We start from the raw sequence: 72,089 nt of genomic DNA on the forward strand, positions 1-72,089 counted from the left end.
GAGTCCCTCGAATGGACTGATCCCTGACTTAATCGCACCCATCAGGCCTTTGCAGCTTTATGCTGATGGGGGTTACCAGCTGAGAATTAGGAGCCTTGAGGGTACCCCTAATTATGGTCCCCGACAACTCTGTTCCTATGGACCAAGACCAGCACCCAACATAAGACTTCCCTAGTTATTTAGCCAAGGGCGTCTCATACCACCCTCATGGTCGCACTGTTTTCGTGGGTGGTCACTCCATGTTCCAATTAAATCATATGATCTTGTTTAATCATCAGATTAGCAACAATAATTTAAATTTCATCTTAGAAACAATAATATCTTAAAAAGAGTGACAGTGGCATGATAAGCATGGTATTAAACCCAGGTTAAACAAGGAATAAGGTTGGTATTTCTAGATAATCCTATTTAGACAAACCCATCAAATTATGCACATATCAGAAGTAAACTTCATTAAATATATTGTATGGGATCAGACACAAAATGCAGAGAGAAATCAACTTGCCTTGCTTAAAAAAACTTGAGATTCTTCCACGAAATATATCTTGATTCCCAACTACTGGATCAATCTATAAACATCACACAAACAAACAAGAAGAAACGAACACCACTCAATAACATACAACATTCACTATAGACAAAGCTAAAAGAAAACATAACAAAAGAGCATTTGCTTTTCAAAAACATCACAAGCAATGGTTATAACAAAAGATACTTCTTTTGAAAAGGTTTGGATCTATTTTATAAAACAAGCCATAAGTGTGAAAATAACTTAACTATAAATTTATGAATGTTTGATGAACTATTTAAATATTTTTTTAGAAAAGTTATATAAAATAGGTAAGGCTATGCGCTAAAGGATTATAAAACGCATTATAACATTATTATACCTCATTGAAAAGCTAAATTATGGCCTAAACAATATTTAAATACACCGATAAGAACAAATGATCATCTTTTATTTTTTTATTAGGAATCAAAATTATAAACTTCATATTTGTACAAGATGAAATTATCATTCTAAATATGGTACACACGACTATGTTTATTTCAACAATTTTAGAATAGACTAATGCTTATTAACATGGATGAACATTATACATGCATATACACATGTATAAGACATTCATTTTATAATGAAAAGCAATTAACTAATTCAATCATCTTTCATTTTATATGTGGGCTATATCTTATTAAAAAAACTATATATAAACTTCATTATTTTATTTACCAAAAACATGAATAATAACTGTATGACTTTTAATATATTAGAAAAACTCTATGGCAAAATTTAATATTGCAAAACACATAATATATTTTATTTAAGGAAACTTGAGTATAAATCTAAATAAACTTTTATGGAAAAAGATATTTAATTATCTTTTAAAGTTATTGAGACATATGCTCTACGTTTTATTTAAATTTCTATTTAAGAAATCTATACTTAAACATCTATAATGAACATTGTTAATTATAAAAAACAGGATATCTATTGAAAATGTCGTTTTAATATTTATTGTATAACAACCGTAATTTAGATTAAATTATGAAAATATGTGAACTGTTGGAAACACTAATTAAAATGCTTATCACATAATTATGAAACTAACAAAACCATTTCTATTTTATTTGTGTTCCTAATATATATTTTATAATAAAAAATGGTAACAAAGATCTTAACACAATAAAAGATAGACACTAGTAGAAAAGAGCTCATAGCCTGCGGCACCCATAAATTATCACTGGCGGTTTCAGTTATCGCGCGCCAGTAAAAAAACGAGGTGGGCCCGGCTTTGGAACCGCCAGTGGAAACCCATTTTCACTGGCGGTTATCTTAACACAACCGCCAGTGGAAATAGGATGTTTCCACTGGCGGTTGGTGTAACATAACCGCCAGTGGAAACCAATTTCCACTGGCGGTTGGTGTAACAGAACCGCCAGTGGAAATACCCTATTTCCACTGGCGGTTGTGTTAAGATAACCGCCAGTGGAAATTGGTTTCCACTGGCGGTTTTTCAAGCCAACCGTCAGTGAACTGTCTGTTATAAATATCCCTCTTCTTTCCCCCGACAGTGAACTGTATGCTCGCAGCCAGCTTCCATTGGAGGCGATTTTGGAGGTCCAGATTTCACAAAAATATAAGGGGGAGGTTTTGGTCTTCATTTCTTGGAAGAAGGTGGATAAGAAAGGTTGGTTTATGTTTCTTTGTCAATTTTTGTTCATTCTTGCTCAATTTTAGCCACATTTTGGATCTAGGGTTTTACATGTGAGAGAGAAGAGTATAGCTAGGTAATTTTCTCTATTTCCTCAAATGAGGTTGCTTAAGATGGTTAGTTTTTGTCTATTCCCTCCCCTTTTTCATGTTTAGTTCTCAAATAAGTTTATCCATAACACATATTTAGTTGCTTTATTAATGGTGAATGTGTTGTATGGAAGGTTGGTTTAATTATGTTTCAATTGTCAGTTATTGTTTATTTTTGCTCAATTTTAACTACATTTTGAAACTAGGCTTTCACCATGTGTTAGAGATAGGTTTGGGTATTAAATTTTTTTGTTTATTAGTTGCTAGGAAAGTTTGGCTTATGTTTCTTTTGCCAAATTTTGTTCATTTTTCCTCCATTTTAGCCACATTTGGATATAGGGTTTCACCATGTGTTAGAGATAAAGTAGTCTAACTACTTTTATTGGAAGAGATAAAGTAGTCTAACTACAAACCGAAGCCAATGCGCTCGGAGCAGGTCCAGCACTTACCGTCTGTGCGGATGCAGCACTTTGCACATCCAGAATGCCCGTTCTTGCACTGATTTTACACAGAGCAGAGCATCATGCTGGAGCCTACCGATCAATATGTATTGTATATATACATGCATGGTAATCTGACTTGCCATGAAAACTTCGGACTGGAAGGGTAGGCAGCAGATGTCGCACTCCAACGCGTCCTTCTCCATGGATAGTGTCACAGTCGCCTCTTCCTCATCCTCCAACCCCGCCTCTTCCTCATCCTCCACCACCACCTTGGCTTTCTTTGGAGTGCCGCCGTAGAGAAGCCTGCCTCTTCCTCATCCTCCATAGAGAAGTCGTGGTCTTTTTCCCGGTCATGGTCTTTTTCCCGGTCATGGTTTATCACCAGATCTGATACTTGTGAAAGAACTTCACACCAATGGTGATGAGAGACGCGAAGCCAGGAGACGACGTAGTATATATTTAAACACTGCAAGAACGGGCATTCTAGTGACAGAGGAGGGAGAGAGAGGGAAGAGAGAGGAGGGAGAGAGGAGAGAGAGAGGAGAGAGAGATATAGAGGAGAGAGAGGAGAGAGAGAGAGGAGAGAGAGAGGAGAGAGAGAGAGAATAGAGAGAGAGATGAGAGAGAGAGGGTTTCACATTTTAGCCACATTTTTGGATATAGGGTTTCACCATGTGTTTTATGTTACTTTTTTTACAGGTGATGATGGAGAGGATATCCTGGATGTATAACTTATCAAGGCTAGATCCATCATACATATATGAGGTCCATAAGTTTATTGTTGTCGCTAAGAAACATGCTTGGAGAACAAAGACAAAGCACATATATTGTCCATGCATGGACTGCAAAAATGTTGTTGTATTTGATGACACAGAACAAATCATATCTCATCTGGTATGCCGAGGATTGGTGAAGGATTACATAATTTGGACAAAGCATGGAGAGGGTAGCTCTTCGCCTTATACAGCTGGAAACCCTGTGAACATCGACGACAGCTTTCAGTTCGTTCACGAGACACAACAACCTCTTCCACAGAGCGAACATGTAGTGCCAAATGTTACTGATCATGGTTACGCCGGAGGAAATGAACGTGAAAGAACCCATGTTCTGCCAAATGTTATGGACGAGGAAGATGCAGAGTTGTTAGAGGCAATGTTGCGTCGTCATACAGATCCATCGATGTTCTTCATGAAAGGTATGGAGTCCCTGAAGAAGGCAGCAGAAGAGCCTTTGTACGACGAGTCTAAGGGTTGTACCAAAGAGTTCACGACGCTCTGGTCTGTGTTAAAGTTGTTGATGTTAAAAGCTAGATATGGTATGTCTGATGCTGGCTTCGATGCGTTCTTGAGTATTGTCGCAGACATGCTTCCAAAGGAGAACAAAGTGCCTGCTAACACGTACTATGCAAAGAAACTAATCAGTCCACTCACTATGGGCGTGGAGAAGATCCACGCGTGTAGAAATCACTGTATCCTTTATCGAGGTGATGATTATAAAGACTTGGAGAGCTGCCCAAAGTGTGGTGCAAGTAGGTATAAGACGAATAAAGACTATCGAGAGGAAGAGTGTGTTGCATCTGTGTCTAAAGGGAAGAAGCGAAAGAAAGCCAAAAAGAAGACTTCAAAATCCACGAGCAAAGAAAAGGAAGAAGTAGACTATTATGCGCTCAAAAAGATTCCTGCTTTGGTGATGTGGTACCTCTCTGTCGTCGATCGATTGAGGTGTTTGTTCGCTAACCCTGAGGATGCCAAACTTATGAGCTGGCATGCTTCTGATGAGCACAAAAACGATGGGAAGCTTCGACATCCAGCCGATGGGAAGCAATGGCAAGATTTCAATGAGAACCACCGAGACTTTGCCGATGAACCAAGAAATGTTAGGTTCGCACTGAGTACTGATGGAATGAATCCATTTGCTGAAAGGAGCAGCAAGCATAGCACATGGCCAGTGATCCTCACCATATACAACCTTCCTTCATGGTTGATGCAGAAACGGAAGTACATTTTGCTAACCATGCTTATCTCTGGACCTACACAACCTGGAGTTGATATGGATGTATTTTTAGAGCCCTTAATGGAGGATATGAAAATATTGTGGGTAACGGGTGTTCAAATGTTGGATGAGTATCGTAAAGATTCATTCACGCTGAGAGCAATTATTTTTGTTACGATCAACGATTACCCTGCACTCTTCACATTATCAGGCCAGTTTAAGGGAAAGGTTGGCTGCACAGTATGCATTGATGAAACTGCTTACGTGTCCCTTACTGCATCTAAGAAGATAGTGTACATGAGGCACAGACGCTTTTTATTGGAAGGACATAGGTACCGCATGCGAAAGATGGATAAGTACTTTGACAATAATGGTGAACTACATTCTACTGCTCCATCGGGTAACAATAAAGGTCATAGAGTTTTTGAAATAGTCAAGAATATCAAGTTTGTTTTTGGGAAGAAGACAAAAGGCGGAAAAACAAGGAAAGATGTCAAACCAGCTCCGGGGGCTATATTCAAGAAAAAGTCTATTTTCTTCGAGTACTTGCCTTACTGGAAAGAGTTAGATGTGCGGCATGCGATCGATGGTATGCACGTTCAGAAGAACGTGTTTGAAAGCATAATTGGCACCTTGCTAGACATAAAGGGCAAAACAAAAGAAGGGCTCAATTCACGCATGGACTTGGTAAATTTAGGCATAAAAAAGGAACTACATCCTGTTCTTCAAGAAAATGGGAAGTATCATCTCCCAGCAGCAAGCTACAATCTCAATGTAGATGAGAAACATGCGATGTGTGTTTGGCTTAAGAATTTGAAAGTCCCATCCGGATTCTACTCTAGCATATGAAGTATTGTGTCAATGAAAGACCTGATAGTCACCAACTACAACTCACATGATTGTCATGTCATGCTGACTACATTCCTACCTATTGCCATCAGGGCTATAAATCCTTTGTTTTTAAAGATGGCAATCACACGGTTGTGCTACTTTTTCAACAGAATTTCACAAAAGGTAATTGACCGTGATGAGTTAGCATCTCTTCAGGAATTCGCAGTGGAGACAATAGCACAGTTTGAGATGTGTTTCCCTCCATCGTTCTTTGATATTATGGTGCACCTTGTGGTGCACTTGGTGCCACAAATAGAGGCATTGGGTCCTATGTACTTACATGAAATGTGGACGTACGAGCGTTTCATGTCAATACTGAATGGCTATGTATCAACCCGTGCTCGTCCCGAGGCATCCATGATAGAGGGGTACTGTACTGAAGAGGCCATTGAGTCCGGAGGTCCATTCTGCAATAATATCCTAAAAGATCAGGTTGCAATAGGTCTGCCTCCGTCACGACACGAGGGTAGATTGTATGGAAGCGGGAGGATGGGACGGAAATCTTTCATTCCACCAGATTACAATACAGTACTTGAGGCACATCACAGCATCCTACATCAGCTAGCGATAATAGAGTCATTTATCCAACAACACATCAATGAGCTTCACGAGCAAAATCCTGGGCATACGGCTGATTAGGTAATGAAGCAACATAAGCAGCGGTTCAACACATGGCTAATGGTGAAGGACATTCCACGTGGAGAAACAATAGAAGAAAAAACCATCAAGGGGTTGGCATCTGGACCTTCACGCCAGGTCACAACATGGCAAACCTATGACATTAGTGGATTCACATTTTGTACAAAGTCCAAGGACAAAAAGAGCATGTCACAAAATAGTGGTGTTCGATGCGAGGCCATAGATGATGAAACTGGTGAGATTATTACATATTTTGGCTTTATTGAGGACATATGGGCACTAGACTATGGTACATTTCAGATCTCAGTTTTCCGATGTCAATGGGTTGAAGACAAACATGTCACGGTAGACAACTATGGGGTCAGAGTTCTTGATCTAAGTAAGGTAGGTTACAAAGATGACCCATGGATCCTTGCTAATCGTGCTGCACAAGTCTTCTATGCTGAACAGATCATTTCTAACAATGAGAAGAAAAGCACCGACAAACCGAAGCATGTAGTTTTTCCTGGAAAACAACAAGCTATAGGAGTTGATGGTGTATCTGATTTAGAGGATTTTAACCAGTTCAACGACATGTCTCTTTTCATAGACCATCCAACAAAGATAAGGAACGTTGAGCGAAGCATCCCACGCAATTCGATGCCCTAGGTACGCCACGATGGAGAAGGCAGAACAATAGCTCCCTAGATTATATAGTTGTCATGTAATTGATTATTGTTAGGACATGTCATGTAATTGATTATTGTTAGCGACAAACCGAAGTATGTAATTTTACACGACTTTCTAGAGAGGAGAGGGAGAGGGAGAGGGAGAGAGAGATATTGTTGCCAATGCGCTCGGAGCAGGTCCAGCACTTACCGTCCGTGCGGATGCAGCACTTTGCACATCTAGAATGCCCGTTCTTGCACTGATTTTACACAGAGCAGAGCATCATGCTGGAGCCTACCGATCAATATGTACTGTATATATACATGCATGGTAATCTTACTTGCCATGAAAACTTCGGACTGGATGTGGCACTCCAGCGCGTCCTTCTCCACAGATAGTGTCACAGTCGACTCTTCCTCATCCTCCAACCCTGCCTCTTCCTCATCCTCCACCACCACCTTGGCTTTCTTTGGAGTGCCACCGTCAGAGGAAGTTGTGGTCTTTTTCCCGGCCAATGGTGATGAGAGACGCGAAGCCAGGAGACGACGTAGTATTTAAACACTGCAAGAACGGGCATTCTAGTGACAGAGGAGGGAGAGAGAGGGAAGAGAGAGGAGGGAGAGAGGAGAGAGAGAGGAGAGAGAGAGATAGAGGAGAGAGAGAGAGGAGAGAGAGAGGAGAGAGAGGATAGAGAAAGAGATGAGAGAGAGGAGCTAAGGAGAGGAGAGAGAGGAGAGAGAGAGGATAGAGGAAGAGAGAAGAGAGAGAGAGGGAGAGGGGAGAGAGAGGAGCTAGGGAGAGGAGAGAGAGGAGAGAGAGAGGAGAGATAGAGAGAGAGAGGAGAGAGAGAGAAGTAATATATAAATATATATATTATGTATACTAAATATATATATTTATATATTTAATATGTATAAAAATATATAATTAATGTATGAATATACAATAAAAAATAATATACTAAAAACATTACTACTGGTGGTTCACAACGAAAGCCGCCAATATAAATGATTTCTACTGGCGGTTGTCGATGAAAACCGCCTGTAGAAATGGCCTCCACAGTTTGTGGACGGCATTTCTACTGGCGGTTCTCTATGACAACCGCCAGTAGAAATAAATGATTTCTACTGGCGGTTGTCATTGTCAACCGCCAGTAGAAATATCTCCTATATAAAGGAGCGCGCGCGGGGCCGAAAAAATTCGCTAAGTCTCTGGCGCCTGTCTTTCCATCTTCCCGCCGTCAGGCTGCCAAAATTTTCGCCCGCCGATTTTCTCCGCCGTGCGCCGCCGTTGTCCACGCCGTCGTCCCCGCGCCGTAGGTAAGTTCTTCTCTCTCTCTCTCTCCCTTTTCTTCGACTATGATCGCTCGCTCGGGCTAGCTCGCGGGCATGCGCGCCGCCGCCGCCGCCGTGCAAACGCCGCCGTCGTGCACGCGCCGCGGCCGTGCAAGCACCGCCGTGCACGCGCCGCGACTAAACCCTAACCAGAAGAGTGAGAGGGAAGAGAGGGAGACCCTGCGCGCGTTCTGCAGAGAGTGAGAGAGAGGGAGAGAAGATAGAGGAGGGAGAGGGAAGAGAGAGGAGAGGACCTCTCCCTCCTCTCTCTTCTCTCTCTCTCCCTCCCTCCACTCTCTTTCCTCTCTCTTCCCTTTCCCTCTCTCTCCGGAGAGAGAGGGAAAGAGAAGAGAGAGGAAAGAGAGTGGAGGGAGGGAGAGAGAGAGAAGAGAGAGGAGGGAGAGGGAAAGGGAAGAGAGAGGAAAGAGAGTGGAGGGAGGGAGAGAGAGAGAAGAGAGAGGAGGGAGAGGGAGTGTATATATAGGAAAGAGAGTGGAGGGGGGGAGAGAGAGGAGAGAGGGGGAAAGGGAAGAGAGAGGAAAGAGAGGGAGAGGGAGGGAGGGAAGAGAGAGGAAAGGGAGGGAGATTAGAGAGAGAGAGGATAGAGCAACGGAAAGCATGTTTTTTCCATCGTATTCCATTGTAAACAACATATTCTATTGTATTATATTGTAAACAACATATTGTAAAATGTAGACTAGATTCACTAGTAAACAACGTATTCCTTCATGGTTTCGATTAAGAGCAACTCATCAGAACCCCAATTGACCAGAGCGAGTTCTCATCACCTCTCTCCCTCTCTATACGTCCTATACGACTCCTCTCTCCCTCTCTCTCTCTCTCTATACGTTCTATACGACTCTCCATCTCCCTCTCTCCCTCTCTATACGTCCTTTACGACTCCTCCTCTCTCCCTCTCTCTCTCTCTATACGTTCTATACGACTCATCCTCTCTCCCTCTCTCTCTCTATACGTTCTATACGACTCCTCCTCTCTCCCTCTCTCTCTCTATACGTTCTATACGACTCTCAATCTCCCTCTCTCCCTCTCTATACGTCCTATACGACTCCTCCTCTCTCCCTCTCTCTCTCTATACGTTCTATACGACTCCTCCTCTCTCCCTCTCTCTCTCTATACGTTCTATACGACTCTATACGTCCTATACGACTCCTCCTCTCTCCCTCTCTCTCTCTATATGTTCTATACGACTCTCCATCTCCCTCTCTCCCTCTCTATACGTCCTATACGACTCCTCCTCTCTCCCTCTCTCTCTCTATACGTTCTATACAACTCTCCATCTCCCTCTCTCTCTCTCTATACGTTCTATACGACTCTCCATCTCCCTCTCTCCCTCTCTATACGTCCTATACGACCCCTCCTCGATAAGGGTTAGGGTATTTGTTAATACGAATTTAATTATTGCTTATGTTAATATGTAGCTCAATGAGTTCTCCAACCAAGGACCAAGGATTAGGGCCCGACCACATGGACAAGAGTGTTGCTCAAGAAGAATCCAGCAGTGAAGGATATGAAACGCCTAACGACCCTTTTCCTACCACTAGGATAGATAGGGCCGCTGCGCGTGAGTTGCAACGTGACCCTACTTATGATCCACAAGAACATGAGGTAAATTACACATCCTTAATTTCGTGTGTGTACCTAATTAATTAGCTGATTTCACAATGTCTATTACACATGCATGATTCTCTTGTGCATTTATTACATGAATAGGAGGTCTTGTCTGAATTTCGTGCGATGCTCGAAAAAGCTGCGGCACAATACCAAGACGCACCGGAACCGATCCAAGGCGCACCAGAACCGACCCAAGGCGCACCGGAATCGACCGAGACAATCACCGAGAGGTCAAGGAAAAGGAAGCAGAGCGATCGGAACAGAGGTGACAGGGGGCTAAACAAGTTTCCTGACAAGACATATAAAATCACAGACGTGAGCCCGAATGGTTAGCCCCTAGCTCCAGAAGAGGCACTGCCTAAGTTTCGGAATGCACTTGGGTTCTTAGTTAGAGATAATCTTGACATCACAATCCGACAGTGGAGAGATGTATCAGATGATATCAAGAATCAAATGTGGAATAAGCTAGTAACGAGGTTTGTTTTGCCTGGGGGTTCAGAAGAACTCGTGAAAAAATACACGATGAAGCAGTTTGCAATAAATTTCCGAAACTGGAGGTCTGAGATGAATACAAAGTTTGCAAAGAAAGGCCTAGACCCGACGAAAAAATATAAAATCTCATCAGGTCAGTGGGCAGTATTTCTAGAGCAGAGGAGCAGCCCTGATTTCATATCGCTAAGTGAGGCAAATTCAGAACTGTCTAAGAAGAACAAATACCGCCACCACCTTGGCACAGGTAGTTACAAGCGTCAGGTTCCTAAATGGAGACAAGAAGACACCGAGAAGAAGGCTGCAGGGTTGCCGACGCTGTCCGAGCAACTCGGTGAAAGGACAGCTAATTGGATCCGTGCTAGAAAACCAAGGGAAACTGAGTCTGGTGTATCTTTTGATGATCCCACTGTCGAAGAAGCGGCAAAAAACATATATGCAATTGCAGCTAAGCAGAGCGAAGGAACATTTAAGCCGCAAAGGGAGAAAGACATTCTAACGGCTGGTCTCGGTAACCCTGAGCATCCTGGTCGTGTACGAGGAATATCATCTAAGGAAGGATGGAAGGAAGGATTCGGACCACAATGGGAAGGTCTGTACAAGAAACATGATCGATACAAGGAAGAGATGGCAAATTATTTTAAGGAGGAGGCCAAGAAAGAGTTCAAAGGCCTGATGTCTGAAATGCTATCAAATCCTCCTCCAGAATTGATGCAGCAATTGGCGATGGCGAGTGCGATGTCTGTTCAACAGATGGCCACTACACAGATGCAAATAATTCCAGCAGCTCAAACGCCGGCTGCCACCGAGGGTACGACCATCCCAAGCTCTGTCGCATCAACGGGAAATAAGGTCCGCTATCCAGTTGATGACATCACAAGGCCTGTGGCATGCACACTAGTTATAAGATATGGTATTAACAATCAGCGTACAAGGAAAGTAGCCACAGGCCTTGCGATCCCAGGACGCAAGTTCCATGGAAACGACATTCCAGAAGAATATTGCAGGGTAGAAGTGACGACAGTCGTCCAAGGATACGAGGACGACATGCTAGACATCCCTGGGCCCGAAGGTATCGAGACACTTGGACAAGCTATCAAGAATTTTATCCTTTGGCCTCGAAGGGATGTCGAATTGGTTGATTGGTCGAATTCGTCGCAGGCCCAACCGTCTCCGCCTTCTCAAATTGTTGTTCCTATTGTACATCCATCGTCACCTCCTCAAACTTCACATGCTGCTCCTCATCCTCTTTCTGACCCTCCTTCTCTTCATCCTCATGGTGGCCCACCGTCTCCGCCACATACATCGCCCTTCAGGGATCCACCTTCTCCACAGCCATCTCCACGACCATCAAAGAAACCTAAAGTTTCTATACCAAAAGTAGTGTCCCCGTATGATAAGAAAAAGAAGAGTAAATTCACTGCTGGCACTGTTCGTTTTTTGAAAGGGATTGGACGGAGCCTCACGTCAGACAATGTTGATTTGGCCGATCTTGAGGAGTCCTCAAAAAAGGCTGAGGCAATGGCCGCAAAGATAAAGAAGCCAACTACGGCAGATTATAAAAACGTGCCTAAAAAATATGTGTCGGGCAGACCACTACTCACTTTTGAGAAACTAAGGAAGGTCCCGGCTAATATTAAAAGGTTACATGATTGGTACATGCGGGCATCTTCAGTTGGCATCGACACCATCAGTGTTAATATACCAGCCCATGCTTTTATTGGTTCAAATCAAAAGGTTGTTGTTACATTCGAGGACATGTGGTTAATGATGAACCTTCAGAGACTCGACGTGCAACTTGTAACCATATTTGCATTGTAAGTGTCACTCATACTCCACATATATGTGTTATTATTAGTGAGTTGTATAAATTTTCAATATCTGACATGCAAGTGTGCATTGCAGAATGCAACATGATCAGCAGGAGATCCTTTATGGTACCAATCCCAATGCTAGTGCCAGTAAAAGGGTTGGGTATCTCAACCCAATAAAGATATGCGAGGATAACCACACTTTTAGAATCGGAAAAGGCAACGAAGCATTACAGGGGCTAACAGACGAAGAAATTGAGGTGCGTATCCAGGATCTGAAGAAGGATTTTGAAGCAAGATACGCCACCTACATAGGACACGCAATGCTTCAATTTGAAGACAGGGAATCCATAGTAGCCCCGTACAACTTTAAGTAAGTGTGATTTTGCATAAATAAAATTAATAATTTCAATACACATGTATCACAAGTTTGATTCGTACAGGGACCACTGGATATGCTTCTTCATTTATCCTAAGGTTGGAAAGGTGCTGGTGCTCGACTCCTTGCACACCGAGCCTTCGGCCTATTCAAAATTCCTCGGCATCTTAGAGCTGTAAGCCTTTTCTATGCATGCATACTTATATCGATGAGAATTATAGAATAACATGGTGATTCTATTTGAGATCACAGGGCATTTAGGTTTTGTAAGCTACGAGGTGCAAAGTACGACACGTCCAAAAAAGACGTGCCACTAGACATCTATTATAACTGGCCGGTAAGTATGTGAATTTATGAATACATATCATACATGTACGTACATAGGACAATGTTGCAACTAAATAACCAATCTCCCGGTATGTAGTGCCACAAGCAACCACCCGGATCGGTCCTATGTGGGTTCTACGTGTGCGAGTTCATGAGAATGAACGGACGATACATCACGAACCCTGATAAGGTATTATTAGTAATAGTCACGTATGTATTTATGTGATTTAAGATGCAAATGTGTTATTATTGAGTATAAATAGATAATGTTTATAAACTTCCTTTACAGCAATTTCAAAAAGGAAGCCCGGAGAACTTGACTGAAGGTGCATTGTATGGCATAGTTGAGGACCTGTGCACATTCATATTGAAAGAGGTCATTCCCGCAGAAGGGAAATATCACGATGCTTCCGGAACATTAGCTTTGCCAGAGTTTAGAATACTAACAGAAATTAGTAGACTATCTCTTAGCCGAGATAGTTATTAGAGCTTAAGTGAAAACTTTGATGTATATAATGTGTGATGCATACATGGTTGTAAACAAGACTTTGATGTATATAAATGTATGATAGAATTTAATTTCATGTTGCTTTTAATATCAATACTATATGTTTATCAATATCAATATATATATGTTGTGTGTGTGTAAATATATATAAATTTCAGTACTGATTGAAAATTTAAAAAAGGCGGGAAAACTTTCCACTGGCGGCTAAATAAAACAAACCGCAAGTGGAAATGCTATTTCCACTCGCGGTTTTCTTTATAAAACCGCCAGTGAAAATAGCATTTCCACTTGCGGTTGCTTAAGAAAACCGTCAGTGAAAATAGCATTTCCACTGGCGGTTCTAGAATAACCGCTAGTGGAAATGACGATTTCCACTGGCCCCTAGCACTGGCGGCACTGAAAAGCGCCAGTGAAAACGTCTCTAGAACCGTCACTATAGAGGCTGTGTGTACTAGTGAGACTATCAGAGGTAGCTAGTAAATTTATATTTTTGTGTACAAATATTATTATAAATAACTATTTTTTTGTTAAAAAACATAAAGGCTATAATTCTTTTTAATTTCTTAATTTGATGACTACATAGGAATCAAATATAACGATCATAATTTAAATTAAATTAATGAAATATGTAAATTATGGCAAATACTAGTATAAAGTATTTTGCATAAACTTATGTATCTTACAATATAATAACTAAATTATTTACACTCTAAATAATTATTTTATAAATTGAAAACGACACAGAGATAGCTACGCTATTAAATATAGATCGTAGAGGATATTATTATTTTCTAGCTTGGTTCAGCAGGAGTACGAGTAGAGCAGACTCGGCGAAGGAGGCTATGGCGGGTTCAACGGCGTTGGGAAGGGAAACTAGCGCAGCGCAGGACTCGGTGTCGCGGGACACGACGAGGTGGATGTCGGCAGCGCAGGGGAGTGAGCTCCGGCGCGGTGAATCGACGCGGAATGAAGGTGGTTTTGGAGAGGAGAGCGCTGGGGCGTCGGGCCGGCGAGCAGTAGTGGCACGCGTCAAGCGCGGACACGGCGCGACGCGTGGGTAGGACGTCTGTGTGTGGGAGCAGCAGGAAGAGTGCGCGGACAAGAGCGAGAGCGAGGGGAAACAGAAGCTCTACGGGGTGCAGTGGATTTTATTGTGCCGAGAGAAGGTGGATCGGCGCCGAGGAGAGGAACGGAGAGGTTGGCCACCATTGACACGACATCGGTAACAGTGGGAAGGGGATGCGTCGCGGCAGTGGAGGACGGGCAACGGTTCACAGAGGTGGTGGCGCACTCAGCTGATGGGCGGACGGAGGGATGCGAAGGGTCGGCCGGCGTCCGGCAGCGGCGGCACGCGAGCGTCCAGGCCCATGCGGCTGCGAAGACGAGACGTGAGCGCTGCTAGGAAATTGAAAAACGTAGATGATGACATATGGGACCCACTATCCTACGGAGGGACGGGTGGATGGTCCACTGAGATGGGCCAGCCAAAGCGTTCGTGACTTTTTTGTTTTTTTAATTCAAATTTCGTTTTTTCTTTTTCTTTACTTTTTTATTTTCTTACATAAGTTATTCAAAAATATATAAAACCATATGTTTTTAAATATTCCAAAAAATATAATAATAAAATATTCAATAAATAAAATTTAGGCAAAATTTCTATTATAAAATAAATTAGGCTTCGCAAAAGAGAATAAATTAAATAATAAAAATTCTTTCAAATTAATAACAACAACAAAAAATCATGCTCCGATAATGAATGCATTAATCACCTAGTTAACTTTAGATTTACTCAAAAAATTAGTTACCTTTTATATTAATATTCTCTTTATTCTAAAAATAATGTTTTCTCTCTAATAGATGCATTAACTAAAGTTTAGTTGCTTTTAGCTGATGGATTTGAGTTGTTACAAAATCTACCAAATGCATGTTCCAAAAATAATATTTTAACAACTTATTATTATTTTCTAAAATAAGTTTTTCACGCCAACTTAAATAAAAAATGGATACATCAAACAAAATTTATATCTCAGCGTGAATGCATCAAACACTTGGCAAAATTTTATCTAACCAAGAAATTGTTCAATTTATTTATATCACCATTTCATTATTTGAAAACATAAATACTTTTCTTTCAATTAGAAATTAATAGATTAAACTGGATTACTTTTAATTGATGGATTTAGGGTGTTACACATAGTCTCCGCAAGGCACTCCACGGACTCAGAGCCTCTTGCTAGCTTTTACAACAATACAACACCAAACACAAGAGCATAGATCGCAACAACACACCCTCCTCTAATGCACTCACATAAGGCACTATCAAGAATCACTCTAGAATGGCAATACCTTGCACAATTCTCATTAATGGGCACTTAGGCTTTTTATCGCTAAGAGGTGTTGCTATAGTTTGTAAGAGTTGATTCACAACTCTTGTTATTTGAACGGGCTAGTTGGGGTGTATTTGTAGCCCCCAACTACCCAAATAGCAGTTGGATGAAATCCCCAAATTCTGCACTTTCCTTGTGTGCACCAGACCTCCTGCAGTATAGGTCCAATAATGTGCCAACAAACCTCTGTCAGTCTACAAAATCGGCGAAAATCCTGCCTTGTCAGGTGGCATCAGACTAGTCCGGTGCACCACCAAATTGCGCCACGATGTCACCATGTTAGCTAGCCATTGGAACAGGAACTAGTTGTTGAGTCTGACAAGTCCGATGCACACCAGAATGATCTATTGTGCCATGTGCTTTAGCTTCTTCAAAGACAACTGTTCTATGTAAGTGGTCTGGTGCACTAAGACACACAAGCCCTGAATAAGTCCTCTCTGCGTAAGTGGTCTAGTACACCACCAGACTGGTTTGGTGCACTAAGCCATAGTGTCGGGGACCATAATTAGGGGTACCCCCAAGACTCCTAATCTCAGCTGGTAACCCCCATCAGCACAAAGCTGCAAAGGCCTGATGGGTGCGATTAAGTCAAGGCTCGGTTCACTCAAGGACACGATCTCGCCTCGCCCGAGCCCAGCCTCGGGCAAGGGCAGCCGACCCCGGAGGATCTACGTCTCGCCCGAGGGCCCCCTCAAGCAGCGGACACACCTTCGGCTCGCCCGAGGCCTGGTCTTCGCCAAGAAGCAACCTTGGCCAAATCGCCACGACGACCGACCGTATCGCAGGAGCATTTAATGCAAAGATGGCCTGACACCTTATCCTGACGCGCGCCCTTCAGTCGACAGAGCCGAAGTGACCGCAGTCACTTCGCCGCTTCACTGACCGGCCTGACAAGAGGACAGCGCCGCCTGCGCCGCTCCGACTGCTGTGCCACTCGACAGAGTGAGGCTGACAGCAGCCAAGTCCGGCCTCGGGCGCCATAGGAAGCTCCGCCTCGCCCGATCCCAGGGCTCGGACTCGGCCTTGGCCCCGGAAGACGACAAACTCCGCCTCGCCCGACCCCAGGGCTCGGACTCGGCCTCGGCCCCGGAAGATGACGAACTCCGCCTCGCCCGACCCCAGGGCTCGGACTCGGCCTCGGCCCCGGAAGACGACGAACACCGCCTCGCCCGACCCCAGGGCTCGGACTTGGCCTCGGCCCCGGAAGACGACGAACACCGCCTCGCCCAACCCCAGGGCTCGGACTCGGCCTCGGCCCCGGAAGACGACGAACTCCGCCTCGCCCGACCCCAGGGCTCGGACTCGGCCTCGGCCCCGGAAGACGACGAACTCAGCCTCGCCAGACCCCAGGGCTCGGACTCGGCCTCGGCCCCGGAAGACGACGAACACCGCCTCGCCCGAACCCAGGGCTCGGACTCGACCTCGATCTCGGAAGACAGACTCGACCTCGACCTCGACCTCGGAGGAGCCTCCGCCTCGCCCTACCTAGGGCTCGGACCGACCACGTCACAGGAGGGGCCATCATTACCCTACCCCTAGCTAGCTTTGGCTACAGGGAACAAGACCGGCGTCCCATCTGGCTCGCCCCGGTAACACAAATAATGATGGCGCCCCGCATGCTCCATGACGACGGCGGCTCTCAGCCCCCTTACGGAAGCAAGGAGACGTCAGCAAGGACTCGATAGCCCCAACAGCTGTCCTTCCGCAAGGCTCCAGCGCTCCTCCAACGGCCACAACATCACACGAATAGGGTGCCAAAACCTCTCCGGCTGCCACGACGGCATGTACTTAGGGCACTAGCTCCTCTCTGCTAGACATGTTAGCACGCTGCTACATCTCCCATTGTACACCTGGACCCTCTCCTTACGCCTATAAAAGGAAGATCCAGGGCCCTCTTACAGAAGGTTGGCCGCGCGGGGAGGACGGGACGGCGCGCGCGTAAGCCTCTCGCTACCTCCCGCGCGGATGCTTGTAACCCCCTACTGCAAGCGCACCCGACCTGGGCGCGGGACAAACACGAAGGCCGCGGGTTTCCCATTTTACGCCTGTCTCCCTCCGGCTTTCCCCCCTTCGCGCTCCGTCTCGTGCCGACCCATTTGGGCTGGGGCACGCGGCGACAATTTACTCATCGGTCCAGGGACCCCCCGGGGTCGAAACACCGATAGTTGGCGCGCCAGGTAGGGGCCTGCTGCGTGTTGACGTACAGCTTCCCGTCAAGCTCCAGATGGGTAGTCTCCAGCAACCTTTCCAGCCCGGGACGGTGCTCCGTTTCGGGAGTCTTGAGTTCATGTCCCTCGACGGCAGCTACGACATGATACTCCTTCCCCCGCCGCGCGACAGCGACAATGGCGGCCGACAACCCGCCCGCCGGCGGCGGAATCGACGACGTCTTCCCCACGTGGCGGAAGAACAACATTCGGGTTTGTCCCGTCGCCTCCCCCGCCGACGGAGGAGGAGGCGAGGCAATCAAGGTCAAGCAGGAGGCGGCACCTCGTCGGTTGTCGAGCGAGACGACGGCGTCGGCGTTCCAACGGGGGACACGCCGGGCATCGACCTCGCGTCTGAGACGAAGACGAGCGTCGTTTCCCCGCAACACGCCAACTCCAAGCAAACGGACGACGCCAGCACGCTCGCAAAGGACTTGCTGGGCGTCACCTTCGTACCTGAGACGACGGTGCAGTCTGCCCCTGACGTGACTTCGTCACCGCCCGTCGACCAAGAGGTACCGACTGATTCCCATATCGTGCCTTTTGGATTCAGCCTCGACCCACCAAGCGACTTCGCTCCGGTGGACGCTTTCATAGAGGCGAGTCCAAACCCTCCGGGGTACGGTATGCGGTCACCCGGGGACCGGTTGACAGCCGTCTCGACCTACGGGCCCTCGGGTTCCGAGGAAGATGACGAGCCCGACTTTTGTTGGGATTTCTCCGGACTTGGTAACTCCAGCGCCATGCGAGACTTCATGACCGCATGCGACTACTGCCTTTCCGATTGTTCCGACGGTAGCCACAGCTTCGGCGACGAGGACTGCGACCCAAGTCGTGAATGTTTCCACGTCGATCTAGGGGGTCCCGGCGAAGGCAACCATCTTGGTATACCGGAGAACGGTGATCCCCCTAGGCCTGCGCCTCTCGTTGACATCCTTCAGGAGCTAGCTGTGGTCCCAGTCCCTGCGGGGGGCCAGGACTCACAGCTCGAGCAAATCCGCGAGATGCAGGCCAGGCTCGACGAGGGAGCAGGAACACTTGAGCCGTTCCGCCGGGACATCGGGCAGGAATGGGCAGGCCAACCTCTGGCCGGAGAAGCACGTCATCTACCCCAGGGCATCCAGCACCGCATCGCCGACGATGTCAGGGCAAGGCCGCCACCGGCTTCCAGTGGGGTCGGCCAGAGCCTGGCTGCAGTGGCAATACTTCTCCGCGCGATGCCGGAGCCATCAACCACCGAGGGGCGGCGTATCCAGGGAGAGCTCAAGAATCTCCTGGAGGATACCGCGGTCCGACGGGCCGAAAGCTCTGCCTCCCGAAGGCAGGGGTACCCCTCGGAACATCGCGCCGCGACTTCCCGATTCATGCGGGAAGCCTCGGTCCACACTGGGCGCACGCGCAACACAGCGCCTGCTGCCCCGGGTCGCCTCGGCAACGAGCACCATCACCGCAACCGTCGAGCCCACCTCGACGAGAAGGTGCGCCGAGGCTACCACCCCCAGCGTGGGGGACGCTACGACAGCGGGGAAGATCGGAGTCCCTCGCCCGAACCACCCGGTCCACAGGCTTTCAGCCGGGCTATACGACGAGCGCCGTTCCCGACCCGGTTCCGAACCCCAACTACTATCGCAAAGTACTCGGGGGAGACGAGGCCAGAACTGTGGCTCGCGGACTACCGGCTGGCCTGCCACCTGGGTGGAACGGACGATGACAACCTCATCATCCGCAACCTCCCCCTGTTCCTCTCCGACACCGCTCGAGCCTGGCTGGAGCACCTGCCTCCGGGGCAGATCTCCAACTGGGATGACCTGGTCCAAGCCTTCGCCGGCAACTTCCAGGGCACGTACGTGCGCCCTGGGAACTCCTGGGATCTCCGAAGCTGCCGCCAGCAGCCGGGAGAGTCCCTTCGGGACTACATCCGGCGATTCTCGAAGCAGCGCACCGAGCTGCCCAACGTCACCGACTCGGATGTCATCGGCGCGTTCCTCGCCGGCACCACCTATCGCGACCTGGTGAGCAAGCTGGGTCGCAAGACCCCCACCAGGGCGAGCGAGCTGATGGACATTGCCACCAAGTTCGCCTCTGGCCAGGAGGCGGTTGAAGCCATCTTCCGGAAGGACAAGCAGCCCTAGGGCCGCCAGCCGGAAGATGTACCCGAGGCGTCCACTCAGCGCGACACCAAGAAGAAAGGCAAGAAGAAGTCGCAAGCAAAACGCGACGCCGCCGACGCGGACCTTGTCGCCGCCGCTGAGTACAAGAACCCTCGGAAACCTCCCGGAGGCGCCAATCTCTTCGACAAGATACTTAAGGAGCCGTGCCCCTATCATCATGGGCCCGTCAAGTACACCCTTGAGGAATGCGCCATGCTTCGGCACCACTTTCACAAGGCCGGGCCACCTGCGGAGGGTGGCAGGGCCCGCGACGACGATAAGAAGGAAGATCACAAGGCAGGGGAGTTCCCCGTGGTCCACGACTGCTTCATGATCTATGGTGGGCAAGTGGCGAACGCCTCGGCTCGGCACCGCAAGCAAGAGCGTCGGGAGGTCTGCTCGGTAAAGGTGGCGGCGCCAGTCTACCTAGACAGGTCCGACAAGCCCATCACCTTCGACCAGGGCGACCACCCCGACCGCGTGCCGAGCCCGGGGAAATACCCGCTCGTTGTCGACCCCGTCATCGGCAACGTCAGGCTCACCAAGGTCCTCATGGACGGAGGCAGCAGCCTCAACATCATCTACGCCGAGACCCTCGGGCTCCTGCGGATCGATCTGTCCTCGGTCCGGGCGGGCGCGGCGCCTTTCCACGGGATCATCCCCGGGAAACGCGTCCAGTCCCTCGGACAACTCGATCTACCCATCTGCTTCGGGACTCCCTCCAACTTCTGAAGGGAAACCCTCACGTTCGAGGTGGTCGGGTTCCGAGGAACCTACCACGCAGTGTTGAGGAGGCCATGCTACGCCAAGTTTATGGCCGTCCCCAACTACACCTACCTCAAGCTCAAGATGTCGGGCCCCAACGGGGTCATCACCGTCGGCCCCACGTACCGACACGCGTACGAATGCGACGTGGAGTGTGTGGAGTACGCCGAGGCCCTCGCTGAATCCGAGGCCCTCATCGCCGACCTGGAGAGCCTCTCCAAGGAGGCGCCAGACGTGAAGCGCCATGCCAGCAACTTTGAGCCAGCGGAGACGGTTAAGTCTGTCCCTCTCGACCCCAGCAACGACACCTCCAAGCAGATCCGGATCGGCTCCGAGCTCGATCCCAAATAGGAAGCAGTGCTCGTCGACTTTCTCCGCGCAAACGCCGACGTTTTCGCGTGGAGTCCCTCGGACATGCCCGGCATACCGAGGGATGTCGCCGAGCACTCGCTGGATATCCGATCTAGGGCCCGACCCATGAAGCAGCCTCTGCGTCGATTCGACGAGGAAAAGCGCAGAGCCATAGGCGAGGAGATCCACAAGCTAATGGCGGTAGGGTTCATCAAAGAGGTATTCCATCCCGAATGGCTTGCCAACCCTGTGCTTGTGAGAAAGAAAGGAGGGAAATGGCGGATGTGTGTAGACTACACTGGTCTAAACAAAGCATGTCCAAAAGTTCCCTACCCTCTGCCTCGCATCGATCAAATCGTGGATTCCACTGCTGGGTGTGAAACCCTGTCTTTCCTCGATGCCTACTTAGGGTATCACCAAATCAGGATGAAAGAGTCCGACCAGCTCGCGACTTCTTTCATCACACCTTTTGGCATGTACTGCTACGTTACCATGCCGTTTGGTTTGAGGAATGCGGGTGCGACATACCAAAGGTGCATGAACCACGTGTTCGGCGAACACATTGGTCGAACGGTCGAGGCCTACGTCGATGACATCATAGTCAAGACGAGGAAAGCCTCCGACCTCCTTTCCGACCTTGAAACAACATTCCGGTGTCTCAAGGCGAAAGGCGTAAAGCTCAATCCCGAGAAGTGTGTCTTCGGGGTCCCCCGAGGCATGCTCTTGGGGTTCATCGTCTCCGAGCGGGGCATCGAGGCCAACCCGGAGAAAATCGCGGCCATCACCAACATGGGGCCCATCAAGGACTTGAAAGGCGTACAGAGGGTCACGGGATGCCTTGCGGCTCTGAGCCGTTTCATCTCGCGCCTCGGCGAAAGAGGCCTGCCTCTGTACCGCCTATTAAGAAAGGCCGAGTGCTTCACTTGGACCCCTGAGGCCGAGGAAGCCCTCGGGAACCTGAAGGCGCTCCTCACGAACGCGCCCATCTTGGTGCCCCCCACGGCCAGAGACGCCCTCTTGATCTACGTCGTCGCTACCACTCAGGTGGTCAGCGCCGCGATCGTGGTTGAGAGACGAGAAGAGGGGCATGTATTGCCCGTCCAGAGGCCGGTCTACTTCATCAGTGAGGTATTGTCCGAAACCAAGATCCGCTACCCACAAATTCAGAAGCTGTTGTACGCGGTGATCCTGACGCGGCGGAAGTTGCGACACTACTTCGAGTCTCATCCGGTGACTGTGGTGTCATCCTTCCCCCTGGGGGAGATCATCCAGTGCCGAGAGGCCTCGGGTAGGATTGCAAAGTGGGCGGTGGAAATCATGGGCGAGACAATCTCGTTCGCCCCTCGGAAGGCCATCAAGTCCCAAGTCTTGGCGGACTTTGTGGCTGAATGGGTCGATACCCAGCTCCCAACAGCGCTGATCCAACCGGAACTCTGGACCATGTTTTTCGACAGGTCGCTGATGAAGGCAGGGGCAGGCGCGGGCCTGCTCTTCATGTCGCCCCTCGGGAAGCACCTACGCTACGTGCTACGCCTCCACTTCCCGGCGTCCAACAATGTGGCTGAGTACGAGGCTCTGGTCAACGGGTTGCGCATCGCCATCGAGCTAGGGGTCCGATGCCTCGACGCTCGCGGTGACTCATAGCTCGTTATCGACCAAGTCATGAAGAACTCCCACTGCCGCGACCCGAAGATGGAAGCCTACTGCGATGAGGTTCGGCGCCTGGAAGACAAGTTCTACGGGCTCGAGCTCAACCACATCGCCCGACGATACAACGAGACTGCGGATGAGCTGGCTAAGATAGCTTCGGGGCGGACAACGGTTCCCCCAGACGTCCTCTCCCGAGACCTGCATCAACCCTCCGTCAAGACCGACGACGCGCCCAAGCCCGAGAAGGCCTCGGCTCAGCCCGAGGCACCCTCGGCTCAGCCCGAGGCACCCTCGGGCCCCGAGGGTGAGGCACTGCGCGTCGAGGAGGAGCGGAGCGGGGTCACGCCTAATCGAAACTGGCAGACCCCGTACCTGCAATATCTCCACTGAGGAGAGCTACCCCTCGACCGGGCCGAAGCTCGGCGGTTGGCGCGGCGCGCCAAGTCGTTCGTCTTGCTGGGGGACGGGAAGGAGCTCTACCACCGCAGCCCCTCAGGCATCCTCCAGCGATGCATATCCATCGCAGAAGGCCAGGAGCTCTTACAAGAAATACACTCAGGGGCTTGCGGTCATCACGCAGCGCCTCGAGCCCTTGTTGGAAACGCCTTCCGACAAGGTTTCTACTGGCCGACCGCGGTGACCGACGCCACTAGAATTGTCCGCACCTGCCAAGGGTGTCAATTCTATGCGAGGCAGACCCACTTGCCCGCTCAGGCCCTGCAGACGATACCCATCACCTGGTCGTTTGTTGTGTGGGGTCTGGACCTCGTCGGCCCCTTGCAGAAGGCACCCGAGGGCTACACGCACCTGCTGGTCGCCATCGACAAATTCTCCAAGTGGATCGAGGTCCGACCCCTAAACAGCATCAGGTCCGAACAGGCGGTGGAGTTCTTCACCAACATCATCCATCGTTTTGGGGTCCCGAACTCCATCATCACCGACAACGGCACCCAGTTCACCGGCAGAAAGTTCCTGGACTTCTGCGAGGATCACCACATCCAGGTGGACTGGGCCGCCGTGGCTCACCCCATGACGAATGGGCAAGTAGAGCGTGCCAACGGCATGATTCTGCAAGGGCTCAAGCCGCGGATCTACAACGACCTCAACAAGTTCGGCAAGCGATGGATGAAGGAGCTCCCCTCGGTGGTCTAGAGTCTGAGGACAACGCCGAGCCACGGGTTTCACACCGTTCTTTCTAGTCTATGGGGCCGAGGCCATCTTGCCCACAGACTTAGAATACGGTTCCCCGAGGACGAGGGCCTACGACGACCAAAGCAATCGAGCTAACCGAGAAGACTCACTGGACCAGCTAGAAGAGGCTCGGGACATGGCCTTACTACACTCGGCACGGTATCAGTAGTCCCTACGACGCTACCACGCCCGAGGGGTTCGGTCCCGAGACCTCCAGGTGGGCGACCTGGTGCTTCGGCTGCGACAAGACGCCCAAGGGCGGCACAAGCTCACGCCTCCCTGGGAAGGGCCGTTCGTCATCGCCAAAGTTCTGAAGCCCGGGACGTACAAGCTGGCCAACAGTCAAGGCGAGGTCTACAGCAACGCTTGGAACATCCGACAGCTACGTCGCTTCTACCCTTAAGATGGTTTCAAGTCGTTCGTACACCTCATTCACACACAAAGTCTAATCATCAAGGAAGGGTCAGCCTTGCCTCGGCAAAGCCCGACCCTCCCTCGGGGGCTAGAAGGGGGGAACCCCCTCTCGACAAAATTTTCCTCGAAAAAAGTCTTCCATCAAAAAGGTTTCCGCGTCTCCCGGCTATATCAGTAATAGGACCCCAAGAAACGAATAAGGGTGCACGTAAGTGGCAAGGCCGACCGAGCTGAGGGACTCCTACGCCTCTGGGATACGGATACCTCACTCGTCACCTACCACGAAAAATGACTCTTACTTGGGCAAGCTACCCTGCTACTGACGAACGGGTCCGGATACGCAAAACGGAAGGAAAAGGAGCACAACCTTATATTACGATAATAAAGTGCTCGGGCCTCGGCGGCCGCAAAAGACACATATGCATTCAAAGAAAACTGCTCCGGCAGAGTCAGGCGTCGCCCAGAGAAGGAGCCGCGCCCTCGGCTTCGTCCCCACCTTCGGCAAGGTCCGCCCCGGCCTCGGACGACGGCGCAGGCGGGAGGATCTTTGCCTCGAAGATGGATGCCAGCACCGCGCTTGGGCCCGCGGCGACCGCGTCGAGCCTCTGGACTTCGGACAGGGCGGCTTCATCTTCGTCGGGGAGGCAATACCCCTCGCTGACTCGCTCTAGATCCACGACATAGTGGGAAGCAAGCACGACGAAGGTCCGCCTGACGCCATGATGCAAAGCCTCATGGAGTCTGCCACGCGCATGGTCGCCCAAGGCTTGCAGGCGACTTTGAGGGGAGCTTCCCGAGGGGACGTCGTCAAAGCCAAAGACCCGGCAGAAGGCCGAGATGGCCTCAGACATGGCCGTGTGGTCGGCCTCCCTCTGCTCGGCCGCCTGAGCAAGCGCCTTAGCGGACTTACCAAGGGCAGACTCGAGCTCTGCGAACAACCAAAACGGAAGAACTCAAACACGAGTTGAGGAACCGAGCTGAAACAAAAACTTAAAACAACCAAGACATACCTCCGGCTCGGGCACGCTGCTCCGAGGATGCGGCTTGGGCCACGGCTAGGTCTGCTGCAAGGGCTCCGGCCCGAGCAGACGCCTCGACTAACTGGACTCCAAGAGCCTCAGCCCGGCTTTCGGCCTCGGCGGCCCGGCCCCGAGATTGGTCCCGCTCGCCGGTGACCTGGTCAAGCTCCAACTGCCGCCGCTGCGCCTCTACGCGTGCCGCTGCTGCCTCTGCTCCCAGATCGACACAGAGCAACCGAAGGTCCGCCACCTCGGCGCTCTGTTGGGAGAGGCGCGCCGTAGCCCTGGCAAGCATGATCCTCAGGGACCGCAGCGAACCCCAGACATCGACCTTGCGACGGATGAACGACGACTTGGCGGCGCTCAGATCCGTCAGATCCTGAGGGAAGGAAGCGGGGCGTCACAAAGAACGCCTCGATCACGAGAAAGGTATGCCTGAAATTATTACCTGGAGAAACTTGGGAAAGTCCCTGCAAAGGACCTCCAAGGTCGACCGGAGCGACCCCACCATTGCCTCGGCACACTCGCGAAGCCCGTCCCAAGACTGCTCTTCCCGCTCATCGTCGAGAACGAAGAGGGGATCTGAGGCCCCACGGGTCCGGAACCGAAGCAACTGGCGCTGCCCCTCGGGACTGCGCCGCGCGGGGACAAGGCTGCCGCTCGACGGGACGGGTCGCGGTCCCGCGCCCCCCTCCTTTGAGGCACCAAGTAGTGACGCCTCGGCCATCTCAGCATCGGCGGCGACGGGTGGCTCCACGGCCAGAACGGCAACAGCCTCGGCAGCAGCCGGCGCCAACGCCGGCAGCATGTCTGGTGGGCCCGAGGCCATGGCCGCGCCAGCAGCCTCCCCCAGCGCGACGGCCGCCTTGACAGAAGAGCCAGCCTCGGGAGCTCGCTCCACGGCGACTGGTGCCGCCTGCCCCCCCCCCCCCCCCCCCCCGCTGTGGGGCGTCTTGCGAGGAGGTCAGCTGGCCGGCGAGGCCCGGCGCGGCACTAGCTGTGGAAGCCGACGCCGTCTTGAGGACCTTCTGGGGAGCCAGATCGGTCGGACCGTGACTCCGCTTGCTAAGGAGAAAAGGAAAATCAGGGTCGGGACATACGAAGGAGGAGCCAGGACGAAGATATCCTAAGGTACTTACCCACTCCGGGCCATAATCAACCGTGCTTGTGGGGAGGTCTCTCGAACCTCGACCCCCGAAGATACCACCGAGGTCTGCCTCGCTGCCAGCTTCGGTACCATCCTCGCCTTGGGCGCCCGAGGCACCCGAGGGACGGACTGCTCAGAAGCAGCCACGACGACCCGAGGATCGCCCTCCTGCGCAGCCGGCACGGGCGACGGTTCTCGGGGAACAGGCAGCCCGGTCTGACTCCCCGGGGTCACCTCAACTTCCCCGGCCGAGGGGTCAAGTACCCCCTCGGTCTGCCCCCGCTCTTTGGACCAGGACCCCAACGTCCTGGCCCCGGATACCGACGGCACCAGCCCGCTCGGGGGCTGGCTTGACGACCCCTGGCCCAGCCTCAGATCCGGGCTGAGGCCAAGGCGGGCAGCCATATCGTCGTCTTCATCGTCGTCTTCATTGTCGTCGTCGTCATCAGGCGTCTCCGGCCACGGCTCCCTCGGGAGCCCATCCCTCTCCTACCGACGATGGAGCTTTTCCAAGGCACCCCAAGCCCGCATCCGCTCGTGGGCCCGAGCCTTCTTTGCGTCCTTTTTCTCCTTCCTCTTCTCCGCGGCAACCCTCCGCGCAGCTCGGTCCACCGCGTCCTCCGGACCGGTGGCAGGAAAGGCTTGTGATGCTCTACCTCCTGGAGACAGACAAGAAGTCTCGGCTGCGAGAACCAAGGGCAATCCGACGCAAGGAGAAAGAAGGAGTGGACACTCACCAGGGACACAAACCCGCGGTCAGGACGCATCAAGGGCTAGGAAAGGGCGCCGGCGTCCGGCTTCCCCAACGTGACGGCTACCCGCCTGTGGAGGTCGTCGACGGGAAGGGGATCCGAGGACATCCGCAAACCTTCCAAGTCGGCCTCCGGCGTCATCTCCCAAAGCGGCAGCCGCCGCTCCGTCAAGGGAAGCACCCTCCGGTGATGAATGGCGGCAACCACTCCCGCAGCGGTGAGCCCTCCTTTCCGCAACTCCCCCAGGGCCTTCAGAAGGGGCTGGAGATTCTTATGTCTGTCGTGTGGGGTCTCGTAGCGCCAGTTATCGGCGGCGGCGGTCACCACTCGCTAAGAAAACGACGAGAGCTTCCCGTCGTCATTTCGGAGATAGAACCACCGGCGCTGCCACCCTTTGTTCGAGGACGCAAGGATGGCGGGGATATACTGCGGCGCCCACGACTGCCTCAGCTGGAGGATACAGCCACCAGCCCGCACTGCCGTGCGGACCCTTCTCTCCCCCATCGGCAAGGCAAAAAGCTCCGCGGAGAAGAGATGAGTCCACAGGTCCCAGTGAGGGTCAATCCCCAAGTATCCTTCACAAACCGCCGCGAAAATGGCGGCTTGCGAGATGGAGTTAGGACTGAGGTTGTGCAGCTCCACCCCGTAGACGTGCAGAATCGCCCGCATAAAACGGCTTGCCGGCACTCCGAACCCCCGCTCGTGAAAGGAGACGAAGCTCACGACATACCCCGGCGGCGGGGATGGGGCGGCTCCGCTCGGGGGGGCATCCACTCCGGCTGCGGGTCACCGGAGAGAGGGCGAAGTAAACCCTCAGCAACGAGGGCCTCCAGGTCATCCGCCATGACGGTGGAGAAAGGCCACGGGTCGCGCGGCGGAACAATGGTCACCCGGTCGAACATCACCAGGCAGAAGAGATGGCGGCGGAAAGGACTGGGCGAGCGGTTTCCTTTCTCTGGCTATTCCCTCGGGTTGAGAAAACCTAAGAAGGAGGCAAGTAGCAGAGCAAAGAACCGTCACCGGTCCCTCTCCCGAATATATAAAGGCCCAGGCGAGACCCATTCAACACTTCACCCGAACCCGCCGCGGGGTTCAAAACTCAAAGCGAAACGCCCGTTCCTCGAACGGCTCGCGCACGCGCAACGGCCGCCCCGTGAACCACTCGTCCCGTCGCATTAACTCTGCGGCAGGACGGGCGGCACCTTTGGCGGGCGAAGCAGGCGACGTTTCGCTTCCACCATAATGACCGCGTCAAAAAAAAGGTGTGCCACGTCATTCAATTTCGTATCCTTTTCCTCTTCCTCTTTCTCTCTCTTACAACAGGGACCGGGAAAGGGGATACCCCGAAAGGGATCCTTCTCCGCGAAGGAAACGGGCCCCGAGCCCCCCTACTGATCAGAGGTTCGAAGGCTGGCCCCTCGGAGGGGTTCAACAGCTGCCTCAGAGCGCTCGGGCTCCGCGCCCACTACTGGTCAGAGGTTCAAAGGCCGGCCCCTCGGAAGGGTTCAACGGCCGCCTCAGGCCACTCGGGCTCCGCGCCCACTACTGATCAGGGGTTCGTAGGCTGGCCCTCGAAAGGGTTCGATAGCCGCCTCAGACGCAGAGCGAGGGATGACCCTGGGTACGTTCGATACATAACCAAGGCTCGAGCTACGCTCCCGAGGTACCCTAGGACATTTCCGAGATCAAAGGGAACGATTTTTGTAACGGAATCCCATCAGAGGGAGGCATCGAGCCCTCGGACCCCGTCAAAAGGGGACCGGGTCCGGCAAATCACCCGCAGGTACTTTTGGAGCGCGCCACCGGGCCACTAGCCGACCCCTAACAAATGGGGCACAGGCATCCACTCGGATTACCCGTTAGCAGCTCATTGGAGACACCATGTTCGGTGCCCTCCAAGGGCAACATGGCGCTTTTCCCCCTCCTCCTTGCGGAAAGGCGACACAGGGGCGTATGTAAAAAAAGTCGAGTCTGTCCTTGACCGCCCTCTCGCTCTGTGCGGAGGCTCGGGGGCTGCTCTCGCAAACCCGGCTCCGGCCAAGCCGTTGACAGCGTCAACATACCAGCCCGAGAACTTGGGACCCGACCGTGCACCCGCGCTACGGCCAGCTCGCATGAGGGAACAACCAGACCGGCCGAAGCATCGCGAAACGCATTAAGACCTCGAAGGAGTCAAACCACTCCTCCGAGGCCTCGGGGGCTACACCCGGCGGGTGCGCTCGCGCGCACCCACCGGAACAAAATGCAACTGAGAAAGGCCGGTCCCCTTGCAAAATAGTGCGACAAAAGCCTCCAAGCGAGTATTAACACTCCCTTTAAGGCTCGGGGGCTACTGTCGGGGACCATAATTAGGGGTACCCTCAAGACTCCTAATCTCAGCTGGTAACCCCCATCAGCACAAAGCTGCAAAGGCCTGATGGGTGCGATTAAGTCAAGGCTCAGTCCACTCAAGGACACGATCTCGCCTCGCCCGAGCCCAGCCTCAGGCAAGGGCAGCTGACCCCGGAGGATCTACGTCTCGCCCGAGGGCCCCCTCAAGCAGCGGACACACCTTCGGCTCGCCCGAGGCCCGGTCTTCGCCAAGAAGCAACCTTGGCCAAATCGCCACAACGACCGACCGTATCGCAGGAGCATTTAATGCAAAGATGGCCTGACACCTTATCCTGACGCGCGCCCTTCAGTCGACAGAGCCGAAGTGACCGCAGTCACTTCGCCGCTCCACTGACCGGTCTGACAAGAGGACAGCGCCGCCTGCGCCGCTCCGACTGCTGTGCCACTCGACAGAGTGAGGCTGACAGCAGCCAAGTCCAGCCTCGGGCGCCATAGGAAGCTCCGCCTCACCCGATCCCAGGGCTCGGACTCGGCCTCGGCCCCGGAAGACGACGAACTCCACCTCGCCCGACCCCAGGGCTCAGACTCGGCCTCGGCCCCGGAAGACGACGAACACCGCCTCGCCCGACCCCAGGGCTCGGACTCGACCTCGGAAGACAGACTCGACCTCGACCTCGGAGGAGCCTCCGCCTCGCCATACCCAGGGCTCGGACCGACCACGTCACAGGAGGGGCCATCATTACCCTACCCCTAGCTAGCTCTGGCTACGGGGAACAAGACCGGCGTCCCGTCTGGCTCGCCCCGGTAACACAAATAATGATGGCGCCCCGCATGCTCCATGACGACGGCGGCTCTCAGCCCCCTTACGGAAGCAAGGAGACATCAGCAAGGACTCGACAGCCCCGACAGCTGTCCTTCCGCAAGGCTCCAGCGCTCCTCCAACGGCCACGACATCACACGAACAGGGTGCCAAAACCTCTCCGGCTGCCACGACGGCATGTACTTAGGGCACTAGCTCCTCTCTGCTAGACACGTTAGCACGCTGCTACATCTCCCATTGTACACCTGGACCCTCTCCTTACGCCTATAAAAGGAAGATCCAGGGCCCTCTTTCAGAAGGTTGGCCGAGCGGGGAGGACGGGACGGCGCGCGCGTAAGCCTCTCGCTCCCTCCCATGCGGACGCTTGTAACCCCCTACTGCAAGCGCACCCGACCTGGGCGCGGGACAAACACGAAGGTCGCGGGTTTCCCCTTTTACGCCTGTCTCCCTCCGGCTTTCCCCCCTTCGCGCTCCGTCTCGCGCCGACCCATCTGGGCTAGGGCACGCGGCGACAATTTACTCGTCGGTCTAGGGACCCCCCAGGGTCGAAACGCCGACACATAGAAACCTAGAGAACACATTCTTTGTGTATTTGGTTCGGTGCACTGCCGGATTAGTTTGGTGTGCCACAGATCAGCACACCAAAGACCAAATTTGGGCTTTTCACCTTTATCTCCATTTGGTTGTCTTTGAGAGCATCCCTATGACTTAGACAAACTTATTTGGAGTCCATCCAACTAGTCTAAGTCATAGTTCTTCACCTTTTTGATTCATCCAACTTAGAATTATGGCACAAAATTGGCTCCAAATGCACCTTTTCCAAAATCTAAAGTTTTAATCATTCTAAGGTGATCAATATGTTACTAAGAGCATTTAGAACTTATCTAAACTTATGAACTACTCATAGTTCACCTTTTCCAAATTGTGCCCTTTGTAGCCTTGGTTTAAGCCATTTGTTGCATTGAATACTTCAATTTGACTCTTATGAACCTACAACCATATACTTAGCAAACTAGTTATAACACAATATCGTGTTGGTCATCAAACACCAAAACCAATATAACAATGGTATATAGCCCATTTCCCTTTTAGCATGTACCAAGGTTCAAATTGTAGAGAATTATCTTTAGGCCTCACAAGTCCAAATGCACATGCTAAACGAGGACTCATTATTTGTATGCACATAATTATGGGGAGAATGGTCTATAATTTGAATCTTTGATACTAACATTATTTTTCAAGTCGATTATGTTTGTAGTCTCAAATTGAAAGAGAAATGGAACCCTCGGGCAAAGACAAGCACTTCCACTACAAAATTTGATTGGTATCAAAGATACTTTGCTTCAATTAATGTGTTCATATTCATATAATTTCATAAGGCCATTTCGAGTTCTCTATTTTTGGTGTTCGTTGCCACAGGGGGAGAATTATTTGGCCAGAGCAAAAGGATCGCAAACCACTAAGTTTTTAAAATATTTCAAACATCTTGTTAAAACCCTCTTTATAACTAAGAGGATATGCTCTAATGAAACTTTATCAGAGGGGGAGAATTTGGCCAAAGCAAAAGTATTTGAACAGTGGTAGATTTTTTAAAATATACGAAGAATTTGCCAAAAAGGGGAACATTTTCAAAACAAAAGTTCTTTGTTGGCTAAAGCAAAAGAATTTGTAAAAAGGGGAGAATTTAAAATGTTTTGAGAAAAATGATTCTTTGACAAAGGGGAGAAATTTTCAAAACTTTGAAGAAAAGGTTTGATTTCCAAAATCAAAATACAAAGTGCTTGCATATGTGGTCCAAAATATTAAAATCGCAACAAACTCACATTCAAATTAGTTTTGATCTTTAATTAGTACTAGATGAGTGTCCGTGCGTTGCAACGGAAACATATAGTAGTATAGATAACGTATGTACAAATGTGTGTTATATTGCCAAAAGGACGTTAGTTTGAAGTAAATTCTAAGTGAACAAATATGTGAGAAGAACAAGTACAAAATGACGAGCAAAGCCAGACAAACTAAAACCTAGGGATGAAGTTTCTCCGTGCCTCAACATGGTCCAAACCACCTTGTCAACTGATCAACTCAGTGACATGTATCGCCTCGCTATTTGTACAGCTCGATCAAATCAATGATCTGATCCACGCCACAGCCACACCACTGACTCTGCATGTACTCTGCTAGTAGAGTACTAACAAAAGTAATAAGTAAGCTAAGGTCGGACACTAAATGAACGAAAACCCTCCAGCAAGCAACCCCCGAATAATCACACCAAGCTAAGAACACTTCGTTTCGTTCATCTTTCTTTGCTCATCGTTGTCTTGATCTTGTTGCTGGACCGGCTCTCCTGGTTCCAGCTCATGAGCATGCGGAAGACCCCCTGCCTTTCCTCGCAGGTGGATGTGGATCTCCTCCCGAAGCTGCTGCTGCTGCTCTTTCACTTCTTACTGTCGCGGTTGCTGCTCATGCTGCTCTAGCTCCCGAGCTTAGCCGCCTTCCGGTCACCGCCGCCCACGGGGGCCGCGACGTCCCTGTCCGGCTCTGGCACCACCGGTGGCGCCACACACCGGATCACTACAACATATGTAACCTTTTGTGACGAATTTCTCATGACAATGAAGATTTTCGTCATTGGCTATTTTGTTTTATGATGTATTTTTTGTGGCAACATAACTTTATAACGAATTTAGTCAAGCGTCACTAATAACATTGAAAAAAATATCATAACACTAGCCAATCACAGTATTGTGATGAACTTCTTGTTGTCATGAGGTACTACTAGCCACAGCCTGCCATTTTTATTAGAAAAAAATTCGCATAGCCAGCCATTTTTCTAGATTTTTCCACATGAATTGTGTAACCCTAAATCTAACTTTCTCTTCAACAGTTGCCACGATCGCCCTCCTCGTTACCACCACCCCTGCCATCCACGTCGACGCCGCCGGACCAGATGTCCTCCTCGTCGTTGCCCCAGTCGTTCGCCTCGTCGCCACCGCCCCAGCCGTTCGCCTCGTCGCCACCGCCCCAGTCGTTCGCCTCGTCGCCACCGCCCCAGTCGTCTGCCTCGGCTCCTCTGCAACAACCATCCGCATCGGCGCCACTGCCCCAGCCGTCTTCCTCGACGGCCTGTTCCTCACTGCCTTGTCGTGATCAAGATGCCCCCCTTAGAAGGATGGCTGGGCCGAGGGCGTTCACGGATCTTGGTGGTAAGTGAGTTAAGTTCTTCACTCATTTACTGATTTGCTGCCTAGAATTGTATATGTTTTGGGACTTGTACAACTAGAACAAATTCAGAGTCGCCACTGTTGTTCATCTCTGTGCTTTCTGTTTATTCAGTTAATGTACATAGGAACCTATTGTTAACTATTGAATTGAAATTGTATGTGTTGTCCCTGTCTGAATATGATCTATAGTTTGCCTTCTATTGTTGGTTGCGTTAGGTAAGCAAGGAATGGATCAAAAGCATGTATGTGTGTCTCGGTCGTGCATCATTCATGTCCCTGTGTTTCGTGTGTGTGTGTCTTATTATGTTAGCTTGGTGGTTATGGACTAAATTAGTAGCAGAAAACAATGGCCACGAACCTTTGGATTCCTATGATTTTTCTTCCTAAAAACTAAAAGCAAACTAAGGGCGTATTTGTTTTTATCCCAATCCATATGGATTGGATGGAATTGAGTGAGTTTAAATCACCAGCAAGTCGAAACCTTTCTTAATTTTTTTCAATCCCCTCTAATTCATATGGGATGAGGATAACCGAACAAGAGCCTAAGAGGTACTCATTCCATCTACCTCTGGAAAAATTGCTTAGGAATATTTTATTTGTAATAGTAGGTGAAGAGAGTGGATTCTACCATTTGTACTTGTTTTATCTCGGTTGATCCAATTGATCTTCAAACATATATACTGATTCTTCCTTGCCTTTGTTTTTAGGACTACAAACTGCTATCTGTTATCGTTGCATAAAGAGAGTACTAATCCAAGGGACTAGTTATTTGTAGATTTCATATATCATCACTTGACTGAGACAACTTGCCATGGTGTCCCTTATTATCCAACCAGCTTCACGTGACATGTTGTAGCTAGCAGCTGCTTCAGTATTTACAACTTATAAATAGTTGTGTATATAAATCAATCATGTGTTATTTTCTTTTGCGTGCGCATATATATTCAGCTATAGTTATATGGTGGTGTTTTTCTTGTGTTTTTTTTGTGCTCTGATTATCTGGTGGACTGATTTTGTTTGTGAAGCAAGTGAAAACTGACCCTAATACAAAAGTATTGTAATAAGGATACCAAAATATAGAATCCAAGTGGTTGATCCTCACCAAAACCTATGTTAATCTATATTCATGAACATAGCTAGTGCCTTCCAAAAATACTAGTATAATTTCAATGACTCCGCACCAATTATATATCGAAATGTGCGTGCATAATGTCCCTAATGGAAAGGTTTTACAATGCAGATAGCATGGACGATTTAAAAACATGTAAACATAGCTAGTACCTTAGAATATGCTATACTTGTTTTATCTTGGTTGATCCAATTGAACTTCTATATATATATATATATATATATATATATATATATATATATATATATATATATATATATATATATATTCTTCCTTACCTTTGTTTTTAGGACTTCAAACTACTATCTATTATATTCGTTCCATAAAAAGAGTACTAATCCAAGGGACTAGTTGTTTGTAGGTTTATAAACAATATTGTATATAAATTAACCCTGAGTTCTTTTCTTTCGCGTGCACTTATAAATTCAGCTCTAGTTATATGGTCTGCTTTTTCATGTTATAAGATACACTAGGTAGTTTCAGCACGTCTAGAGTTGTACAGGAGCTGCAAGTGTTACCTGCGTTGTTAACAGAGTGGGAGAACACTCATATTTTCATGTCCTATTCACTTTCTGCAATTAGTTAACAGGACTTGCAGCAATTAGTTCATTTGATGCAACAATCATATTTTGTCCAGTTCAATAGCCATGTCCTAGTTAACAGGAGATCACTCATATTTTATCTATTTAATGTTTGTTCAGAGATGCCAATTACCCAGTATGAAAAGGAGAGGGCTTTAAAGGTGATCAGGAACAACAAAATGTTGATCAGCCTTGGTATAGCTGGATTAACATCACTTACTCGATCAGGTAATACAAGGAAGAACTCTAGCACTTGTGAAGACTTTGATCCATTGTAAGAACCTCATCATAACGAGGATAATGTTCATCATGTGGCTAATAAGGTACTTAGGTTTATTTACTCCTTCGTTGTTATTACTTATTTGTGTTCAATGTGAAATAAGATCAATTTGGGTTTAATTATTTTATTATTCCTAGGGGCCATGTAGGGTGTACCTTTCAACTGTCAAAGAAGGAACACCCACATGTGTACTGGTTCTGGAGGAACAAAAGGATCCAAGAAAGTGCTAGCACCTAATGCAGAAGACCAAGTTGGTAGAATAACTAGGTAGAAGACAAAGGAACTATCCTTAGCTGAGAAAGATCTACATGGTTCAACTACAAATACAGAAGAACACACATTGATTTTTGCCAATTGTCCTGCACAACATGATGACGAGATTCAAATATGTGATGAAGGCAAGAAAACAATGATCCATCCTACAATAAACATGTTCTACAAATTTGCATTAAACTAATTATAATGTGCACTAATTGTGTGAAAATGTTCATTATATTTAGGCCAAACAGATGCCATGACAAATAAATGGATAAGGGGAAAAAGTATGGGCATGCAATTGGAAGGAATAAGCCAAGGCTTAAACACAGATTCCACTGGTCATCGCTGAAGGCAAGAGACGTCCAGAGTTAGAAAAGATCAATGATCTGCAAAAAGGAGTAGATGAGACTAATGCTCTCCTTCGTCGTCTCTTTAGCCTCAATAATAAGTTGGTCGAATCATTTTAGTGTGGCCCTTGTATCTCATATTGCTGTTGTATGGCCCTGATTTTGCTGTCCTTTTAGTATTATCCTTAGCACTCTACTTGATGCTTGTTTGATGAAACATGATGCTAGTTTTGAAAATTTTGAAGGGTTTGGTTCTTGATAAATGATATCTATGATATATGTTGCTAAGTACACTGAAATAAATTGGTTTGGTTCTACTGCAACCTAGCACTGGTTCCAGCAGTAGGGCTTTGATCAACTGTTTCTGCGTTGTTGGCTACAAATTCAAAAGTAATCAGACAAAAAATATGGTGAAACAAATTGGCTTGTGGCCAAATACTTTGTGATGAACAAAATTGTCACAAGCATAGACGCCACGTAAAATATCAGTCATGCCATGTCATGCGCGTGTTTAATTTTATGACGTTTTGTATCCTATGTGGAAGCATGATGTGGCATTTTTTGGAGATTGCTAGTGACGAAAATAGCGTGTCACAAAACTATGACGACATATAATACGTCACTAAATTTATGACGAAAAAAACATGAAACGTCATAGATCATGCAATGCCACGCATGATAGGTGACGAAGTGGTTTTCGTCATGGAGATGTCATAAATTTTAAAAAGTGACATAAATTTAAGGTTTGGTGACATAAAGACAATGTCACAGAAGGTCACAAGTGTTGTAGTGGATGAGCGTCCAGTCCACGCCAGCGAAGAACGGGTGCCGCTTGATCTCGGTGGCGCTGCGCGTGGAGCTCATGCGGCGGCGCGGGTCGCGCTCCAGCAGCCGCCCCACGAGGTCCCGCAGCTGGGACTGGGAGGCGTCGACCTCGCCATCCAGCTGAGGGTAAGTGGCCTACTTGGAGAGGATGTTCTTGAGGGTGGCCACCTTGGTGTGGCTCTTGAAGGGCGTGCGGCCGTAGACGAGCTCGTAGAGGAAGACGTCGAAGGCCCACCGGTCCACGCCGTTGTCGTAGCCGCTCCCGCTCACGAGCTCCGACGCGAGGTACTCGTACGTGCCCACACAGTCCTTGGAGCTCGCCGCCATCGGCTCGACCATGAACTCGAACCGCTCCTTGCCGTCGATCTCCTGCTCCTCTTCACCGCCGCCATTGCTGGGGCCAGAGAAGCACGACGGGAGGAGGGCGATCCTCCTGCGGCGGCTGGGCGGCGGGCGTTGCGGGCGTGCGGAGCGGCTGGCTGGCGGGCGGGCGGGCGGGCGGTTCGCGCGGCGAGATTCGCGGCGGGCGTGCAGAGCGGTAGCGGCGGGCGTGGATATTCGCGGCGGGGTTAGGCAGGCGGACGTAGGGAGGCGGCGGCGGGATGGAGAGTCTGCACACCAAGATTTCTGGAGGCAGAACACGCGCATGTGGACGCCTACACTGAGTACTTAATTAGTTGTAAAGATTTTATGAACATATGATCCTTAGCAAACAAGTTTCAATTTATAAATGTTTCATATTTGTTTTGGTTGTGTTGGCATCAATCACCAAAAAGGTGGAGATTGAAAGAAAAATGTGATTTAAATCATTTCTATATTGGTTTTGGTGTTGGATGACCATATAAGGGGATGAGGTATTTTATGTCGCTTTGACAGTTAATACGTGTATGTGTAGTGTGGTATTGGAATTCAACGTGGATTTATAAACCAACAAATTACTAGTTAGAGCAACTCCAAAAGAACGTATAAACTAACCCTAAAATAGATATTAGTCAAGAATAGTGGTTTTTCTTATTCCAACAGCTCACTCATTCTTCCCCCAAAAAATTAGCGTCCCGCATCCACAGCCTCTTCTCCCTCATATTTTGGTGTGTTCTATCCCTCCCCAATCCATTCCTCAACGTATCAGATCATCCACGGTCTCCCGACGACTGTACAGATTGTGCCACATGTCACATTTAAAGAAACTGTTTGAGTACCCATCATAATTCACTCTTAAATTTTTTTAGATTGCTCTTAATAATCAATTTTTAGGGTAAAATTTTTAACATCCTTTTGGAGTTACTCTTATGGCTACTTTGGGAACCTCAAATCCCCTTCGAAATTGGAGGGGATTGGGGTGGAAATGAACTAATTTCCTCTCCAATCTCGAAGGGGATTTGAGTTTCCAAACTAGCCCTAAGATAAATTGGTCCTGCGGAAGCAACGGCGACACCCGAGGCTCGAGCCCTCTATGGCTCCTGCATCCTGAGTCTATGAAGCTCTACTAAAACATCCTCTAAAATTTAAAATATACATGATATAATGTAGAAGAGACTCATATACTATAGCGGTTTAATTTGATGATCCCTCCTAGTTTTTTTCCTTGGCTCCGCCCTTGCTTACTCAAAAGAATTTCAAGAGAATTTATTCGGATAGAAGTACTCCCAAATATATACGGGTTATATATAACTCGGCCGTTTTTGAATAATATGGTCGTAAAGCTGCATCTTGAAAGTTAAAATACGAGTGCATAATACTGTATATAACACCGCATACAACTAAGATGAGCTTCGACTGGATAGAACTGAAGTAACGACACTATTTGCCCTAGCCGATCTTGGGGACTTGTGCCACGTTGCCGGCCTTGTCGAAGAAGACGCGGACGCGCTTGGTGTTGAAGTCATCGGTCACGGCGGAGTCGACAGGCACAAGGATCACCTGGATGTCCGGGCGGTCCTCCTGGATCTTGCGCTTCGCCACCTCAGCAGGCATCCCCTCCACCTCCGGCCACGATGTCTTAGTGCTATGGCTATGGCTCATTTTCACTCACGGACTGCGTCCAATGGATAGCTAGCTGATGGATCGATCCTCTTTGGTTTTGCGCATGGATAGCTTGCTATATATATAGATGGGAACCAGAAGAGACCAGGCATCGTTCACATGGGATGCGGGATGCCTTTGCGTCATTTGGCTTCGAATTCAAGCTGACATTTGGTGCAAGCAAACCAAACCACACCCTTGGCATCTCTCGCTTCGCTTCTTCTTTTTTTTTTCTGGGTTCTGCGCCTTGTGGGTGTCGGATGCGGCCGGCTTGGAACGAGTCCGTCTCCGTGGCCTGCGTGTTCTGTCCTAGTTCCACGGCCGGCATTGCAATTTCGGCGCCGATGCAAACGACGAATTCCGCAGCGTTTTAAATACCATGTTAAATACCATGGTATAGCTAAAATCCCAATATTTTTAGAGTCTTGGATACTATGGTCTAGACCATAGTTTTTGCCGGGCGCGTGCCCTTCACGCCTCACTCTCGCCATCTCACGTCTTCTTTTTCCCACTCCTGGACACACACCACTTTTCCCGTTTCTCTTTGCATCTCCATCCTCTCCGCCGCTACCACTTCCGTCGTCGTTGCCGATGTTGACGACGCCCGCCCATGAGCTCAAAAATCGGAACAGCAAAGTCAGGGATGGTCGCTCATTCCAAACAAAATATATATCCTGGGCTCCGATGAAATGCCCTAGCAGTGGCGAGGTCGGGGGAGAGGTGTTAGAGGGTTTTTAGCGGCCGCAGGGTGGTCTGCGCAAGTCACCCGTAGGGGCGAGGGGTGTTTGGTTTCATGACCTAGAGTTTAGTTTATGTCGTATCATATGTTTGAATGCATTTGCAAATATTAAATATACTTTAATTATTATAAAACTAAATACAGTATAAGACTAAATAGTGAGATAAACTTATTAAACCTAATTAATTCATGATTAGCATCATAACATCAATAATCGAATTATGGACTAATTAGGTTTAATAGGCTCATCTTATCATTTAATCATTATTTATGTAATTAAATTACATTTAATACTTGTAACTAGTAACATCTAAATATTCGATGTGGCAGGGACTAAAATTTAATAAGAAGAACAAGCAGCCTTCTTAATCATGTCCTCCAACTGAGAAAGGTCTTTCTCTTCTTTGGCCAGTGCCATAAAGTGCATTTTTCTTGTATGTGTTTTGAGTTATCTAGAAAAAAAACAATCTATATAGATTCTTGATTTATATCCAGAGCTCTATCGCTGCCCATGGCATTGCACGCCGTACTTCTCTTGGGGGGGAAAGGGATTAATAAATACTCCCACCATCCCAATTTATAATCATTTAACTTTTTATTAAGTTTAACTCACTCGTCTTATCCAAATTTTGAAATAAAAAAATCAAAGTTATACTTAAAGTATATTGTATACTTAACAATATCATGGAAAAATGAATAATAACTATGGATTATTTTAATAAAACGAGACGGTCAAATTTGATGTAAAAATCAAATAAATTATAAATTCAAATGGATGGAGTACATAGATACACCAGTTTCAATTAGTTCAGGCTTGGTTCCTATTTGCCATGCACTATAACTTATTAACTAATGCTGACTTTAGTGTAACTTCTAATCTCAGTATCCAGCCTGATGTGTACGGTATGTCGGTATTGAGATTAGCTTTTGTAACACATCTGTAGAGCCAATTTTGTTAGCTTTAGTGCTTGTTTAATTTGAATATTCCAGGCTTCATTTTAAGTACTCAGAAAGCAATATTTTGCATATTTTACTCAAAAAAACATGTACTGCTGCTTACAAATCCGTTTCTCTAATAAAAACTAAATAGCATTATGAAATCACATATGGTAAAAAAGTGAAAGGCTGTTGAAATTTGAAGCGCGTAGACATGGTTCAGTTTCCTTCAGTGTAGACGGAACCAAACCAAATATCGATTCCAGCTAGAGGTAGCAATGGATCAAAGATCCAAATGTTATTCGTTTGAGCTCTCAGTTAATTTTAGTTCAAAAATAAATAGAAATAAAGCTTGATCCTTCAATTTTATTTTATATTGTAAAATTTAGAGCTTATTACCACCCTAGTTCCAGCACACAATGTAAACACTGCCACCTCCATTCCGAAATACAACGGATTTTGGCTAAGCATGTGAACAAATGCTTATCCAGTTGGATAGCCAAGAACACTTATATTGAGGGGTGGAAGAAGTTGTTAAGCAAGAATTATTTAACATGTTTGCAATGTTCTGCAGAAACATTGTTAGAATACTTGATAAGCCTGCATGGTTTAAGAACAAAATGGAACGCTATTATATATGTTAGACAACCATATGTTAGTCAACGGACACATCAAGTACATCATGTCAACTCAAAACACAGCACATGAACTGCGGTGACGAGAGTAAGAAAACAGCATTTTTTACGCTATGCCTAGCTTGATTAACGTCTATTTGATCTTTGCAGCAAAACGGTGTGGTTATCTACAGATGGTCTTTAATGAGAAAGATTAGTGACAACAAAATTTGATTCCTTTTTCTCCTACTGCAATGGTACAGGGACAACTAGGAAAAACTAACTGCTTTCATTTCCAAATTTTATCCAAAATAGCTTTGACACAACAATCCTGCAGGGAAGACCAAGTAGATGGTTCAGTTTGGTGAACATCGATAGTAAAAAAGGCTCACATGGATTGACCACAGGATCAAATGTGCGGATGCCCAACCATGTAGGAGTATAACCAACATAATTACTGAACTATGACAGTTGGTAAATTACTTTACAGATTTATGCCGGATAGTATATTCACGACATTCCTCTCAACCATGACGATGCACAAGCAAGCACACAGTTACAAGCAAGCCAGTATTATGGAAGCACGATAGCATGGCATTTCAATCATCTTTCTGATGTAAAGCACGAGCTAGACTATTACCATTCAGTGCGGCATGGTACACTCGCTTCTCCGCCAGCCCAAGGTCTGAAAGAATCAAGTTTCCCTGAAAAGAAATCAAGATTACCACATGGTTACAATAATACCAAACACTTGTACAGCAATACCATTCAATGTAATTAATCATTTTCAAGTGTTTAAGATACCTCCACTGCCATCAGTTTCCGTACATTGTTTGCATAGAGCTTAGGATCATCCTTTTCTTGCTCAGAAGGATAGTAAACTGGTAAGCGGACCACCTCTAGGTAATTTACAAATTGACAGAGCAGCAGAAATACATGACGTGCCTGCAAATTTTTCAAGAGAATTCAGCAAACTTAAATAGATAGAACATTAGGTAATTTCAGCAAGTCACAAATAGACTATAGAGAGAAATCAGAACCAATTAAACTAATCAAGAGGATAATTAGGCACATTGTCCCTGTTGGGACGGAAAACCGTAACCCAGACACTCAGGAACTGGGAGACAAATGACACGACAAAACAGTAGGCTAGAAGCGCAAATGTATTGTCAAACGTCGTCTGTGCGTCTACAGGACCGGGATATTTATAGGGGTAGCCGGGGGTTGGTGGACCTAAATACCGTTATGCCCCGGCTAACAACTATATTCCCAACATGCACTGTACGGGGTAATTACAGGACTGTAAGTACAGACTTCCCTATTACACCAGGTTTTGTGCCCTCCTAGGTCGCCGACAGGTGGACCCGGATCAGCAGAACGTCGTCGCCTATGACCAGATGGCGCGTGGACTTGATCTTGCTAAGTATTCGCATGCTGAGCAAAGGCCACCCCCTCGTAGGTGAGTCCATCTGGTTGTCTTCGTCGCCTGAGCCGAAGGGCGCGGACCCCGTCGCCTTCGGAGTCCATTGCTTAGCCTTTGCTTCTTCCGTGCGGTCATGGCCCTGTACCCGACACTTACACAGTAGGTTAGTGTGCCAAGTGAGACAGTAGGTTAGTGTGCCAAGTGAGAGTGATCGAGGGGGCGCTCTATCTTCGCTCCAACATGAGCCCCTCGAGGGACGGGTTCACCTTGTTGAGTCGATCTCGAAGTCTTCTGGAGGAGACAGACGAATGTTAGGTTCACCTTGTTGAGTCGATCCCGAAGTCTTCTGGAGGAGACAGACGAATGTTGCCCTCGATCACAAGTTGAACCAGCTCTTTTTGAATTGTGACTGTTGATTGTTGACGTTGCGGTGTGACGCAAGCGTGGACGCGCGTCTTTTGATGGTGTGCAGCTTCACAGTTTTCAAGGCGTCGCTCGGTCGCTATAAATGGGGCTGGGGCAGGTTATGTTGTTCTTTTTTCCGCGTGTTGTTTTCTTCTACTCCGGTATCCTCTGCTCTTGTCGCGCTCACGCTGCTCTCGCTGGTCGTCGTGATTAACGTCGTTGACGCGCACTCTAGCGAGGATCAACCAAACTGCATGTCGCGCTGTCGTCGCTGGTGCGTGTCGCTGCCTTCTTCATCATCGTTAGCCAACTCCAAGCCCCCTGTTGCGATGTCACCACCGGTGGGCGGTTCTGGCAGCCTCTTTTCCTTTTTTGTCTTCGAGCCGCCTCTTTTTAACAGTGGTGAAGATTTTGCCGTTTGCCCGCTCGACTATCCCATTGGATTGTGGGTGATAGACGGAAGCAAAGACTAGGCGCAGAAGTCTCTGAAGTCTTGATTGTCAAATTGTTTCCTGTTGTCTACTATTAACACGGAGGGAACGCCAAAACGACAAATTATTTTTTGCCAAAAGAATTTTTGTGCTAGTTTTGTTGTTATTATGGAGACCGCTCGTGCCTCTATCGATTTAGTGAGTATTCCACGGCGACAAAGGCGTACTTGAGATTGCCCTAGACTGTGGGAGGTGGGTGGACTATGTCGAGGCCCCATCGCAGCAGTGGCCAGGTGTGAGCAATTAGCTTTGTTAGTTATGAAGGGCTTCCGCCTCGTGGTGAAAACTTCTGGCAAGCTTCGCACGAACGCACCATACGGTTGATTGTACAAACAATGTCTGGCCAGTAGAAGCCTTGACACATGACCTTGGCGGCGAGGGCCCTATGGCCCGAGTGACACCGCAGACCCCCTTGTGGACCTCGAGAAGGAGCACCCTGCCTTCGACTTCTGTGATACATTTGAATAACGGTCGACTGATGCCTTTCTTGTATAGCTGGCCTTCTATTATTGTGAATACTCTACTTCGATATTTTAGTCTTTTGGCCTCGACCTAGTCCATGGGATGATAGTGCCCTTGCGGGTACAAAGTTATGGGGGCCCTCCAGTCTTCGATCATGATGAGGCTTATAATTCTTTGACCGTCAGGGTCCCTTACCGCCAAGGCTCCAACTGTCTGAAAGAATACGTCTGAGGGCATGGGATCTCCCTTGACGGCGGCCTTCGTCAATGCGTCGGCTTCCTCATTTCTACTTTTGTATATATGCTGGAGCGTGAAGCCTTTGAACTGTTTTTTCTAGACTTCGCACTGCTGATAAATATTGAAGGAGGACTGGTTCTCGAGTTGCGCAGTCTTTTTTTATTTGGCCGACAACAATTTTGGAGTCAGTTTTCACTATGCAAGTTTTAACGTCGAGGGCTCTGAGCTTGCGAAGACCTAAGATGACGGCTTCATATTCTGCTATATTGTTGGTGCACCTGTCCGTCTCAAGGGTAAAGCTGGGGCAGACGGCGTATTTGTACTTTGCCTCAGACGGTGTTGTGATTATTGTTGCAGAGTAGGCCACCGCATGGCACCAAGCGCCGTCACAATAAATGGTCCAGACTACTTCTGCATTTGGGCGGTTGGAGGATGAAGACCCTGTCCAATCTACTATGAAGTTAGCGAGGGCTTGGAACTTTACTGCACTTCTCGACTCGAAGACTATGTTGTAGCCGAAGAGTTCTGTTGCACATTTGCCTATTCCGGTGGAGTCTTCCGAATTGTTGAATAAGTCGCTCAGGCTTCGATCTGTGGGCACTCTTATTTTGTGTGCCTCGAAGTAATGGCGTAGCTTGCATGACGCCATGAGGACTGCGTAAGCTACCTTCTCCATCTCGGTCATGTTGCATTTTGAATTGGTGAGGACTTCGAAAACAAAATATATAGGGTGTCATTACAGTTTCTGTCCTAGGGTTTTTCTTGCACCTACTGCGCTGGTCGCGCCATGCGAAGCTGCGACATACAACGTCAGTGGGGATGCGGGGCCTAGACTGACTAGAGTTGTAAGCTCCGACAAATATTATTTGTGACTCGAAGGCTGCTGCCTGCTCAGGGCCCTAGGTGAAGTCCTTTGTCCGCCGTAATGTTCAAAGAAAGGGCATGCTTCGCTCTATTGGCCGCAAAATGAATTTGTTCAGTGTTGCTAGCCTTCCTGTCAGTTTTTGCACGTCTCTTGCCGACTACGAAGGTTGCATGCCTAGTATCGACTTTATTTTTGTTGGGTTTGCTTCTATTCCTCTGTGTGATACAAGGTAACTGAGTATCTTGCTCTTGCAGACTCCGAATACGCATTTTCCTGGGTTAAGGCGAAGTCTGGCTTCACGCATATTTGCAAATGTTTCTGCGAGGTCGGCGAGGTGATCCTCCTTGTTTTTGCTTGCGACGACTATGTCATCGACATATGCGAATACGTTGCACCCCATCTGGTCGTCTAGTATGGTTTTTGTCAATCTTGAGAAAGTTGAGCCAACATTTTTTAGGCCTTCGGGCATACGTGTGAAACAGTACATTTCGAAGAGAGTGATGAAGCTTGTCGTCGCTTGTCCTCCTATTTCATATAGATTTGGTGATACCCCGAAAAACAATCTAGCAGCAACATGACTTCGCACCGTGCTGCTAAGTCAACGATTTTGTCGATTCTTGGGAGGGGAAAATTGTCCTTGGGGTAGGCCTTACTGAGGCTGGTGAAGTCTATGCACATTCTCCATCTGTTGTTTTTCTTCTTCACCATGACTACATTGGCGAGCCAGGTGGCGTAGTCAACTGGCTCAATAAACTTAGCCTCGAGCAGCCTGTGGATTTCAACTTTTGCGGCTTCAGTCTTTTCGTCTGATATTTTGCGTAGCCTCTGGTTTTTTGGCCATATGGAGGGGTCAATGCTTAGACCGTGCTCGATGATTGTGTAAGCAACGTGACTCTTACTCTCATCGAGAGGATGACACTATGAATTGGGCAATTTTCTGTTTATTTTCTCAAACACTACACAACACCATACCCATCTAAAGGTTGGGACACATATTTATAGCCCTAGGGGCTGCACTACACACTACTCTGCAGTATTAGAAATGTTGTTGTCCCTGCTGTCCTCTAGATGCTAAAGGAGGGCAGTCAAAAAAGCTCTTGTTGTCCTCTAGGTACTAAAGGAGATGCTGCTGTCCTGCAGCATGCTGTCCTTCACAAGACCATGCGTTGTCTTCTAGTCTAAAGAACTGCAGCAAAGCATTATTGTCCTCTACCCAACCTGCTGTCCTTAAAGCAGTCAAAAACTGCAGTAAAGACCAACAGCAACAGTAGATGCTGCTGTCCTTCGCTGTCCTTAAAGCAGTCAAGAACTGCAGTACTAAAGACCACGAGACTTATTCCAACAGATTGTACGACTGACGCCAATGAGGTTTAAAGCTGACCATACAAAGACGTCCTTATTCGATTGAGACAGGATAGTTGCTTGGTCACCTCTTCTTTGGTAAGGTCTTCGCTGATTAAGACTGTTTGGTTTGGCATTGAGGCATCCAAAGGGACTTTCTTGGCCTCTTCGTTGCTCTAAATTTGAGCTTTTGTTGTTTCTGCTTTTTTTATATGAGGGTTGCTAGGGCCTTCGCCCTCACTGGTGAGGCAGTGCACATTGCGTTTCCCTGGGACGAAGTCACTATCTATGTTGTGGGCGGTTTGTTGGTCCCCGTATATGGTTATTGCACCTTGGGGGCCTAGGATTTTCATGCATAGATAGAGTTCGTGGATGGTTGCCTTGAGTTTGTTTATTGACCCTCTTCCCATTATGGCATTGTTTTTTTTCGAAAAACGCAGGAGAGCTGCGCATCCTTATATTAAGAAGGGAAATTAAGGTCCAAGAGGACCAGTACAAAAACCCACCCTATGGTGGCCAGCAACAAGCATAAATAAAACTGTCCATAGGACTAAGATACAAAAAGACGACCAATGGAAAAATTAAGTCGAGCCTGCTGCGCCTAGAGCGGCAGCAAGACCAAGGCTTTCGAGGTGTTTGGCACCAGCCAGCACCCATAAGGACAGCTCGTCGATGAATCTTCTATGCACCTTGCCAATGGTTGGTGAATCTCCATCGAAAATAACTCTGTTTCTATGCAACCAAAGGCACCATGCTCCCAAAATAATGGCACTGTTGACTCCCTTTCTCTTGTTTCTGTGCACCTGAATGGTCACTATTCCCCACCAGTCAGCAAAATTAGTATCATCTGGTCCTGGAGTTAGGTGGCCCATACCAAAGGGGGCCACTTGTTCGGACCACTTGTTCAGACCTCTCATTGGGAGGGGTGTCGATGGAGAGAGATAGCTCTATCTTGCCCAGCGAGAACGTTCCTTTGCCTCCGAAGCCGTACAATGGGTTGTCGGCTGGTAGGAGTAGGCTGTGGTTGATGCCTATGCGATCGAAGGCATGTAGGAATATGATGTCAACCTGACTGCCGTTGTCGACGAGGACTTTGTGTAGGTCCCGGCCTGCCATGTTGCAGTTTATGACCAGCGCGTCTGCATGGGGCGCGCAGCGAGGGTCAACGTCTCTTGCATCAAAGGTGAGTGGGACATGGGACCACTTCGTCTGGACTACTGGTCTCGTGACAGCAACGTGGTTGACCCTTCGATAATGGTCCTTTTTATGACGTTTGTTCTTGAAGTCTGAACTGGACCCTCCGGTAATCATGTGGATAACCCCTCTGAAGGGTGGATTGGCAAAGTCGTCTTCTTGTTTTGGGGTGGAGGCGGTGGTTGACGGGGTTGCTGGTTTGCTTGGGGGAGCGGTGGGCGTGGGAGTGGTAGCCTTTCTTGATATTGGAGTTGTGGGTGTTGGGGGATTCTTTGGTTGTAGTTTGGCTGGTATTGGGGGTGGGGTAGGTGTTTGTTTTCGTAGTGATGGTGATATTGTTGATGATAGGTGTGAGCTATGGCTCGCTGGTTGTTTGCAGGGACTGCTCCAGTCATGCGGTCTTTGGCCTCTTTGGTTACTAGGCGTTCTCTGGTTGATTGACCTACATCTTCGCCTTGGAAGACGCAGTAAAGCTTCCTTTGTTGTCGGGGGCCTCTCCCGCGTTTCCTGCCCCTCGCTGCTCCGCCAACGCAGCCTTGCTGCGGAGGGTAATCACAACGCCGAGGGGGGACTTCGCCTGGTTGATGTTGGTTTGCTATATTGTGAACTTGCAGTTGTTGTTGACCCCTTTCTTGGCGGGGATATTCTTGCTGCGGACCCCTGGTCCATGGCTTGCTGGTCTGCGAAGGCTCTTTCGGCTTGCACTGCCATTCCACCTTTAGGTAGTGGAGCTCTTCGGACTGGGCGTACTTCTCGAAGAGTTGGTATAGTTCCTGAAGAGTGGATGGTGGATCTCTGGTGCAATGCATGTATAGTTGTCCGGCGCAAAGGCCACTTATCGCGTAATGGATTGCAATTTGGTTGTCGACCGACGACAACTGCGATTTGAGCAAAAGGAATTTTTTGTAATAGTCGTGTAGGCTCTCTTTTTCCAGTTACCTGCAGAGAGACAACTCGGCCAATACGTCGGTAAAAGACCTGTAACCCTGGAAGTTGAGCAGGAATTTGCCACGGAGGGTCTTCCAGGAATCAATTGACAGTGGTGGCAATGGCAGCCTTGAGTACCATGTGAGGGCAAGGCCTTTGAGGGCGATGATGAATGACTTGGCCGTGGTGCAATCATCTCCCCCCGATGATACGACGGCTACCTGATAACTCATTATGTACTGAGTGGGATCTGAACTACCGTTGTACTTGGGGTAGGTGTCTACTCTGTAATTGAGTGGCCATCATGTAGCCTGGAGTTGTGCGAGAGAGGGGGATGCACTCGTCAAGGTAATTGAGCCCTTGGAAAGCGACTTGCATTGGGGCTAGCCTTTGCAAGCGGTGATTGTTTTGATTATAAGTTGCCCCAGCTGGTTGTTGATGAAGGGGGTCTTCGTGCTGCATTATGCAATTTCCTCTTCTAGTGCCCTTGCCTTCTCTTCTTCCATGATTAGCTGCTTGATTCTGACTTGCATGTTGGTTCTCTGTCTTTTGGTTGTGAGGACCTCCCTCTGCCTCTGGAGATGGCCAGTCTTGATGCGAAGGCTACGCAGCTTCAGTTGGTCCTCTGCTGAGATTCCCAATTCCCAAGTCTTCGCCATCTTACAAGTTGTCTCCGTCCTATTGGACTAAGTGGGGCCCCATGGGTGCAAATCCAAGTGGCGGGTCATCGCAGGGGAGGTCTTCGGAGCCGCACGTGTGGATGTTGCCTTCTAGGATGGGGTGGGGGGTCTTCGTGCTGAGGGTGCTTGTTGCTGACTGCCTCGGCCCCGCTGTTCTCAGCTGCCGCATGCAAGGTGTTGTCTACGAGGGTTGCTTTGCCTTGTCAGCGAGGGCCGCCTTGGGGGCCTCGTCCAGAGAGGAGCTAGCCCTGGTGGTCACTTTCTTGGGAGCCATCGTGGGACTCGGTGTTCGGAACACGAACGGTGGGCGCCAAATGTTGGGACGGAAAATCGTAACCTAGACACTCAGGAACTGGTAGACAGGTGGCACGACAAAACAGTAGGCTAGAAGCGCAAATGTATTGTCAAGTGTCGTCTGTGCGGCTACAGGACCGGGGTATTTATAGGGGTAGCCGGGGGTTGGTGGACCTAAATACTGTTATGCCCCCGCTACCAACTATATTTCCGACGTGCACTGTACAACGGGGTAATTACAGGACTATAAGTACAGACTTCCCTATTACAACAGGTTTTGTGCCCTCCTAGGTCGCCGACAAGTGGACTCGGATCAGCAGAACGTCGCCGCCTACGACCACATGGTGTGAGGACTTGATCTTGCTAAGTCTTTGCGTGTTGTGCGAAGGCCACCCCCCAGTAGGTGAGTCCATCTGGTTGTCTTCGTCGCCTAAGCCAAAGGGGGTGGACCCCGTCGCCTTCGGGGTCCATTGCTTAGCCTTCGCTTCTTCCCTGCGGTCGTGGCCCTGTACCCGACACTTCGACAATAGGTTAGTGTGCCAAGTGAGAGTGATCGAGGGGGCGCTCTGTCTTTGCTCCAACAATCCCTTAATGGTCGAGGGCCCTCCTAGCCAAAAATGTGTTTGCGCCTCTCATACTATATGCTAGTCATAACATCTCTACCAGCCTGCAACTCGTCCTCGAGCTAACATTGGGGTAGAGGTTCTTGAAGGCCTCAAGTTGCTCCCAAGTGGCATTGTTGCTGGACATCCCCCGCCACTGGACAAGGATGTGCCACATCCTGGCGTAGTTGAGTGAGCAGGATGCACTCAGGGGCCAGCAGAAGACGGCCATCATGTGTAGGTGACATGGGTGGTGGAGATGTTGGAGGGTACATGTTGGAGGGTGGCCGCGGTAGGGCATGAGCAGCTGACATGGAGGTGAGTGCTCTCTGTTAGCTAGAGCAAGCCTGGCCAATGCACTCCAGAATTTGGAATGAACCGGCATAACGAGGACTAAGCTTCCCCTCCACCAAGGGGCTCAAGTGAATGTGTTAGGCAATGAAGGCACAGCCACACCCAGTCATCCACCGTGAACTCCAAATCGCGGTGGTAGGCATCATAGTAGCGCTTGGAGAAGGCGCTCCCAGACCTCCTCTACGAAGTCATCACGCTCGCGAAGCAAGGCGTCCACGTATCAGGTTGTGTGGTGTCTGTCGTGTATGGCATCAACAACGAGGCGGCTAGCATAGACCACCTGGTATGGTATGGCTCACAAGACGGTGTGGAACATGTTGTAGTAGTACTCCATCGATGGTAGCTAGTCGACCCAAGCATAAGGCCGGTCCAAGTGACACATCCTAGGTACATGGCGACTAACCATGTTGATGGCCTCTGACTGGCCATCCATCTACAAGTGGAAGTCTGCACTGCAGGTGGAAGGTTGTGTTGGTGCATAGAGTGACATACAACATCTTGAAGAGATCACGCTAGACATATGATGGAGATTGGAGAGAAACCCATGCATGCAAAAGACCCTCTCAAAAAAGGCATGGGCAACAGATGTGGCGGAGTAAGGGTGGCCGAGGACCATGAAGTGTGCGTACTTAGGTTGTGTCCAGCAAATCGTGCATATGGCTGGGCAAAACATTTTTTGCACTGTAGAGAGCATTGTTTACATAGTGAAGTTTGAAATATGAGGTGAGATAGGAGGTGGGATAAGAGAGCTACTAGAGATAGCCTTAGAGAAGCGGTCGACGACGATAGTGAGGATGACGAACTTCTCGTAGACCTTTGGCAAGGCCTTGATAAAGTCCAGTGAAATGTCGTCCCACACATGTGACAACATGTCGAGGGGCTGCAGGAGGACAACCAGTTGTGGAGTCTCCGCCTTGTTGCGTTGGCATGTTGTACACAAACACAAATTCGCGTACTAGGATGCGATCACCGGGGATGAAGAGATTGCCTCGTAGCCGTTGTAAGGTCTTCAAGATGCCCTCATGGTCCGTTGCATGGGCCAGGGAGAGCACTTGATGGCACAGGTCCTATTATGCCTGGGCGAAGATGCACGAGCAGTGCTGGAGGCCTCGGACTCGCGCTAGGGCTCCCAAAGCTTGTCGTCCTAGAGTTACTAGAGAAAGTTGTGTTTCGTCCATGGTCATCATCGCGCGAATCTCGTCAAGGAGGTTGAACGATGTTCCCGTGCAACTCGGTGGTATCGATGTGAGGGGAAGGGGTATTCCACCGTGAAGTGAAAGCTAAATAACTTGCTAATCCATTGATTCTACAACACTATCGACACACACTGGTCCAACAGGAACTTGAGGTGGTAGTGATTGGTGCAACCGAGGAAGCGACAGTCCCAAAGGTATGACCACTAGTGGCGGACGACCTACACATGAACAATCAACTCACGTTTGTAGGCCGCCAATTTGAGGTGGCAGGCAGCAAATGGCTTGTTAAAGAAGGCAATCAGCCTGACATCTTGGTGCAGTACCACGCCGAACCCAACACCTGAGGCGTCGTGTCGATGACAAAGAGCTTGTCATAGAAGGTCATCTAGAGAATCAGTTATGTCATGGAACGTTCCAGCACCCAGAATGCTATGGCAACTTCGTCGGTCTAAGTGAATGTATCATTGCACAAGAGGCACATCATGGGTGCTGCAATGGTGCCGAAGTTGCGAAGAACTTCCTACAGTAGCGGCGAGGCCTAGGAACCTGTGAAGGCCTCAGGTTGAGCAAAGCACCAGCTAGGTGGTGACAGCATCCACCTTGTCACTATCATAGTGGTGAAGTCATGCGGAGATGACATGGACGAGCTAGGCGACCAAATTCTAGGAGCCACCTTGCAGGGGACGCGAAAGATCAAGCACATCCGCATCGACATTGAACTCTAGGAGCCACACGATTTTCAGACGGTTATGCGCCTCATGTCATCTACGCACCTCACACGGGTGTATGAGCATCATGACGAGGACATCAAACACTAGGAATCGCACGACCTTGCAGCGGATGTTCATGGCAACGCATACTGCATCCACCTTGCAGGGGACGCAATCACCATTGCCCACGAACAGCTCGGTCTTTTGTTCTTGTATCAGGTTGCATGCATGGCATAGGAGCACGTTGAAACGCTCTATGGACTAGACTATGGAGAGGAACGGAAGTCAAGCAAACTCCGCAGGTAGATTGACACAGATGGCCAGGCTGAAGCATAGATGACAAAGGTCCTTGAAACGATCCTAGGTCGGCATGCCTCCATCCTACTCTAGGACATAATATTTGGGCAGCAGCGACGAGATGGTATGAGGCAAGCCAAATTCGATCTGACACTAGATTATATTGGCCCTAAAATAACTTCTCACAACGGTTGAGCTGGTTTAGGGGATCCTTGAAGCCATCGAACGTGAACTACAGCTTGTAGAAGCCCTATCACGATTAATCGCCCAAGTCGGTCAGCCAGAACGACAAGTCGTCCGTCTTGAAAATGTTGGCCTTTAGAGCTTCAATTGGTTGATTTCACGAAAGCGTGGACCAGATCTCAACATAGGTTTTATCTCTCCAAACTCAATTGTTTAATCCACCTTGAGTTTGAGAGGGTGTTAGATGCCTATGTATGTGTTCTTGTCGTATTTGGTATCATATGTACAGTCCTTGTTGTACATGGTCTCTATCATGTATCGGTGGTATATATTCGGGTCTAGTGCCCTCAATAAATATAGTGCACTTCATAACATTGTTAATGTACCTATCTAGTTATTATTGGCCTTTAAATGCTAATTTCATGACAACTTGTCAGTGATACTCACCCCTGACATGGAATCCCATGCTGCATTAAATCTTTTGTAAGGATATCTCAAAATGACTGGTTGAACTGGTGCCTTTGCAAGAAAAGCACCTGTTTTGAATGGAAGGAGATAATCCCCATTTGTAGTTGTGCCCTCTGCAATAGTAAATTGTAAAATTATTAGCAAATCATTAATAATGTACATAAGCAACTGTTTGATCTTGCTATCAAGACTAGATGACTAACCCAACAACGGATTGACAAGAAAAGATGATAATGCGATGACGTACCCACAATTTAATGTAAAGTTATATGTGATACTCATGGGAGTAGTTACTCCATCTTCAATAAACCACATTGTGTATGTGCACATACTCATTTACTAGAGTATGTTTATAGACTTATTTTAAGATACTCCAAATCTTGTTATGTGATTTTTTTCCAAGAGACCATATATTTTAATATGTTATTATAAACTATTATAGAAGTATAGAAAATCATATATGATCAGATATGAAGTTAATATGAGCTTACCAGGGAAGAGTAGCATCATTGGTGCATTTTTCTGTTGATGAGCACGATGGATTCTTTCAGATACAGCACCTGTGTGCAGTATAGAATATCATAAGCCTAAAAAGCAAAATGGAATGATGTGTTTTGTATTCCTTACCATACAATACCACGCCAGATATATAACAAAAGATGCAAACACGTCTCTAGTAGTAGTGCATCAAAGTTCCCAAACAATGTCTGTATAAAGAATGTGCTATGTGCTAAGCCTAATACTTGTATAGTTGTATTGAACAAGCTAGCAATGCCATTTAATTCTCAAAATTCTTAAATCTAGTTAAACCCCATTAGATCTTTCGTGATTTTTCAAATTTAAATCTTTTTTGTCCATTCTTATAGTACTTGAACTTTCATCATTTTACTAAATCTTCTTAGATTTTTAGTTGGCTATGAAAGTAAATCCCTCCTAAACCTACCTACCAAACTTCCATGTGCAAAGGATGGTATTATCCCATCAAAATAGGGTAATCTATTTGGCGAATATTCTATCAGAATAAACAAATTAAATAGTTTGTGATGAGATTCTACATCAAATAGACACTATAATTTCAGGATCATGGATGGAATTTAACAGTAGACTTTAATCAACTAGCAGAAGGTTCAGTGCAGAATTTCCTGACCAAAATTTGGTAGTCAGTAGTACGTTATTTTTCCAAACATACTCAAGTTTTGGCAATTAGAAAATAAGATTTTATCCTCAAATGTCACGAAAAAAGACAAACCATGTTGGTTTAGGCCTATTGAAATCACCTGAAACACCTTTGAAATCTGGTGTTTTCGACTCCCGCTGAACAAAAATGCATCCAAGACATTTGCTGCATAAAAATAGAACACATGTCATTTTTTCCAATTTATCTTATATTCTTATATGAAGTAAATACAAGTAAACATTCGTCCAGTTAAACTATCTACCACAAGATCATGTTATAATTTCTGGTACAAAACTTAGTGAAAATATAACTCCAAAGACAGTAGAGAATGCTAGTACCTTATGAGACCAACTAGAGGCAATCTAGCCACTGATCTCTTCAAGAAGGATAGAGATATGCAAAAGAGGCATGTCAAAATCAATATATCTTAATGGTAAAGTTTTGAGAAATCAAATAAACATAATTACATTATCACAAAAAACATTACAGTACCTTAGCAACAAAACTAGGAAAAGAGGCTGACATGTGATAAAGAATATCCACATAAGATACATGATTAGACACAATTGCCCCAGGCCTTTCGATTTCTTTAGACTGGTCCACATGGCCATCCTGAAATATTAATGAATTACGATAGCTGGAGATGACATAGACACAAATCAGCCATATATAATATTCATTCCACTCATCGTTCAACCCCCCCCCCCCCCCCAAGTAGGATTCACCTGTAGTCAGTCAGTAAAGGCTAAAACTACATTGATACTATATTCTGTTACAAATGGTGACCATGCTACACAACCACCACCAGAATTATCACATTATCATCAAATTCTGATGTCTGCAAACATTTTAGCTGCAAACAAATAGATGCAGCTCTTCCACACAAACTAATAGATGCACCGATGCACAATGACAGAGTGCACATAGTTACCATAAATTTAATCAATCCATATGCTACAGGTCCACTATCTGATCCACACAGGAAAAAAAACATGCTGCCCGCAATCAAACATCAAGGCTAATAGCTATCCTATATATTGTATCAAATACTGTTAAATATTACACTATTCAGTTCTTCCCTTGCTCACGAAATCAAGAGCAAAGAAGGCAAGCAGAAAATAAAGCAATCCGAAGCTTGCATAAAGAACTAGAACTACATCGTCACTACCTCAGCATTGGGAAGGCGGCTGTCGTACTCTCGGATCCAATAGAACCCGAAGACAAACAACATGGCGCGAGCGAGTGCGCGGCCGCACCGCACAGCCCCCGCCCGCCTCCACCCGTCCAACCGCGCGTACCCATCCCCTTCGCCGCCCTCCCGGTCCTCCTCCACCCGCAGCGTGCACACGCGGCACACGAGGTAGTAGACCACGAGTACGAGAACACCTGCCACGACACGGAGCGGGACCAGCACGACCGCGGCAAACGCCAGCCGCGCAGCCTCCGCTGCGCTCACGGGGCCGAGCCCCATCGGTCCGTACGCGTCCCGCCGCGCGTACGGTGCGTACTTCCGGTCCAGTTCCTCTATGCTCTCCAGCACCGGGGCTGCGGAGGGGGAAGGGGAGGGGGAGGACGACGAGAGGAGCGGACTGGCGGCGGCCATGTCTTCGCTGCTCATCTCACTGCCGCCCACGCTCTCCGGCTCGGACGGGGTGGTGATGCTAGCGGCTTCGTTAGGAGCCATGGCGATAAAGGCGCAGAGGAGACCCTAACCCTAGCGCTGACGCCGGATCGGCATGGTGAGGACGACGAGATGCGGATACGGTCGGTGATGACTTGTGCGACGAGGAGACGACGAGGAGACGGTGGCGGGGAGAAGGAGGATGAACCGCTGAATTTTGATCGGACGGCTGGGAAGTTAGTAACATGGTGGTGGTGATTAAGTAGAAGATATTTTAAAATTACATCGTCAACAGCAACATCAAAGTTTAATTTAAAAAGTAATTAAAGACTAAAAGACGAGACGAATTTATTAAATATAATTACATCTATATTTAATATTTATAATTGATATTCAAATATTTGATGTGACATGAACTAAGTTAGAAAAAGCAAAACACTCACCTCGATGCTGACTTCTTCGAAGACATGATGAAGATGTGCTCGTTGTTGTGGATTCACTAGAGGTGGGCTCTAATATTGATCACTTGTTCTGATTCTTAAAGGGACGCTAAAACAGGACAACATAATCAATGATAAGGAGCCTTCATTCCTTTAATCTGTCCAAGGGAGGAGGAAGATTATGAGTAGAAAATTGTTAGTATTTTATTTCAATTTCTCGTAAGGTATCAAAAACCAAGGCAACACAAGTTAAATACAAAGACCTTCGTCCTTTGATATAACACTTCTTCGGAGTGTTAGAACGAAGGATGAAAGTTTTTAGAGAGAAGCATAATGAAATAACACGAAAGAGACAATGTAGAACTTTATATAAAACTCATCTCCTATGCCTTAAAATTTTATTTCATCTCTTCTGATAAAGAAGTTTACAAGCATACCTTCGGCTGCTAGATACAGGATGGCATGAAGGTTCTTCGAAGGCTAAGTAGCACGAAGTTATGGCCCTTAAAAATGTAACTTATGCAGGGTACGAGTCACCTATTTATAGGGAAGATGAATTGTCTTTGTACAAGATTACAATCATGCCCCTTAAGGCTTTACACTCATTGTTTACAAATGATATCAGGGTAATATTGTATTTTCTCCTTTCTCCACTACGTAGGTCTTGGGCTTTGTTATATGAGAGCTCCTTTGCTAGTGGCAAACCTCTAGTCGGCTGCCTGTGAAGGCCTTATCTTACTACATTTCGTTCAACACTTTGATTTATGTGTTAAGTTAATGACTATGTGGATGCTTTGGACATCATGATGTAATAAAGTAATATTTATTTTTGCTAATATTTCAGTATTGTGTGATAATGACCAATTATGTAATCGTCGTGTACATGAATTTCTGATCCTAGCATGTACATGGTTCGCGTTTGGTTTACCTTCTAAAACCGGATGTGAGACATTCAAAACCTTTCTCCTTTCCTGAAGGTATCAGCTTCGGTTCGCACCTTCGCTACTTGAACGTATATGCGAAGCTTCTTCACATGTTCCTTCGGCCGAAGGTCACCTTTGTCCATCAATAGAAAAGCACCTGAAACACAATTACTTGCACCGACATGGAGGTTAAATGGGGACCTTCGGCACGATAGGCTCCCAACAGTAGTCCCTTGCGAAATGAGATTGTTTCTTCATAACAATCTTAGATCGCAAAATAGAAGAAATTAGGAGGCCTTATGTCGAAGGTCCGAAAACAATTCCAGATGCCTCAAGTGCCTAGAGACAAGCGAGCAGAATTCATGAGGAGCCATCCCCCAGTCTTTGCCCATTCCGCTGATCCCATGGACGTTGAAGATTGGCTGTTGAAAGTCGCCTAGAGGGGGGTGAATAGGGCGAATCTGAAATTTATAAACTTAAGCACAACTACAAGTCGGGTTAGCGTTAGAAATATAAACGAGTCCACGAGAGAGGGTGAAAACAAATCGCAAGCAAATAAAGAGTGAGACACGAGGATTTGTTTTACCGAGGTTCGGTTCTTGCAAACCTGCTCCCCGTTGAGGTGGTCACAAAGACCGGGTCTCTTTCAACCCTTTCCCTCTCTCAAACGGTCACTTAGACCGAGTGAGCTTTTCTTCTCAATCAAACAAAACACAAAGTTCCCGCAAGGACCACCACACAATTGGTGTCTCTTGCCTCGGTTACAATTGAGTTTGATCACAAGAAAGAATGAGAAAGAAAAGAAGCAATCCAAGCGCAAGAGCTCAAATGAACACAAATGTCGCTCTCTCTAGTCACTATTTGATTTGGAGTGATTCCGGACTTGGGAGAGGATTTGATCTCTTTGGTTGTGTCTAGAATTGAATGCTATAACTCTTGTAATGTGTTGAAGGTGGAAAACTTGGATGCAATTGAATGTGGGGTGGTTGGGGTATTTATAGCCCCAACCACCAAAATGTGGTCGTTGGAAGGCTGATGTCGCATGGCGCACCGGACAGTCCGGTGCGCCACCGGACACTGTCTGATGCGCTAGCCACGTCAGCCGGCCGTTGGGTTCTGACCGTTGGAGCTCTGACTGGTGGGGCCTCTGGGCTGTCCGGTGGTGCACCGGACAGGTCCTGTAGACTGTCCAGTGCGCCAACTGCGCGTGCTCTGACTCTGGCGTGCATTGAATGCGGTTGCAGTCAACCGTTGCGCGTGAAGTAGCCGTTGCTCCGCTGGCACACCGGACAGTCCGGTGTGACACCAGACACTGTCCGGTGCTTCACCGGACAGTCCGGTGAATTATAGCGGAGCGGCCTCCCATTTTCCCGAAGGTGGCAAGTTCAGCTTCGAGTTCCTTGGTGCACTAGACAATGTCCGGTGGCACACCGGACAGTCTGGTGCGCCAGACTAGGGTTCCTTTGGGTTGTCTTTTGCTCTCTTTGTTTGAACCCATTCTTGGTCTTTTTATTGGCTTATTGTGAACCTTTGGCACCTGTAAAACTTATAGACTAGAGCAAACTAGATAGTCCAATTATTTGTGTTGGGCAATTCAACCACCAAAATCAATTAGGAAAAAGGTGTAAGCCTAATTCCCTTTCAATCTCCCCCTTTTTGGTGATTGATGTCAACACAAACCAAAGCAAGTATAGAAGTGCATAATTGAACTAGTTTGCAAAATGTAAGTGCAAAGATTACTTAGAATTGAACCAATAAATATTTTCATAAGATATGCATGGATTGTTTCTTTATTTTTAACATTTTGGACCACGCTTGCACCACATGTTTTGTTTTTGCAAAATCTTTTGTAAATTTTTTTAAAGGTCCTTTTGCAAATAGTCAAAGATAAATGAATAAGATTTTGAGAAGCATTTTCAAGATTTGAAATTTTCTCCCCCTGTTTCAAATGCTTTTCCTTTGACTAGACAAAACTCCCCCTCAATAAAATCCTCCTCTTAGTGTTCAAGAGGGTTTTAGATGTTAGTTTTTGAAGAGGGTGAACCAATTTGAAATTCTATCAAAAATAGGATACCAATTGAAAAATTCATCATTTCAAAACCTTTTCTTAACTCCAAATTTTGAAAATTGGTGGCGGTGCGGTCCTTTTGCTTTGGGCTAATACTTTCTCCCCCTTTGGCATTAATCGCCAAAAACGGATACTTGAGTGAAATATAAGCCCTTTAACTAATTTATCCCCCTTTGGTGAACATAATATGAGTGAAGATTATACCAAAGTTGGAGAGTTGCTCGGAGCAATGGCGAAGGATGATTAATTTGATGGAGTGGAGTGGAAGCCTTTGTCTTCGCCGAAGACTCCTTTTCCCTTTCAATCTATGACTTGGTTTGAAATATACTTGAAAACACATTAGTCATAGCATATGATAGAGACATGAGCAAAGGTATATTAAAGAGCTATGTGTGCAAAATATCAAAAGAAATTCCTAGAATCAAGAATATTTTGCTCATGCCTAAGTTTGTTAAAGGTTTGTTCATCTAGTGGCTTGGTAAAGATATCGGCTAATTGTTCCTTGGTGTTAATATATGCAATCTCGATATCTCCCTTTTGTTGGTGATCCCTTAAGAAATGATACCGAATGGCTATGTGTTTAGTGCGGCTATGCTCAACGGGATTATCCGCCATGCGGATTGCACTCTCATTATCACATAGAAGAGGAACTTTGGTTAATTTGTAACCGTAGTCCCTAAGGGTTTGCCTCATCCAAAGCAATTGCACGCAACAATGGCCTGCGGCAATATACTTGGCTTCGGCGGTAGAAAGAGCTACGAAATTTTGCTTCTTTGAAGCCCAAGACACCAGAGACCTTCCCAAGAACTGGCAAGTCCCCGATGTGCTCTTTCTATTAATCTTACACCCTGCCCAATCGGCATCCGAATAACCAATTAAATCGAATGTGGATCCCCGAGGGTACCAAAGCCCAAACTTAGGAGTATAAACTAAATATCTCAAGATTCGTTTTACGGCCGTAAGGTGAGCTTCCTTAGGGTCGGCTTGGAATCTTGCACACATGCATACGAAAAGCATAATGTCCGGTCAAGATGCACATAAATAGAGTAAAGAACCTATAATCGACCGGTATACCTTTTGATCTACGGATTTACCTCCCGTGTCGAGGTCGAGATGCCCATTGGTTCCCATGGGTGTTTTGATGGGCTTGGCATCCTTCATCCCAAACTTGTTTAGAATGTCTTGAATATACTTCGTTTGGCTAATGAAGGTGCCCTCTTGGAGTTGCTTCACTTGAAATCCCAAGAAGTACTTCAACTCCCCCATCATCGACATCTCGAATTTTTGTGTCATGATCCTACTAAATTCTTCACATGTAGATTCGTTAGTAGACCCAAATATAATATCATCAACATAAATTTGGCATACGAACAAATCATTTTCAAGAATTTTATCCGACTTTGAAGCCATTAGTGATAAGAAAATCTCTTAGGCATTCATACCATGCTCTTGGGGCTTGCTTGAGCCCATAAAGCGCCTTAGAGAGTTTATATACATAGTTAGGGTACTCACTATCTTCAAAGCCGGGAGGTTGCTCAACATAGACCTCTTCCTTGATTGGTCCATTTAGGAAGGCACTTTTCACGTCCATTTGGTAAATCTTAAAGCCATGGTAAGTAGCATAGGCAAGTAATATGCGAATTGATTCAAGCCTAGCTACGGGTGCATAGGTTTCACCGAAATCCAAACCTTCAACTTGTGAATATCCCTTGGCCACAAGTCGAGCTTTGTTCCTTGTCACCACACCATGCTCATATTGCTTGTTGCGGAAAACTCACTTGGTTCCTACAACATTTTGATTAGGACGTGGAACTAAATGTCATACCTCATTTCTAGTGAAGTTGTTGAGCTCCTCTTGCATCGCCACTACCCAATCCGAATCTTGAAGTGCTTCCTCTACCCTGTGAGGCTCAATAGAGGAAACAAAAGAGTAATGTTCACAAAAATGAGCAACACGAGATCGAGTAGTTACCCCCTTTTGAATATCGACGAGGATGGTGTTCATGGGGTGATCTCGTTGGATTGCTTGGTGGACTCTTGGGTGTGGCGGTTTTGGAACTTGTTCATCTTCCTCATCTTGATCATGGGCATCTCCCCCTTGATCATTGCTCTCCTCTTGAGGTGGCTCAACTTCTTGATCTTTTCCTTCATCATTTTGAGCCTTATCCTCATCTTGAGTTGGTGGAGATGCTTGTGTGGAGGAAGATGGTTGATCTTGTGCATGTGGTGACTCTTCGGATTCCTTAGGACACACATCCCCAATGGACATGTTCCTTAGTGCGACACACGGAGCCTCTTCATCACCTATCTCATCAAGATCAACTTGCTCTACTTGAGAGCCGTTAGTCTCATCAAACACAATGTCACAAGAAACTTCAACTTGTCCAGAGGACTTGTTAAAGACTCTATATGCCCTTGTGTTTGAATCATATCCTAGTAAAAAGCCTTCTACAGTCTTAGGAGCAAATTTGGATTTTCTACCTCTTTTAACAAGAATAAAGCATTTGCTACCAAAGACTCTAAAATATGAAACATTGGGCTTTTTACCGGTTAGGAGTTCATAAGATGTCTTCTTGAGGATTTGGTGTAGATACAACCGGTTGATGCGTAGCAAGCGGTGTTGATCGCCTCCGCCCAAAACCGATCCGAAGTCTTATACTTATCAAGCATAGTCATTGCCATGTCCAATAGAGTTCTATTCTTCATCTCCACTACACCATTTTGTTGTGGGGTGTAGGGAGAAGAGAACTCATGCTTGATGCCCTCCTCCTCAAGGAAGCCTTCAATTTGAGAGTTCTTGAACTTCGTCCCGTTGTCGCTTCTAATCTTTTTGATCCTTAAGTCGAACTCATTTTGAGCCCGTCTCAAGAATCCCTTTAAGGTCTCTTGGGTATGAAATTTTTCCTACAAAAAGAACAACCAAGTGAAGCGAGAATAATCATCCACAATAACTAGACAGTACTTACTCCCGCCAATGCTTATGTAAGCTATCGGGCCGAATAGGTCAATGTGTAGGAGCTCGAGTGGCCTGTCAGTCGTCATGATGTTCTTGTATGGATGATGAACACCAACTTGCTTTCCTGCCTGACATGCGCTACAAACCCTGTCTTTCTCAAAATGAACATTTGTTAGTCCCAAAATGTGTTCTCCCTTTAGAAGCTTGTGAAGATTCTTCATTCCAACATGTGCTAGTCGGCGATGCCAGAGCCAGCTCATGTTAGTCTTAGCAATTAAGCAAGTGTCGAGTTCAGCTCTATCAAAATCTACTAAGTATAGCTGACCCTCTAACACTCCCTTAAATGCTATTGAATCATCACTTCTTCTAAAGACAGTAACACCTATATCTGTAAAAAGACAGTTGTAGCCCATTTTACATAATTGTGAAACTGAAAGCAAGTTATAATCTAAAGAATCTACAAGAAAAACATTGGAAATGGAGTGGTCAGGAGATACAACAATTTTACCCAATCCTGTGACCAAACCTTGATTTCTATCCCCGAATGTGATAGCTCGTTGGGGATCTTGGTTTTTCTCGTAGGAGGAGAACATCTTCTTCTCCCCTGTCATATGGTTTGTGCACCCGCTATCGATGATCCAACTTGAGCCCCCCGGATGCATAAACCTACAAAACAAGTTTAGTTCTTGATTTTAGGTACCCAAACGGTTTTGGGTCCTTTGGCATTAGATACAAGAACTTTGGGTACCCAAACACAAGTCTTGGTGCCCTTGTGTTTGTCCCCAACATACTTGGCAACTACCTTGCCGGATTTGTTAGTTAAAACATAAGATGCATCAAAAGTCTTAAATGAAATGTTAGAATCATTTGATGCAATAGGAGTTTTCTTCTTAGGCAATTTGGCACGGGTTGATTGCCTAGAACTAGATGTCTCACCCTTATACATAAAAGCATGATTAGGGCCAGAGTGAGACTTCCTAGAGTGAATTCTTCTAATTTTATGCTCGGGATAACTGGCAGGGTATAAAATGTAACTCTCATTATCCTGAGGCATGGGAGCCTTGCCCTTAACAAAGTTTGACAATCTTTTAGGAGGGGCATTAAGTTTGACATTGTCTCTCTTTTGGAAGCCAATGCCATCCTTGATGCCAGGGCGTCTCCCACTATAGAGCATGCTTCTAGCAAATTTACATTTTTCATTTTCTAAGTCATGTTCATTAATCTTAGCATTAAGTTGAGCTATGTGATCATTTTGTTTTTAAATTAATGCTAGGTGATCATGAATAGCATCAACATTAATATCTCTACATCTAGTACAAATGGAAACATGCTCAACAGTAGCTGTAGAGGGTTTGCGAGATTTTAGTTCAACAATCTTAGCATGTAAAATGTCATTTTCACTTCTAAGATTGGAAATTGTAACATTGCAAACATCTAAATCTTTAGCCTTAGCAATTAATTTTTCATTATCATTTCTAAGACTATCAAGCGAGATATTCAATTCTTCAATCTTAGCAAGTAAACTAACATTATCATCACTAAGATTGGGAATTGAATCATTACAAACATTTGAATCAACCTTAGCAATTAGTTTAGCATTTTCATTTCTAAGGTTGACAATAGTATCATGGCAAGTGCTTAGCTCACTAGATAGTTTTTCACATTTTTCTACTTCTAGAGCGTAAGCATTTTTAACCTTAACATGCTTCTTATTTTCCTTAATTAGGAAGTCCTCTTGGGTGTCCAAGAGTTCATCCTTCTCATGAATAGCACTAATTAATTCATTTAATTTTTCTTTTTGTTGCATGTTTAGGTTGGCAAAAAGGATGCACAAGTTATCCTCCTCATTTTCACTAGAATTATCTTCATCACTAGAGGAAACATATTTAGTGGAGGATCTTGATTTTACCTTCTTCCTTTTGTCGTCCTTTGCTATGAGGCACTTGTGGCCGACGTTGGGGAAGAGGAGTCACTTGGTGACGGCGATGTTGGCGGCGTCCTCGTCGGAGGAGCTCCCGTCGGAGTCCCACTCGCGACACACATGGGCATCGCTGCCCTTCTTCTTGTAGTATCTCTTCTTTTCTCTCCTCTTTCCCTTCTTGTCGTCGCCCCTGTCACTATCACTAGATAATGGACATTTAGCAATGAAATGACCGGGCTTACCACACTTGTAGCACACTTTCTTGGAGCGGGATTTGTAGTCCTTCCCCCTCCTTTGTTTGAGGATTTGGCGGAAGCTTTTGATGATGAGCGCCATCTCCTCATTGTCGAGCTTAGAGGCGTCGATGGGTTGTCTACTTGATGTAGACTCCTCCTTTTTCTCCTCCGTTTCCTTGAATGCGACCGGTTGTGCTTCGGGCATGGAGGGGCCATCTAGCTCAATGATTTTCTTTGAGCCTTTGATCATCAATTCAAAGCTCACAAAATTTCCTATTACTTCCTCGGGAGACATTAGTGTATATCTAGGATTACCACGAATTAATTGAACTTGTGTAGGGTAATAAAAACGAGGGATCTTAGAATAACCTTGACCATCTCATGGTCATCCCATTTGGTGCTCCCGAGGTTGCGCACTTGGTTCACCAAGGTCTTCAAGCGGTTGTACATGTCTTGTGGCTCCTCCCCTTAGCGAAGCCGGAAGCGACCGAGCTCCCCCTCGATCGTCTCCCGCTTGGTGATTTTGGTCACCTCATCTCCTTCGTGCGCGGTCTTGAGCACGTCCCAAATCTCCTTGGCGCTTTTTAACCCTTGCACCTTGTTATACTCCTCTCGACTTAGAGAGGCGAGGAGTATAGTGGTGGCTTGGGAGTTGAAGTGTCGGATTTGGGCGACCTCGTCCGAATCATAGTCTTCATCCCCTGGTGATGGTACCTGTACTCCAATCTCAACAACATCCCAAATGCTAGTGTGGAGTGAGGTTAGATGATGTCTCATTTTATCACTCCACATATTATAATCTTCACCATCAAACATAGGCGGTTTGCCTAATGGGACGGAAAGTAATGGAGTACGTTTGGAAATGCGAGGGTAGCGTAGGGGAATCTTACTAAACTTCTTGCGCTCATGGCGCTTAGAAGTTACGGACGGCGTGTTGGAGCCGGAGGTGGATGGTGACGAAGAATCGGTCTCGTAGTAGACCACCTTCCTCATCTTCTTCTTCTTGTCACCGCTCCGACGCGACTTGTCGTGTGAAGGGGATCCCTTCACCTTGTTGGCGGACTCCCCGGATGGAGCCTTCCCATGGCTTGTGGCGGGCTTCTCGCCGGTCCCGATCTCCCTCTTGGCGGATGCTCCCGACATCACTTTGAGCGGTTAGGCTCTAATGAAGCACCGGGCTCTGATACCAATTGAAAGTCGCCTAGAGGGGGGGGGGGTGAATAGGGCGAATCTGAAATTTATAAACTTAAGCACAACTACAAGCCGGGTTAGCGTTAGAAATATAAACGAGTCCGCGAGAGAGGGTGAAAACAAATCGCAAGCAAATAAAGAGTGAGACACGAGGATTTGTTTTACAAGGTTCGGTTCTTGCAAACCTACTCCCCGTTGAGGTGGTCACAAAGACCGGGTCTCTTTCAACCCTTTCCCTCTCTCAAACGGTCACTTAGACCGAGTGAGCTTCTCTTCTCAATCAAACGGAACACAAAGTTCCCGCAAGGACCACCACACAATTGGTGTCTCTTGCCTCAGTTACAATTGAGTTTGATCACAAGAAAGAATGAGAAAGAAAAGAAGCAATCCAAGCGCAAGAGCTCAAATGAACACAAATGTCGCTCTCTCTAGTCACTATTTGATTTGGAGTGATTCCAGACTTGGGAGAGGATTTGATCTCTTTGGTTGTGTCTAGAATTGAATGTTATAGCTCTTGTAATGTGTTGAAGGTGGAAAACTTGGATGCAATTGAATGTGGGGTGGTTGGGGTATTTATAGCCCCAACCACCAAAATGTGGCCGTTGGAAGGCTGCTGTCGCATGGCGCACCGGACAGTCCGGTGTGCCACCAGACACTGTCTGGTGCGCCAGCCACGTCAGCCGGCCGTTGGGTTCTGACTGTTGGAGCTCTGACTGGTGGGGCCTCTGGGCTATTCGTTGGTGCACCGGACAGGTCCTATAGACTGTCCGGTGCGCCAACTGCGCGTGCTCTGACTCTGGCGCGCACTGTAGCGCATTGAATGCGGTTGCAGTCGACCGTTGCGCGCGAAGTAGCCGTTGCTCCGCTGGCACACCAGACAGTCCGGTGTGACACCGGACACTGTCCGGTGCTTCACCGGACAGTCCGGTAAATTATAGCGGAGCGGCCTCCCATTTTCCTGAAGGTGGCAAGTTCAGCTTCGAGTTCCCTGGTGCACCGGACACTTTCCGGTGGTGCACCGGACACTGTCCGGTGGCACACCGGACAGTCCGGTGCGCCAGACCAGGGTTCCTTTGGGTTGTCTTTTTCTCTCCTTGTTTGAACCCTTTCTTGGTCTTTTTATTGGCTTATTGTGAACCTTTGGCACCTGTAAAACTTATAGACTAGAGCAAACTAGTTAGTCCAATTATTTGTTGTTGGGGACTTGTTCTCAAATGCTAAGAGTTAAGAACAAGGCAACATAAAAAGTGTTAAGTGTTAAAGTCCTTCGTCCTTCGAAGCATTATGTCCCTTCGGGAAATAATGAGTTTCGGACGAAGGTCATAAGAGACATACCTTCGTAAACATAACAAGTAATGACGAAGGATTCATATAAAGCATGAAATATAATATAAGCATCATCATAGAATCATTTCTATTTTATTAACATGGAAAAATAGAAATGATTTCAAATTACAAATGTACCTTCGGTCCTGAGAGAAGATAAAAAGTACAAGCGTGACGCAAAAGCAAATGCCAAGTTCGTGTGAACAGTACGGGGGTACTGTTCATCTATTTATAGACACAGGACGCAGCCTGTGACGAATTACAATTATGCCCTTTACAAAAGTTTACAACATTATCTTAGACCTCTATGGATAAAAAGGTCATTCTATCTTTATGTCGGTTTGCAACGCCGAAGCTCTATAAAAAGGAACCTTCGGCCATTTCCTGGGGACGATTTCAGCCGAAGCTGCTTCTTCACGCAAGACCTTCGGCGCAACGAAGCATGGGCCCAACAGTAGCCCCTTTCGCGGCGCTAGATCGTTTTTCGTAACGAGCTTGAACCGTGAAAAAATCCTCTCAAGCTTCGGGAAGCCGAAGGTCCAAAAAACACCTTCCCTGAGCTCGTTGCCGAGAAACGATCCATTTCCCGAGATCGTGTCGGTCCCACCTTGCAGAGTCACTGTTTGGTCTTTGCGGTCCACTGCGCAGCGAGTACAAGTTACTGCCCGCCTGGTGTAAAAACCCTGCCGCTTCGCCTTCTTACCTGCAGCACTATATAAATAGACGAGTAGGTGTGAAGTTACCACAGCATTTACTGCTATTTGCACTGTTTTGCTGCCAAAATTTTTAACCATCACCGAAGCTTGTTTGTCAGGTTTGAACGAAGCTCCATCTTGAAGCCTGCTTCGGAGAAAAAAGTATTAAAGTTTCACAAGTTCATAATTAAATGGCCAGAGTTCGCTCTACAGCTAGGGTTGAGCGTGAGGGGGACGAAACTGAAGCTTCGGAGACTGTGCCCATCTCCGAAGCGATGCAGCGCTCCGGACTGGTGACTACGGAAGAAATGGCTGCTGCCGGAGCAAACCCGACAGCTGCCGAAGGAGAAGGGAACATTGAAGAAACCGACTCCGAAGATGACTACCGTATTGCCATGCCCAGCAAACCCAGCCACCTAGACTTCGGAAAATCGACTGTTTCAAAGGTTGATCTCGCCAAGATGGTGAAAGCAGGTTTTTTCAGTGAAGATCAGAAGAAGCTACTTCGCTTCGGGGGAGAAGAGACCACCCCGAAGCCAGAGAAGGACGAGGTTGTCATCTTCAAAAGCTTTTTAAAGGCTGGGCTAAGATTCCCTGTTCACGAGATTGTTGCGGAGATATTGAAGAGGTTTGGCATCTACCTTCATCAGTTAACTCCTAACGCTATCGTTAGGCTTAGCGTTTATATTTGGGCCCTCCGAAGCCAAGCAGTGGAGCCTTTTGCTGACAGTTTCTGTCGAGTTCATGAATTGCATTATCAAACAAAGGCCAGAAAAGATGGGCTTCATGAAAACTTCGGTTGCTACAATTTTGCCTACCGGAAAACCGCAAAGTTTCCTGTAATTAGCTACCGAAGCAAATGGCCGGCAGGCTGGAAATCAGAATGGTTCTATGTCAAGGTTGATGAGGACAAGGAGAAGCTTGTGCAAAGTCCACTCGAGCTAACTTTCGGAGAAACCCGACCCCACTGCAACATGACACCAGAGGGTCAAACTCAACGGGCAATGGATGAATTCAGAATCATCGCAGAGCATATTGGTACCAGGGATCTGGTTCAAGAATTCTTAGCATTCAAAGTTTTCCCTACTCTGAAAAATGGGAAATGCCAAAGTTAAAGGGGGAGAAGAAGGAAGGGGATCTTGTCCGGCTTCCTTACCACTTCAAATTCAAGAAATATTTTAAGAAGCCCTGCCAAGAGTGGCTGGACACAGTTGAGGTGATGTGTAATGAAATTCTTGGAAATTATTCGAAAAAAGAAGATCAACTGATGACAGCAGCCTTCGGTACCCGTCCGAAGCGAAGGCTGAACCGAGTGCTTGATGCACTGGGCTTCGAATATCCTGACTATGCGCAGCTGAACAAGGATGCTGAGGGCCAGAGAAGAAAAAGAGAGGCCGAAGCTTTAAACAAGGATGAAGAACAACCACCAAAAAAGAAGAAAATTGTCAAGAGAAAAATATCAACTCCAAAGCGAAAACTATCCGAAGGAGAGGGGACCCCCACACCACCTTCTACCAGCGACGTGGAGGAAATTCTAAAGGTAATGACTGAACCCATGCCCACGAAGCTAAGTCCATTAGGGCCTCGACTGACGAAGCTTTTTCAAAAGGTGGCGGAGCCGGAAAAAACGAAGATAACCAAAGCAAAAAGGCAAAGAATTATTGCCGTAACAAAAGTTATTGACAAGACGCCACCGAGAGCATCAATTCAGAAAACAGCAGCTGCTGAAGACACAACAAACGTCGAAGTCGCACCTTCGGAGGTCGCGGCTACCGAAGCCGCTACAGCCGAAGATGTGAACTTAGAGACTACCATTGAGAATATCGACAAAATTTTAGAAGACATGGCTGCAGAAGAAGCTGCCGCTGCTGCTAAAAAAGTCATGGCCGCAGTGCCTGAGAAGGGGAAAGAAATAGCCGAAGTCGCTTCGGACGACGAAGCCTACACATTTCAAAATTTAATTGGGCAAAAACTTTCGGAGGACGAAATAGAAGAGCTAAAAGACTATGCCAAATCTTGCGGATACAGGCCAGGAGCTCTTCTATTCGGAGGTGTGGACGATGAAAAATTAGGCTGCATTTGAGACCAAACCGGAGCTAAGGTCATCGGTACTCTGTCAAAGAGTATCGGTTTTCCGAAGCTAGAGATAGATATCAGCCGCTACCGACGACAGCATATCGTCGGCAGCTTATTTTATTCCAATTTCAAGGTAAACAATCTTTTCTCTGTTCCTTATTGCTTTGGATAATGAAAATGTTACTAACGAAAACTGTTTTTGTGCAGAGCATGCTACTGAGCAAAGCTCTGAAGATGCAGCAGGACTTAGAGGACGAAAAACACGAAGCTATAATTGGAAATTTGGAGAGCAAAATAAAAGAACAATCAGTCATCATTGAAAAGAAAGACTTCGAACTTCAATCAACCGAAGGCTTGCTGGCAGAGACCGAAGCTAAAATATCAGAATTGAATTCGAAGCTTATCGGTCAATCAAAACAGTTTGAACAAGAAAAGCTAGAGCTTAATTCTAAACTTGAAGCCGAAGTCCAAGCCAACTCAAATTTGAAGAAATCATTAACAAGCCTTCAGGATAAATGTTTGAATTTTAGCAACAATTGTATCCAACAACTAAAGAAGATCTTTTACTCAGTTGGAGCCAGCAGCGGGAAATTTACCCCTTCGGATGAAGATTTACCAAAAGCCTTCGATCATATCGAAGCTGAAATTGAAGAACTTGACGAAGTTATAGCTGGGCACGGTGACTTCTGTGCCTGGGTAGCTTCTCGGGGTACTGCTGCAGCATTCCTGAAGGCTGGCTGCGAGCATGGAAAGATCGTCAACAGGCCCAACTTCACCCTGTCTCCATCAATCCTGGACGATATACCTGACCTCGCCCGAAGTATCTCAAATAGATTTATAAAAATGATATGGACAAAAGGCGGGCGGGAGAAGGCTGGAGACGAAGCTCGAAGTCATCTTGAACCAGTAAGAAATCCTACTTTGTACTTACCTTCTCCTTCATACTTGATTTTTACTCTGGATACCTGGATTCATGTAGGATGACGAAGCTGAAGGTGATTAAAGAATATGCCGCCGAAGCGGGAGCCTGAAGAAGATTAGTAGTAGTAGGCTAGAAAATTTGTAACAACTTGTTGTAAATACAATTAAACCGTTCTCAAGGAACTTTGTACATACCTTGTAATATATCCTTACCCTTTTATTAAGACGCTTTGATGTGGACGAAATCAATATTTTGAGCCGAAGGCGAAAAACACCTTCCCTTCTTTTCGTACACAACGAAGCATTAAAGACTGCTTCTTCTTTCTGCGGAAGCTTTGCTTTTTTGTACAAAACATAAAAGACTACTTCTTCTTTCTGCCGAAGCTTTTCTTTTTTTGTACACTCCAAAACATAAAAGAATACTTCTCCTTTTTGCCGAAGCAACCACTTAGTAACACAGATGCCATGAATGAATGCTTATGAATGCAAATGCTATGATGTAATGTGATGTGCGAATGAATGTCCAAAACATATAACCGAAGCCACACTCAACCATTATTTCCTTGGAATCAACCACACATCAGCTCTGCATTCCCTTAGGAACGACTTTGGAGCTTCCTCGTCTTTTACTTAGACGGTATAAACTCTGCATTCCCTTAGGAACGTCTTTGGAGTTTCTTCGCCTTTTACTTAGGCGGTATAAGCTCTGCATTCCCTTAGGAACGTCTTTGGAGCTTCTTCGTCTTTTACTTAGACGGTATAAACTCTGCATTCCCTTAGGAACGTCTTTGGAGTTTCTTCGCCTTTTACTTAGGCGGTATAAGCTCTGCATTCCCTTAGGAACGTCTTTGGAGCTTCTTCGTCTTTTACTTAGACGG

The 72,089-nt window shown here is 47.4% G+C and overlaps 2 protein-coding genes across 4 annotated transcripts; both read right to left on the minus strand.

The window, feature by feature from the left end:
- Positions 1-38,864: 38,864 nt before the first annotated feature.
- On the minus strand, positions 38,865-39,296 carry LOC100280776 (subtilisin-chymotrypsin inhibitor CI-1C). Its single transcript, NM_001153698.3, has one exon. It carries the CDS (start codon positions 39,240-39,242, stop codon positions 39,030-39,032), a length of 213 nt encoding a protein of 70 aa, NP_001147170.1. The 5' UTR covers positions 39,243-39,296; the 3' UTR covers positions 38,865-39,029.
- Positions 39,297-41,258: 1,962 nt separating this feature from the next.
- On the minus strand, positions 41,259-56,671 carry LOC103637104 (lysophospholipid acyltransferase LPEAT1). 3 transcript variants are annotated; one of them, NM_001411375.1, is made up of 9 exons: positions 56,006-56,666; positions 55,330-55,449; positions 55,176-55,213; positions 54,938-55,002; positions 54,152-54,220; positions 53,640-53,773; positions 42,336-42,476; positions 42,172-42,235; positions 41,259-41,517 (listed from the first exon to the last, which is right to left on the minus strand). In NM_001411375.1, exons 1-9 carry the CDS (start codon positions 56,519-56,521, stop codon positions 41,381-41,383), a joined length of 1,284 nt encoding a protein of 427 aa, NP_001398304.1. In that variant the 5' UTR covers positions 56,522-56,666; the 3' UTR covers positions 41,259-41,380. The 3 variants fall into 3 exon arrangements, with proteins under 3 accessions (NP_001398304.1, NP_001398305.1, NP_001338774.1); NM_001411376.1 differs by lacking the exon at positions 41,259-41,517 and adding an exon at positions 41,526-41,862 and having other exon boundaries at positions 56,006-56,671; NM_001351845.1 differs by lacking the exon at positions 41,259-41,517 and having other exon boundaries at positions 41,907-42,235; positions 56,006-56,587.
- Between the last annotated feature and the right edge of the window lie 15,418 nt (positions 56,672-72,089).

This window comes from Zea mays, chromosome 8 (genome assembly GCF_902167145.1).
Source record: "Zea mays cultivar B73 chromosome 8, Zm-B73-REFERENCE-NAM-5.0, whole genome shotgun sequence".
Classification (NCBI taxonomy): domain Eukaryota; kingdom Viridiplantae; phylum Streptophyta; class Magnoliopsida; order Poales; family Poaceae; genus Zea; species Zea mays.

Bases quoted from the DNA above. Each gene is read 5' to 3' on its own strand.
- LOC100280776 (NM_001153698.3), bottom strand. From the start codon at position 39,242: ATGAGCCATAGCCATAGCACTAAGACATCGTGGCCGGAGGTGGAGGGG.
- LOC103637104 (NM_001411375.1), bottom strand. From the start codon at position 56,521: ATGGCTCCTAACGAAGCCGCTAGCATCACCACCCCGTCCGAGCCGGAG. The intron at 42,236-42,335 runs GTATCTTAAACA...ATTTCTTTTCAG, and splicing joins GGAAACTGATGGCAGTGGAG to GGAAACTTGATTCTTTCAGA. The intron at 41,518-42,171 runs GTAATAGTCTAG...TAAACCATGCAG, and splicing joins GTACCATGCCGCACTGAATG to GCTTATCAAGTATTCTAACA.